The 66947-nt window shown below is 31.6% G+C and overlaps 7 protein-coding genes across 11 annotated transcripts; 4 read left to right on the top strand and 3 right to left on the bottom strand.

Moving 5' to 3' along the window:
- Window positions 1–3762: 3762 nt before the first annotated feature.
- LOC137805631 (uncharacterized) lies at window positions 3763–4324 on the top strand. The gene has a single exon (XM_068605572.2). It carries the CDS (start codon window positions 3842–3844, stop codon window positions 4220–4222), a length of 381 nt encoding a protein of 126 aa, XP_068461673.2. The 5' UTR covers window positions 3763–3841; the 3' UTR covers window positions 4223–4324.
- A 618-nt stretch (window positions 4325–4942) lies between these two features.
- Window positions 4943–5683, top strand: LOC137807672 (putative calcium-binding protein CML16). The gene has a single exon (XM_068608421.2). It carries the CDS (start codon window positions 5014–5016, stop codon window positions 5587–5589), a length of 576 nt encoding a protein of 191 aa, XP_068464522.1. The 5' UTR covers window positions 4943–5013; the 3' UTR covers window positions 5590–5683.
- Window positions 5684–7068: 1385 nt separating this feature from the next.
- LOC137807671 (phospholipid-transporting ATPase 10) lies at window positions 7069–13485 on the bottom strand. Its single transcript, XM_068608420.2, has 11 exons — window positions 12623–13485; window positions 10809–12157; window positions 10578–10688; window positions 10191–10467; window positions 9862–9950; window positions 9665–9773; window positions 9153–9362; window positions 8753–8878; window positions 8532–8630; window positions 8181–8372; window positions 7069–8087 (listed from the first exon to the last, which is right to left on the bottom strand). The coding sequence occupies exons 1-11, from the start codon at window positions 13013–13015 to the stop codon at window positions 7386–7388; spliced, it is 3657 nt and encodes a 1218-aa protein (XP_068464521.2). The 5' UTR covers window positions 13016–13485; the 3' UTR covers window positions 7069–7385.
- Window positions 13486–28711: 15226 nt separating this feature from the next.
- On the bottom strand, window positions 28712–39999 carry TGH (SWAP (Suppressor-of-White-APricot)/surp domain-containing protein). Its single transcript, XM_068608419.2, is given in 17 exon segments — window positions 28712–28934; window positions 28937–29744; window positions 29979–30197; window positions 30297–30425; window positions 30506–30790; window positions 31145–31631; window positions 31928–32072; window positions 32683–32760; window positions 32837–32908; window positions 32993–33068; window positions 33628–33779; window positions 34890–34964; window positions 35035–35096; window positions 37860–37963; window positions 38773–38867; window positions 38959–39049; window positions 39666–39999. Coding segments are annotated over 17 exon segments (3072 nt in total). The 5' UTR covers window positions 39801–39999; the 3' UTR covers window positions 28712–28875.
- Window positions 40000–44237: 4238 nt separating this feature from the next.
- On the top strand, window positions 44238–48155 carry NF-YB13 (nuclear factor Y, subunit B13). Of its 4 annotated transcripts, none has more exons than XM_068608417.2 (6): window positions 44238–44475; window positions 44571–44633; window positions 45116–45205; window positions 46154–46248; window positions 47446–47514; window positions 47673–48155. In XM_068608417.2, the coding sequence occupies exons 2-6, from the start codon at window positions 44579–44581 to the stop codon at window positions 47829–47831; spliced, it is 468 nt and encodes a 155-aa protein (XP_068464518.1). In that variant the 5' UTR covers window positions 44238–44475; window positions 44571–44578; the 3' UTR covers window positions 47832–48155. The 4 variants fall into 4 exon arrangements, with proteins under 4 accessions (XP_068464518.1, XP_068464516.1, XP_068464519.1 ...); XM_068608415.2 differs by having other exon boundaries at window positions 47670–48155; XM_068608418.2 differs by having other exon boundaries at window positions 44240–44468.
- A 73-nt stretch (window positions 48156–48228) lies between these two features.
- On the top strand, window positions 48229–50229 carry LOC137807667 (MIZU-KUSSEI-like protein (Protein of unknown function, DUF617)). Its single transcript, XM_068608414.1, has one exon. The coding sequence runs from the start codon at window positions 49049–49051 to the stop codon at window positions 49847–49849; it is 801 nt and encodes a 266-aa protein (XP_068464515.1). The 5' UTR covers window positions 48229–49048; the 3' UTR covers window positions 49850–50229.
- An 11955-nt stretch (window positions 50230–62184) lies between these two features.
- LOC137807666 (kinesin-like protein KIN-8A) lies at window positions 62185–66742 on the bottom strand. Of its 2 annotated transcripts, none has more exons than XM_068608413.2 (7): window positions 65704–66742; window positions 64857–65130; window positions 64602–64652; window positions 64402–64494; window positions 63757–64122; window positions 62967–63650; window positions 62185–62595 (listed from the first exon to the last, which is right to left on the bottom strand). In XM_068608413.2, exons 1-7 carry the CDS (start codon window positions 66363–66365, stop codon window positions 62563–62565), a joined length of 2163 nt encoding a protein of 720 aa, XP_068464514.1. In that variant the 5' UTR covers window positions 66366–66742; the 3' UTR covers window positions 62185–62562. The 2 variants fall into 2 exon arrangements, with proteins under 2 accessions (XP_068464514.1, XP_090155603.1); XM_090299477.1 differs by lacking the exon at window positions 65704–66742 and adding an exon at window positions 65231–65370.
- Window positions 66743–66947: the final 205 nt, after the last annotated feature.

Raw genomic sequence — 66947 nt, 5'->3', positions numbered from 1 at the left:
AAGTATTTTTTTGGAACTCAGTCACTTCTGACTAAGCATAAAGTTTAAAAAGAATAAAAGATCACATGTTTGCTCACTAGAAAGAAGGGTAATGCCTCATGACATATACAAAGTTTAAACATTATTCTAGATCGTTGATGAACACGAACAATATTATTTCTCATAATTTCAAGTCTTTAAAGCTTAAGATCTAGTGCATGTTCTTGTAGTAATACTATCATCGTCGTTAACCTTCCTTTTTCAAAGAGATATTCCACATATAGAGTTTGTGAAGAAAATAGTTGTTGCACATCTTTTGTAGTCGTTTTGATAGTCTTTAGAAACATCTTCTTCTTTTAACATCTACCATGTTTAAGCTTGGAAAGGCATTAAAAACAAGTCGTGCATCTTTAAATGTGGTGATCCACTTCAAGCAACATCTCAAAAGTTAATAGGGTTTACTGCTAGAACAAATGTTTCTTGGATGCTTCGTAATCGATGAAATACTTGTCTTAATTACTGTGGAAAAATCAGGTTTAGGGTTACTCATATTTTTCGTGAAGGGAATGCTTGTGCTGATAAGTTGGCTAATTTAGGATTTATTCATAGTGAATCCTTTCATTGGTATAATAGGCTTCCATTTAGTTTGTTCTTATAATTCTTTATTAATAGGTATAATCTACCTATATATCGTTTTTGTTAACATATGAGTTTTGATTTAGTCTCCCCATATTTTTTTTTCTTTTTTTAATAATATTTTTTTCATGTGATGACAAATGATTGTTGTTACTTGAGGTGTCAGCCTAGCTGAGTGTCAAAAAGCATAATGATACCTAACATGAAAGCTTTTTATAAAAAAAAAAAACAAACATTGGTAAGAGAGCTTTTTCAAAACCGTACAAATTAGATAACTTTTCAGAGTTGACTTCAAAATAAGCATAAACAATAACATTAGCTTGAAAATTGTGTTCATATCATCAAAGGAGGCAAAAAGATGTGTCTAATCACGATGACGCATTTGTATCTATCATGATGCTAAAAGAAGACTTGTGTCTATTAGACAAAAACACTTTCATGATTTATACTTTATCAACCTAATCAAAATCAAACAAAAAAATTTGTTGAACTTAAATATATTAGAAACAAATATATTTGATATCATGCCTTCACGAATAAGTATTTTTACTTATTATAATAACCATTGTCCAGTGATTTAATGTTGACATCTACTTGTTAATTTTTTACTTGGTCACAATGTTGTGTAACATTGTAAAAGAAATCACCACATATTTAAAAATATGGTAATTTGGTAATGAAATATGGTTTTTTAACATTTATATCACTACAAAAAAAAATTATTAAATAAAAATTTAATTTTAGAGATAAAAAATAATTAGTTGTTATATTGAATAAATTAAATATTATTTTAAAAATTAAAAAATAATATCTAATTTAGTCAATATAACGAGTAATTACTTTTGGTATATGAAAATGATTTTTTATTTAATGATTTTCTTATAATGTAGGTTGAATACATACCAAACTTGAATATAATAAGCAAATTAGAAATTAGAAGTTATGAATTATAAATTTGGTAGCAAAAACTTGGTAGCTAATTAGATATTAATTTAGAAACCATTTAACAATAATAAAAACTAGTTTAGAAATAAATAAAAATTTAGTTTCTAAAATGGTCTCTAATTTAGTCACTATAGCAACTAATTATTTTTTGTTTCTAAAATTAATTTCTATTTTCATAATTTTCTTGTAGTGACTCTTATTTAAAAAATAATTCATGAATATATATAAAACGTAGTCGATGCTTCGTATGTATTGAAAATAAGTCCAATTAAGCTTAAATTTATTATAAATTTAGATATTTTTAATTGATTTTTTATAAAAAAAAATCTGTATATTTAAAATTTTATATTTATTTTGTATATAATTGAGATAATGTCACTGTTATTTTACATTATTATTTTTTATATATCTTTATATAAAAATGACTTAATTTATTTTTAATTCTTTTATAAGTTTGAGTGTTTTCAATTCGTTTCTATCAAAATTATTTGTTCTATTGAGTGGTAAAAATTAGAAACTTAATTAAAAAATATAATTTTTTTGAATACTTAATACAATAATATATTTTAATATAACTTTAATTAAAAATATTTAAATTTATGAGAGAATGAAAAAATAACTACGTCATTTTTTGATTTTTTTTATATAAAAATACATAAATCATATAACTCAAAATTTTATAATAATAACTTAATTAAAAATATAATTTGTTGATATTTGATAAAATATTTTTTAATAAAAAAGGAATTAAAAATATTGAAAGTTTCCATCCCATCTTCTTGATATAAGAACTGCTTTTAGTTGGGATGCAATGTTTGTTAAACTCCAGGTGCTTATTTTTAAGTAGCAATGTTAACACTTTGGATGGGTCCAACAAATCATTTTTAATGATAAATCATATTTATGTAACAAATAATTTAAAATAAATAAATAATTGATGTAATGTAGGAGTGAATGGTTATTTGTGAGATTTATTTTGTATTGTTCTAAAGTTATTATATTGAAGTGAAAAGCGTTGCTTAACTTATAAGAAATAAGAATAAGTAAGTGTAGTGATCAAAACCATTTAAAACGTGTTAAAAGAGAAAGAGGTACTAGGCTGAAACGATATGAGAGTTTATCTATATGTGATTATTGATACTTTAATTTTGTTTTAATTAATCTCCAAACTTTATCATGCACCTTAATTTTATTCAAATTGATATTTACTATTATTTTTTATAAATAAATATAAAAAAAAAATTTATTATAATTATTTTTTTAAACTTATTAATTTTCTACAATTATTTTTTCTTACGTCTTTGAGTTAAATAATAATTGTAACAGTATATTATTAGTAGTAATAATAATTAAACGAAAATTTATTTAACTCAACTGTTAAAAAAATTATTTATGAAAAATAATAATTTTTAAGAAGTAATTATAATAAAATTAAAGTTTTATATGTCTATTTATAAAAAAGAAAAGTAAGGATCTATTGGAACAAAGTTAAAGTTCAATTATAGATGAACAAATTAATACAAGGATCAATTAAGATAAAATCAAAATTTGAGATTTCTATATGTAAAAGGAGTAAAGTTTTAGGGATTAAATGTTGTTTTCCCTTATTATCATGTACTTTTTTAGAATATTGTAAAAATAAAAACCAAATGATACAAGTTAATTGGATTATGTTAGATCAATGGAGGCATTACAAGTTATTTAAACTTAATTTAGGATTGAAGTAATTAATGAGATAATGTTTTAGCTAAAAATTGATTATAATTGAAGCACGAGTCATCATCCTAGTATGTGAGAGGTAATCAAAGGCGACAACACAAGCAAAGAACACGACAAACATCAAAGTACTGCATGCAGACGCAGTCAACATCTATGTTTGGAATGAGATATATATATAAAAGGATAAAGAAAAAAGATCACACCTCATCGAAGCCCTTTATGATAAAACGAAAGCCCTACTTTTCACATAAGCCACTGCAGAATGCGCAATGAAGGAAGACATGCATGCATGTAAAAACCATCTGCAAAAGTGGAAAGTAAACCAGATAAAAAATTCAAAAGGAGTCTCTTCTTCTTCCTTTATCCCTTTTCCACGTTTGTTTTCCACTCATTTCAAGTTTCCACACCACGCTAAGAAACCTAAACATCTTTCTTATACTAGCCAACAAAAACCAAACCATTCACTTCCCTTTATATATATATTCTTGCCTCTTAACTGATGCTGAGCAACAGCTAGATTAAGATTACTCAAACCCTTCCATTGTATGAATGCTGATCAACCATGGCAACACCAGCACTGGCTTCAATAGTACAGCCAGAGCAGCAACAAGGTGAGCCAGAAGGTGTTCCAAGCACTACTGGTTCTAGCACATGGAAGTCTTCAGGATCTGTTGGTCCGTTTTTTGCTGTCATGTCTGTGCTTGTGATTCTAGCTGTTGTTTCTTGCTATTTGGGTCGCAAGTGGAGTCGAAGGCCGAAAACCCCCTTGGAGAGTATCAGAGGGAGAGGGTTTTTTGGGTGGCTAAAGCGCGTGTGTAGGGAACGTATTGGAAATGATATCGAAGTTGGGGGTGTTGGGGCCAAGGTCATGCATCAAGAAATTGATGATTGTAAGGTCACAGATGGTGAAGTTTCTCACCAAAACACAACCCAAGTTTGTTAGATTTCAACATCATTAATCACATCTCTGTCATACTAATTATCATATAATGTATATTTCAAGATGTTAGTTTAAATCAATCAAGTTTTTTAATTTTGATAAAAACCTAAAATAATTATTGTAAAGTAAGTACAAGAAAGTCTTATTCATTTACCTAAAAACAATAATTAATGTCTATATAAATGCTTCCAATAAATACTCCAATAATGAATGACTTTCTTTTTCTTATAGTGTCTGAGAAGAAGACTTGATGATGGCTCTCTAGCAATAAATAAGAAAAGGAGATGAAATTAATAATGGCGATTTGTTGAACCATGGACATGTGGTGGTGAATTTGAAAAGAACATTAATGCTAACATGCATGTGGTAAGGGATATTAATTAATGCTAACATCAAGTGTGGAATGGTACATTGTGTACGTTCCAACAATAATTAACGTATGGAGACAAATCCAACTGTTTTTCTTTCTCTTTCAATGAATCGAAAATGACAATATTCTAATTAAAAAAGAGTGTGAAGATAAAGCCACCTCAACATAGCTGTAGACTTCAGCTGGAAGAGAGGGAACATCACATTCACATGATTTATATACAATTTTTTTCCTTAATCCAACTACACTGTCTTTTAAGAATAAAATATATCTTTTAAAAATAAAATTATAATAAATTTCAAAATCAATACAACTATTTTAAAAATTAAACTATAGTGGTACTAGAATGAAACATCGTAGATAGGAAACTTCATGAGGGCACAGTAGTTAATCTTATATAACCACCGACGCGGTTTCTGTTCCCATGCTCCAGCTCACACATCCACGTCTCCTTCTCCTTTTCCCTTTGTTTCTCGTTCTTCGCATTGCAAATTCTGCATATTCATCACTACTTACCATGTCAAAGCTTCAAGTGCACCAAGTGAACCAACTGAGAGAGATATTTGGAAGATTTGACATGGACTCAGATGGGAGTTTAACGATGTTGGAGCTTGCAGCGCTTCTGAGGGCACTGGGGCTGAAGCCTTCGGGGGACCAAGTCCAAGCACTGTTGGCCAACATGGACTCAAACGGCAATGGGAAAGTGGAGTTTGAGGAGTTGGTGAGGGCCATTTTGGCTGACATAAACGAACAGGTTTTGGTGAACCAGGAACAGCTCCTAGGGGTGTTCAAGTACTTCGATCGCGACGGCAATGGTTTCATAACGGCGGCGGAGTTGGCCGGGGCCATGGCCAAAATGGGGCAGCCTCTCACGTACCGAGAGCTCACAGAGATGATCAGAGAGGCTGACACTGATGGCGATGGCGTTATTAGCTTCACTGAGTTTGCCTCCATCATGGCTCGCTCTGCTTCTGATTTTCTTGGCCTCTCCTTCCGCTGACCTGTATATTCGTTTCATACATTTTCCTTTTCATTGATTTTGTAGCTTCTTTTGAATGATTTAAGCAAATAAGGGTTCTTGGTTTCTACTACAATGCTACTCATGTTTTTTCTGTCAGAAAAAATATTTTTGATATTCTGAACTGAAGAAAAATATGGAATGAAGAATTAACACTATATAATATTTTTACGAATCCTCCAACATATTTAGATAATCAGAAAATATAAGACACCAAATATACTTATTTATTTATTTTATGAAATATTAAAAAAATTGCAGCTTTTTTCTGTTATATATGAATTTCGTTACACTTTTCCTCTAAATATGGAAATTAATTACTGATTTATAAATGAATATTAAAACTTATCCATAATTTCTGCAATTTTGAACATTATTTTCATCTTAATTTCTAATATATTTTCTTGTAACCAATACTTTTTAAGTAATTTATATGATGTTTTCTTTCTAAGGAATTTTGTTTAAGAATTTTTAAAATTTTATTATTTTATATTTATTTCTTTTTTCTTTTTTACCTTTTTCTCTATCTCTCTTATCCCTTAGTCAAAAGTTTAACTTTTTTCCTAGTCGAGATATTCTAAAATATTAAAATAAGAAGTTGTCTAAAATATTAAAATACGACGTTGTCAAGGTCAATAGTGATAAATTTTATAATGAATATTTATAAGTGAAAATTGAGATAATAAATTAAATGCTATAACTTAATTTTCTCAGTCATCACAAGTACCATCGTAATTTTGTTTGCCATTATTATAATCAGTGATAGTGTTTAACAAATATTGTTGTTTTGTTATCGTCTACGTTGTCTTATCATTCACTATTTAGTTTATCTTATACTTTCAACCTATCACATATTATAAGTTCAAGTCTTAAACATGTACTAGGATCAATCATGCATCCAAAATTGTTTACCAGGAGAGAGATATATATGTCGTTTGTGAAAAATAAATTATTCTTAGTGTTTGTATCTCAAGATGATTATACTTTCTTGATACAGATAAGAACAACATAAACCTGTCACTTATTGAAATAATTTTATCATAATAGTTTTACTTTCTCAATAAATTCACTAGTTTTAATTAAAAGTTAAAAAAACATTTCATGAAAAACTAAAAACATTAATTAATATATTTTATAGAGAGAAAAAACCGATCACTGTGGTCATCTTAGTACATGGTTAGTTTTGCATACAAAACTTTGTTAGTGTTATTTGATCTCAATCAGGGTTTATCAGGCTAAAGGACTAAGTGATTCTGCGTGATTTGTTTAGGTACGTGATGTTTCACTTTGAACATTGTTATTGTTATCATTACATTTTCGTTATGCATGAATTTGACACCCAGAAACAATCAAGATGTTTCTGTAACCATGAAATTCTGTTGTGCGTTTTAAAAAGCCAAAAATTGAAATTATATTCACCCAATGATCGCAGGACAAAGATACAGAATGTTAGGAAGAATGTGTACCATGAAAGAATGAATCAATATATTCTTCTATCCTAGGATAAAATACATCATACATTGTTGTTGACCATAGCCCTCTTTCTAATCTCGAAGCAGCCAGATTTTATCATAATCTTCTCAACAAAAAATACCAACGACAGACTGCTTTATTGTGCTTTGTTTAAGGATTCATGTCATGCAGCATAAGGAAAACGGTCCTTTACCTTAAATATGTACAAGGTTTGTAACCTATGGAAAAATTTACACCCTTGTTTTTTGTTTTTCTTTTTACCAATGAATCCAAAGGGGATGACAACAACAACAACAAAATTCTGGTTATCGGTCCTCAAACTGCCCTTCAGAATGGTTGGATGATTCAAGTATTGTGGATGCTGTTTCAGGTCTTGATGATGATTCAACTCTTCTGGATGCATTAAAACGTTTGGATGCTTCCAAACGAGCTGTGAATCCAACTGTTGTGTGTCTTATTGATCGCTGCCTTACCATATTGCAGTATTCTGGATCACTTGTTTGGCCGTCTTTCCTTATCCATTGAATCATTTGATGATACATGGGGAAGAAACGCATTTGGATGGACGCATAGACGAAATATGGAAGGAGGGAGGCAATGAGAATGAGCAAAGTGATAATCCAGAAATATGGTGCTGGTGCAAGAGCTTCAATGAAGACCTTATAGGCAGTGGTGGAGAAGGAAGGGTCTATGGCTCCATATGCCAAGAGGAATATATACCAGAATATAATGCTTCCCCAGATGAATATATGTTGTACATAAGTGAAGTAAGTGATAGATAATGCCATTTGGCAATTCACCACCCACACAACACAGGTGTACATGGTGGCACCAAGAACTTCCAGCTCCACAACTTCACCTCCTTTGCGGAATGCCTGCTGTTCCATGGCATGGATGCAAAAGAAGAATATTATGGCAGAAGTCACAACTCCATTAACTACCCAACCGATGATCCGTTTCCAGCTAAATAGGATGTTTTGGATGCCTTCTTGGTACAATAATGGAAACTGTAAAATGAAAGCAAAACAAAGGTTTCATGAGAAGACTACAAACATGTATTTTTGAACTATATCGTGAAGCTACTGAATTCGGAGGCCTACCTTGAGACATAATTTGGAAGAGACATCCTGATCAAAGACTCCCAATGCAATTACAGGAAGTGAAGTGAAGAATACATTATATAGGGACATGAACCAATCATTGTATGCAGCTTGCCCGGAGAATGAGGCATATATCTCAAAGAAGAACAGAGTGAAGCCGAAGGCAATATTCTTGTAAAAGAAGTAGCAGATCTGCCAAACAAAAGGTCAAGTTTGTCACAAACCAAAATAATTGTAGTAATCTTAGTTGAACAAAGACTTTGCAATATGGTGTCATCAGTGCAATTACATGTCAAATTAAGAATCTTATAATATTATGTAACATATGTGAAGACAAGGCAAGATTGTTACCATTGATGATATCCTTCTGTAACACCAATGTCCGTGCACAAGAAGTAACCGCTCAAGAAACCGAAATTGGGCTATTGCAATATCACTTGACATAACAGCCTGGAAGTTTTAATGAAACAGACAAGTAAAAACATAAGAAACAAAAAATTAAAAACAATACAAATTCAGGGTCGGGGTTAATGAAATAAAGGAAAAAAATATGCAAGATATTAGAAATTTACCTGCATGCCTTCCACACCACTGATACCAATTCCAATGTCTGCTTCTTGGAGCATTCCAACATCATTTGCCCCATCTCCAATAGCTAGTGTTGTACTGCCAGTTCTCATCTTCACCAGTCTTGTAACCTGCATTATTATTTAGAAGATATTTTAGAGACTGTGCATGGAAAACCACCAAAGGATGAGACTATGATTTGCTCTTAAATATAATATAGCTTTGCGGTAAAAATATCTTTGCCTTGTTGATCATCATAAACTTCAATAGATTTATTTCAAGTAAAACATCAAATTCAAGCCTAACTATAACACAATAACTAGAAGACAAACTTGTGCAACCTGAACTTTTATATATGAAGATAAATAGTACATAGCTGGAGTTTTTTTGGAAAAAAGAACTTACAAGTGCTTTCTGCTTGGGAGAGGATCGACAGCAGATAACAGATGCACAGCCAATGGCAAGTTCGAGGAACAAATCACTTACACCATCTTCTAGTGCATATGTAAGAGACTTCCCATCAATGATCAGGGCTAAGGCCTCATAATTTTCATCTGATGAAGAAAGTAATGCACTTGCCTCCCTTAATTGACGAATAACACTTGACTTAATTGCCTGAAAAATCAATAAGATTCCATGAGCCCATCAATACATATTGAACTATAAAAACAAGAAAAATCCACCCTCCTCCTCCCAATAACCTGGCATGCAATCCAACTGATAAATTTTGTACATCTAGTTATAATATTCAGTTTTGCAAGTCCCTTTGTAGCACATTCTAATTCATACATGTTATATATGGGATCTCCCTGTTGAACTTAAGTAAAATAACAACCTAAAGAGCATGCAATCATCTCATGACATGATAAATGGCAATCAGTATCTGTTGACAGAAGTTAAGGATCAGAGTTGTTTACCACATCAGCAGCAGACTTGTCCTCCATTTTCTCCAATGCTTTGTTTTCTGGAGTATCTGAGCTAATTATAATTTGTTTCATTCCTTGTCTGAGTAAACTACAAGAAAATCTGCAACCACACAGAAATTTCCAAATCAGTGACCTCATATTGCTTGCACACACAATTCCAAAATTTATTGATAATTTTTTGCACTTACCCTATATTAATTGCTGTCTCCATTTTATCACCAGTTAAAACCCATAGCTTAATTCCAGCCTGTGCTAGCTTGTCAATGCATTCAGGAACCTGTGCAACATGAACTGATTCATAAGAACACAATATATAGAACTATTATAATAAACTTATTGTGATAATAGAATAAGACAAGGAAATTTTCAAAAAATGATGAATTAAAAAATGTCAAAATTGTGATCACAAAATTTCAATTATATGTGATCACAAAATTGTGGTCAGTTGAACACTCCAGCATAAAAAGAGACCTGTTTCACTCTACTTTCATTAAGTAACACAGTATTTAGAGCATACCCCGTCTTGTAGTTTGTCTTCAACTGCAGTAGCACCAAGAAGAATTAAATCCTTCTCAATATTTTGTATTATGCCGTCAACAATCTGCTCCTGGTCTGCACTCACTAAGTTCTTGGCCTCTGTGAACTCTTTATTAAATTGATAGTACTCTTCCTCATTAAGTTCACGATATGCAAGTATCAAGGTCCTCAAACCAGAATCAGCATATTCACTGATATGTTGCCTGGTGTTCTCTTCAAAATCCCTTCCATTCTTTGCAATTCGTTCAAACATTACACTGATTGAGAAATTCAGAAAAGTAAAGCAATTTAATATTATGAACTTTTAAAACAAATTGAATGATGCTTACATAGTTTATTTAGGATAGCCAAGTATGATATTACAAACCTGTCAGCGCCTTTGCTGAGAAGCAACAGTTTCCCCTCCTTATCTCTTACAATTACAGACATCCGCTTCCTTGCACTACTAAACTCCAATACATTCAAAATTTTGTAGGACCTGGAAAAGTGAAATTATATGCCATTTTTAATACACAATTCAAGTTTCGATTGCATTTATATATGTGAATAACAAGATGTCAGACAATTAAACCTTCACATTTAATCTCAATAACCTCACCTTTCAGTTTTCAGGCCTGTTATCGGGTCTAATTCACGCAGTGAAATTGCTGTATGTGTCCTTTCATAAAATTCAAATCCAAGTTCCCTGGCTGCAATCACAAAAGCTGCCTCATCTGGTGATTCAGCTTCATATGAAACCTTACCAGTTCCTTCATCAATTTCAGGAATTGCAGTGTGGCATACAGCCAGCAGTCTTAGGAAGTTCTGGATTACATTGGCATTGGGTTCTTTGATCCAACTTCCGTTCAAGATCCTTTCATCCATAAAGTTAAACCCTTTAATGGATGACTTTGATTCACCAACCTTTGCAATGTTTTTTACTTCTTTCAACTCTTGAACTGAATCTGATTCATGTCTCCTAGATAGAGCTCTCTCAACTTCTGTAACTCCTCGTCCGTAAGCAACCCCAGCAATAGAACACTTGATAAATTCCATAGAATTGCAAGTCAAAGTTCCTGTCTTATCTGAAAGTATGGTATCAACTTGGCCAAGTTCTTCATTCAAATTTGATGTACGAGCATGTGCTGGCTTGTCAGTTTCCGCATAATACATATTCACATCCTGGTTGATGAAAATGCTTTGAAGAACCTTCACAATTTCAATGGATACATACAAGGAAATCGGAATCAAGTAACTATACAACATAAGTGCTGTCAGGAAATGCAGAATTGCAGCAGCTACTGGTTCATTAGGATCATAGTAAATTTCGGTATCATCTGGTCTAAGGTACCATCTCTTCATTCTTCCATTTTCAATATCATCATTTGTTATAACCCCAAAGAATATGGACCCAATGAAAGAAATCAGAATAAGTAGAAAGAAGAGGCAGTAGATAATCTTATCCATCCTTTTCTCAATTTTGCTTCTCTTGGATGGAGGGTCTGTTGCATTCTGCATAACCTTTGTATCATGTCCAGTAAAGATTACCACACCATAAACAAAATCTGTGTTCCTCAGCTTAGAGTCCCTGAGAAGTAGCTGTTGAGGTGCAAGAGGATACTGTTGATCATCAAGCTCCATACTTCCAACAAATGTGTACAAATTTGCATTTGGATCTTCACATGTGATGACAGACCTGAAATTTTGAAAGCTCGAGTCTTCTTGCAACTTTGAAGTTCCTTCCAATGCTTGTTTCAGTTTCAGATTTGTCTCTCCATCAAGATTCATAGTCTCAACATAGCAAATTGCATCATCATAATTTGACGCGAGTAAGATGAGATCAGCAGGAAAAAATTCATCTTTTTCCACCCTCACCACATCTCCAACTTTCAAATCCCTCCATTTAGAATAGGCAAAATCACCACTTCCACCATGCACTTTAACTTTTCTGTTATTCATCTCTATATCCTGATGAAATTACAAAACAATATCATCGGCCTGGGATTAATCAAGAGTAGCAGAAAACGTAACCATTTTGTTTTTTATGAAACAAAAAAAGTTCATTAACATTAATGCAACCCTATTACCTATTTCTGAAAAGAAGTTCTGCACATGCCAATAAGAGAAAAGCTATCTGACCTATGTGCAAGCTTGAATTTAGCACAGAAACCCCTAAGCCTCTCACAATTTCACTTGCCGCATGAACTCTCATCATAAATTTCCCAACTAATTAGTAAAGACTGTACTCAATACATCAGCAATCAATAGCCACATGTTCTAGTCTAGGATAATGGATTGAACATTCCAAAATTTTAGCCAAAATGCCTATAATCCATAACTACCCATCACAGATATGCAATCTACCTAACAACATAAGATAAGAGAACAGACACCCTTTGAACCAAGATGATATAAAAAATTACAGAACATTACCTGTTGTTTCCTCCTAAAATCCTCAATGAACTCTTTGACCATTGTGGCAGCTACCACAACCAGTAGAGGGACAACATTACTGACGCCAGAGTAAGGAGATACTGGAAAGAAAGACAAAACTGCACAAACGAGGAAGTAGAAATTTGCAACCCTCCTGAACTGCTCAAACAAGGACTTGGGGAGGAACGTGGCCAATGTATACTTAGTTGTTCTGACATAATTGTCACCATAATTGAGAAGACTCGAGGTGGCACGTTCAGGGTCATTGCAATAGACTATCCTTGAGAAGCCAGGGCCTCCAATCAGTGAATGTTCTTCCTTCATGGAAGCCTTCCCACACGTGAATGCATGGATTCTGCCGAAGTGGTGCCTCCTCCTTCTCCCCCCAGCCATGGCTCAAACTCTTACCAAAAGCTCACCAACTTATCAGATGTGTCCTTCAAGTTTCAAACCCAGCTCCAACAAGTCAAAGACCCTCAAACCAGTTGTGAAAATCAAGAAAGATATGTGTGAACCAATGAAATGGAAGCAACAAAAGAATAAAACAGCTGAAAGGAAGTGATTTGCAGAGGGTGGATGAGAAAGACAGAAGTCTTGAGCAGAAACAAGGAGAAAAAGGTGTTCTTTATATGTATCTGTACAAATATGATAAACCCAGAAAAGAAAAAAACACAGGTTCCTTTGAGAGAGCTGAAAGGTATAACTTTGGAATGAAAGTGGGAGAAAGAAGGCAACCTATTATGTGTTTGATTGAGTTGGAAGCTGAATTGTGACTGCCCTCCCAGTTTGACTCGCCGTGGCTAACAAGAATAGACTTTTCAACGTGCACATGGGAATGGATCCTTCTCTTAACCCCTCTCCATACTCGCTTTTTAAGACATTATAAACAAATACAAATACATTAAAAAAACAACTAATAATTATCTAATTTTGTTTTTTTCCCTCTGGAACCAGGGACATTCAAGCACAAATAATACCTGAAGGATTTCTAACAAATAACAGATACTATTCATTTGGGAATGCCAATTCATCACATTGGATTAACTATGTTGGATTTCACAAATTAGCATGTAAAAGTATTTTTGGAAAAAAAAGAAAAGAGACATTTTTTTCTTTCTTTTACAAGAATAGTGAATAGCGGAATCTCCATGAAAGTCAAGGTAGAGCCAATGGTGAAATGTAATACGTGTGGCCATGGCAGCACACCACTTCTAGAAACTCTTTTTAATTTAGTAAACAAAACAAGACATGGTTCTAGGATTTCGAATGAGACATTTTTCAATGAACCATTAATGAACCAAAACAAAATTAATTGTAACAGGTGGATTTATTTCATGTAAAATGTTGCTTTGATTAATTAAGCCAGTGAAATAAAAGAGGACAGAATTAAATGTAAAAAGACTCAATTTTCTTCTTACATTAAGGCGTGAAATAATCAAATATTTTTCCATTTATTTCATTTTAATCAAATAATTTCCTTTCATTGGTTTTTTCAGTTTGGTTCCATTGTACCAAATTTCGAAGGAGTATTTGGGAAGATTACAAAAAGTCTAACATATGACGCAGACGAAGAAAACAAAAAATGTTTTAAGGATGCGTGGGAAAAGGTCAAAGAAGCCATTCACATGCTTTGGTTAGTTGTCTAATAAATCAAGCACACTTCCTCTTTTTCATTCGATGATGCACAAATATTAAATTAAAGAAGATCCTTTTTTCCAGATTCACCTATGCCTTTTATAGCTGTATAAACCAAAAATTAAATGAAAAAATAGATAAAGGTGATTGTTGATTATGGTAAATCCAAAACAAGTGACTAACTCATATGGTTGGATTATATTTTTAATCTGAAATTTAAGATGATTTTTTGTTTCAGTCTTCTCAAATATTTTTTAAGAAAAATACGACTAAATTAAAATGTTAGTAAGGTGTTGTTTGTGTTGTATTGGATTTGGTCTTTCTCTTATTTATAAGATCGTTTAGGGAGTCAAATTAAAATGTTTAAAATCTTACAAAAACAACTATTTTTTTTCTTACTAATACTCTAAAGAAATAAAAAAAAATGCGTGTAGCGTTTGGGTACGAAATTTTCATGGTATTAAAATTAATGACGTGAAAGTTATACGTATTAATTTTGATTATACGTGGATTCATGGTATCCGAACATGCATCCAAAAATGTAGGTAGTACGCTGTAACTTTTATAATATTTGGATAAGGATAGAGGAGAAAGAAAGTTAATTATGTGTTTTATTTTCTTTTATTAAACAAAACAAAATCGATTTTGAAAATTCAAGATTTAAATTATGAGTACTATTTTTTTGTTTTTAATTTAACTTTAAAATAAGTTTCTGTTTCTTACTTTATATAATAAAAAATTTCATTTAGCTTTGATGAATCTCAAAAAGAAATATAAATTTCATCATTTAAATTTGTAACACTTGAAAACACTTCTAGAAAAGAGAAAAGAAATTTTGAACTTTCTCCCACTTAAATATCATTTAATTAGTTCATGGACAGTCTGTTTTTGTTTCGGTCAAGGGTCATGCACATTGAGCAAAGACATTTATTATATTTTCACTTATATTTGTTTTAATTAAATACTAAATATTATTTTTAATTAAATACTATCCATTTTAATTAAATATAAATATTCTTCATAAACTTTTATTAAATTTCAAAAATTATAACAAAATAATCAAATCATTATATATTTTAATGTATTTAGAAAAGACTATATTACATCCATTTTAATTTATATAAGATATAAATTAATTCTGTGTTAGGCAAAAAGAATAATGGTTAAAGCTAAATTCAATCATAGTACACGTGCAATTAGAAACTAAAAAAGTTTATGAATTTTTTTATTGAGACACTGGTAATTATTCCATCAATCAATTTTTAAGTCAATTTCTAATACCAGCCTCTATATTTTTTATCTTAAAAAGTATAATTTTAAATTTAAAATGCAAACATAAATAATAAAAATTCTATTAAGAAAATTCTAAACTAAATACGCCAATTTATGAATGTGTAATCTAACTAAATTTTATAAAACATAAACAAGAAATTAAAAATTTCAATACTAAAATATAGGGAACTAATCATATTGAGTCGATAAATTTGTATTGCATCAACAGCTAATATTAGTAGTTATGTGTAGAGTTAATAAATCATGCAGCGAGATTTTAAACTTTGGAAAATAAAAAATGAAAGACAATAGAACGAGAGAGAATACAATGAATTTAAAATAAATAAATAACATTTTATAAGTGAAAAAATGACATAAAAGTAAAGGATTTGACCAATGAATGAAAATAGATAAGATATCAAATACATTAAGTTATTTCAGTCTGCATTAAATGTTTGACAATGTCAATATACTTTGAGTATAATCATTTAAGACATTACTCATTCTTTAATTATGCTATAAGTTTTATTTATTATTTTATTACATGATTCTAAAAAGAAGATCCCAAAATGAATGGTAGTTATGTGTTTGTTATTTTACGGTGGCAATGCAATGAAAGTTTGACTCGTCTTCTTAGAATATGGGTTTGCAGTTTATTCGGTTAGTTATTTTAATTTAATTGTTTAAATATTTTTTATTTTAGTATATATATAAAATAAATATTTCTAAATTTTAATTAATATATAAATAAATAAATTAAAAATTATTATTTTTGCATGTTAAATTATTTTGTTATGTGATAAATCATTGAAATTTAATTAATTTATAAATGTTAATAATTTAAATTATGAATGACAAAGTTCGATACATCTAAGCGCAGTGTGGGACGAGTTGTATATTTCAACTTACTAACCTGTTTAGACAAGTTTTGCACAACCCACATTCCATATGGACTAAATGCGGAACGACGCGGGTTGGTCCACATAACTTGTGTGTAACTTAAAAATTTATAAATTTTTTTCTACATCTCAAATTTTCTTCATACCATCTCATATTTTATATTCTAAAATTTTTATTTACATTTTATTACATATATCATGAAAATAATATTATTAAACTATTTATTTATATGAGACTAACTATCTCAATTTTTTCTTGAATTGTATTCAACTTTCTTCTATGTTACATTACATTTACCCCCTTGCTTCCATGAATGTACTGTTTAAGAGGAAGGATGTGAGTGGATATCCATGGTTTGGATCAAGGGATGTGTAGGGAAGTGAATGAGAGGATATACCTGTGAACAGTAAATATCGTCTCCCCTCAAAATGAAGAGATGTAGAGGGAAAGTCATGTCAGCATCCCTTATTTCCAAATTTACCCTCATTTGAATGTATCATAATACTTCATTTGAATGTATTAGTATTTTAAAAAATTTATTGTACAATGTTTAAAATATATATATATATATAATATTTAAAATGAAGAAACAAATCATAATAAATTTTAAAGAAGTTTTAAGTTTGTTTATTATTTTATAAAATATTATAAATCAGTGTAAAAAAAATATAGTTAAATAAAATCTTCCATTTATATATTAGTTATTAGAGTAGATCAGGTGATACCTATTTTTCAAGTTCTAATCAAATATTTTATTAAATGTGGTTGGATTTAATTTTTTTTTAAGAAAAGAATATACTATATCTAATTAAAATTGAAAATATTACCTGGGTTGGATCATGATCATCACCAAAGATTATACTAAACATTTTTCATTTTTTTATACTAAATATTTAATTTATTTAATACAAAAAATCCCTAAAAACAATCCATCACTTAAAATAATTTTATTCTAACATAAATTATTCATTAGAAACTGGAAATATAATTAATATATTTTTCACGTATTTTTACATAATTTATTAATAAAAATTACACTTTATTATAAATATTAGTTATTAAATAAATTTAACTAACACAAATATTTAATAAAACAAAATAATAATAATTAATTATTGAACTATATCGGATTATAACACTTTATTACGAAGTGGACTTTAAGACTAACTCAACCTCATAAAACTGGTTCATAGGGTTGAGGTTTGCACCCACTTATATACAATGAAATGCTCTAATCTCTAGTCGATGTGGGATCTCAACTCGTGCGCGGGACTATATATTATGGGTGGTCCGATAGTGGTCCGATAGCGGGTAACACGATAGGCCCAACACAAATACTCGCTAGGATAAACTCGAAATGGCTCTGATACCATATTACGAAGTGGACTTTAAGCCTAACTCAACCCCATAAAACCGGTTCATAGGGTTGAGGTTTGCACCCACTTATATACAATGAAATGCTCTAATCTCTAGTCGATGTGGGATCTCCAACATCCTTTTCTATGGTTAATTAAGTTATATTTTTGTTACTATTGTATTTTTTAGATTGCTTTATTTTGAGGTTTTTTAATATTAAAACATAGTATTTTTTTATTTATATAAGATGTGATTTATTTTTTAATTTTATAGTATATGTTTAATATTTAAAGAAATTATTTGAAGTTCTGTTTTTTATTTTTGTTATGTTTATATTAATATATTTCTATATATAGTTATTATGTTTATGAGTTATAATTTATTTTATTATAATTGTTTATGAATTTTTGTTCTATTGTTAATTACGTTATATTTTTGTTGTTGTGGTATTTTTTATTTTTCATTTCTAGAAGGTTTTTAATATTAAAAAATAATATCTTTTTATTTATATAAAAATTGATTTATTTTTCAATTTTATTACTTGAATTTCTGTTTTTATTTAATTTGTTGAATACATATTTTTTTTCTAATTATAGTTTTTATATTATACATATTTACATTTAACATATATTTTTTTAATTATAATTTTTAAATCTACAAAATGTGTGAAATTTTTTTATTTTTAAACAAATACAACTCATTTTATTATTAATTTTTTTAATAAGCAAGGGTTAATCTGTAAAGTAACATTTCACACCTTTAAAAAAAATTAAAATTTCCTCGTAACCATCACATCACTCACAAACTCCCATAAATTTTCCTCACACATCCACCCTAACATACCCCAATCCAAACACCCTCACTTTCTTCACACTTTCCTCACACATCCTCACACATCCACTCCCTCAAATCCTCACACATCCCCTCTCTAATTCAAACAGAGTCTTAGTAACAAAAAGTAATATGACATAATAAGATTAAGAAACATATATAATATTGGCAACTTTCTCACAAAATTAAATGGAATAACAATTAAGAAAAATTACAAATGATTAACACATGAAAGAATTATAAAAATATAAGAGATAATTATAATTTGTATGAAATATATAGAGCAAAATTATAATTAATATTAAAAATGTATCTTCACAGTAAAAAAAAAAAATTAATGAAACTGATAAAAATATTTATTTACAAAAATCTACCTACGTTTATATCAATATGCCGTGCAAAATCACGTGAATAAGTCATTTAATAACTAAAATCTAAGAAAGATTCCCAAATTAAGCATCCTCTGACAAAAATTTAATAAGGTTTTCAAAGTAAGCAACATGGTTGAATTTCTCGGGAGAGTAAAGGGACCTGAACAATTATCTTATTTTATTAATACTTAAGTTTCTTCAGGTATTTACATGAAATAAAAGAGTTTAATAGTCTTCACACTCTACACAACGGTCTTATACTCATTTAAAAGTCTAATAAATACTTTTCATATTTATGAGTTTTGATGATAATAAAAATTACACATTAATTGTCTCATTAATTAACACATCAAAATGAAGTCTTCCTTTGTTTGTCTTTTCTGTTTAAGAGATAAATCAATTTTAGGTGAAGATTTTCATAAGTTTATCACATACATAATATGTGATTGAGTATGGAAACTGTTTGATAAAATTTAGCAGTGGAGATTTGGTAATTTTTGGTGCAGATTTTGTTGAACCAAAACACTATTTTGTACTAGTTTTACATAGCAGACTTTGCTGGTACAATTTTGGTGTGCCTTCATCAATTGTTTGTTCCAGAATTGTGAATTGGTGAAATTTGCTGTTTAATTAAAATTGTTGCTGGTGTTTGTACTATGCTTTGATCAATCATTGAAATTGGTGAAGTGCAGAACACTGGTGCAGATTCATTTTTCCATTGGTATTACATTTTTTGGTTTGGTGGTTGCTGGCACTGTTACCTGTTGTCTGGACAGAATTATGCATACTATTTGTGGTTGTATTTACTTTGTTCGATTGGTTCAGTAGGATTCACACATTTAGCTAAAAGTTGTTAATTAATGAAGCAGTGAATTCTTGGTGCAAGGTTTTTCTTTTAGATGAAATTGCTGCTTGGTTTCGGTGGAGTCATTATGTTAATTAGCTCTAAATAGTTGATGATGGTGCAGTGTTTAATTCAACGGACATGATGTGATATGTGGTGGGATAATTTATAAATATATAATTTTGTGTACGAATTAAAGGTTTTGATGTGAGAAAATATATATCTGGAAAAATCTCACTTCAATTTTTATTAATACTTTTCAAATAAATTTGTCCAAAATATGAGTTTAATAAAAGAAAATTCTTAATTATAATTTTTTTTCTAAAAATGAAACCTTTAACTATTTAATTGACATATCAAAGTTATTTTCAAAGAGAAAGTGAGAAGTCTATTTATTTAAATTAATTATGATAATTGTAGTTATCTATGTTTAAAACTAAACTTGTCACTGTCAAAAAAGAAAGAAAGAAACACTTGAAGTGTGCTTAAAACTAATTATTTAGTTTAGTCTAAAATAAAACGAGAGAAAAAAAGATCTCTCAGTCAGAACTTTCTATAAAAACAATAAGAATGACGTGGAACAATATTCTGAGTATTAATAACGAAAATGATTAAATTTAATATTCTATCTCTGTAATCGTTGTCCTTATCTTTCATGTAATTGAAAACTTAAATCCACAGCAGATGCTAACATGAAAAGCTAATTTTAATTAATTAGTTAAAAGTAGGTGAGGGTTAATAACTATTAAGATTTTTTCGAAAGGGTAAATAATTAATAAGATAAAACGTCAATTATACATGTAATTGCATGATGACGAGACTTGAGTAATGTTGATCAACTTACACTATTCGTTGTCTCTAAATAGTTTTTAAATTCTTCAAATTTCTTTTTCTCATACGCGTGTGTTTCGCTGATTGATGGATACCTGCGATTATACTTCAATACTTAAGTCAGTACTAACAATTAGTCTCTTTTCTTAGAATATAAAATATACTCATGTCTTCGATCGTACAAAATATATATAAACGGATTCAACTAATTTGAATAAATTTGTTAAAAGATATATTGAGTAGTGCTTCTTGAACTGCAAACCGTTACAAAAGCATGTTTTTAAGTGTTTGTAGATTACCGGATTTGTTAGGATGTAATTGTCCGCAGACTAAAAAATTTCAAGATTTCAATGGCTGCTGCTATGTTTTCTTATATAATTAATTAAATTTTGAGACTTAATGCATGGAGTTATTCGAGACCAATAAAATTACGTAAGAGATTAAAATATTGTATTTTACTAAAATTTTAAAATAATAAACTTATTATATTTAATATATTATTCAATCATGATTTTATTTATTTCATTTCACTAATACTTTCTAACTTAACCCTCTCCTTTTATTATTTTACTTTATTATATAATTTTACATTATTTAAGAATTAAGATTAAGGATATTATATATATATATATATATATATATATATATGTATATATATATATATATATATATGTATATATATATATAATAGCAATCCTAACCCACCAACTTTATCGTGGTTAGATGGGTAGGTGGCAAGAGTTTATGCAGACATATTTTATTGAGGAAATAGTGATTGACACGAAGCACAATAAAGTCAAATCATTCATTCCTAATATTAATATTATTATTTGAATTCGAATGAAGATTGCAATAGTATTTATTTACAGTCACCCATTTCTCACCATTATAGAGAAGTTAGAAAATACAAATATATCTTATTTCATATAACCATGACCCTTTTATTCATTTCCTTTAAACTTAACTCATCTACACTTTCTCAAAACATTCTACAGATCATCAAAATTTAAAGCTGTAAAATGAATTCCGTTAACTACTTTTTTAAAACCCATTTTTAAACATGCTCAATTAATAATCGGTTTTATTGTTGAAACGAACCTTATATTATTCTACTCATTCTTTTATTTTATTTTTATTGTGAAGAAAAAATAAAATAGCTTGATTTAATTTTAGCCGAATTTTTCATGAGTTATACTTTTTATTTATCATGTATTCATTGATTTATAATGGTTAAATTTATTAAACATCTTAAGCCGACTAGAAATACAAATATTTTATAATATATAAATAAATATAAATTTTATTTTATCAATCAATTTTATAAGGTTGAATTAAAATTTATTTATCAATATGGTATTATAGTTATTTTTTTATTTTTTTTATGAAAGTTTTTATGTTAGGCATCACTATGCAACTTGACATCTCAGCTAGGCTGACACCTCAAGTAACAACAATCATTTGTCATCGCATGAAAAAAGTATTATTAAAAAAAAGAAAATACAAAAATATGGGGGGACTAGACCAAAACCCACATGTTAACAAAAACGATACATAGGTATGGTATTATAGTTATTTATATCTTATGAAGATTTATTCAAATTATCATACCACTCACTATCTATTAGTATATAATTTTAAAAACGAGTTAGTTGAATTAAAATTAAGTTAGTCTCATGTCAGATTATAGTTATTTAGATTTTATTGAAGATTTATTCGAATTATCATACCACCCACTATCAGATCATCTATTAATATAGTTGAATTAAACTTAAGTTAGTCACATATTATAGTTATTTAGATTTTATCGAAAATTTATTCAAATTATCATACCACACACTATTAAATTATCTATTAATATACAATTTGAGAGATGAGTTACTTGGATTAAACTTAAGTTACTCACATATTTTGTTTTTAATATATTATTTTTAAGCTATCTTTACTTTTTCTTAAAATTAAAAACTTTATATTTATTTATACAGAGAGAGAGCAAATAACAATTTTCATAACTATTTTTTATGTAGTATATGAATATTTATTGAAATCATAGATATTTAAACACCTAATATTTTTTTTGTAGATGTTACTATTTCCCGTTCTCCTCCCTAATCACATGCATTGTCCTACAATTTTGGCGCATATAAAGATCTCATAAGTCACCATGAATGAAGTTTCTGAGAAGTTTATTAAGTATATAGAAGAGAATAAAATACAAGTGTATTAAATTGATGAAGTCTTCAAAAATGGTAGAATATTGTCCCACGCGTTGGTTTTGAAACAATGACCATATTGGAAATCTAACCGATATAAACAATAATAATTAAAAAAAAACATTTTTTTAATATTTTTAATTTATTTGTTTTCAATCAAATAAGTTAAAGTTTGAAAACAAAGTTATGCAAAGTGTTTGACCTGTTATTTGATCTAAGAAAATAATTAAAATTCAACATATATTTTCCAGCTCAATGGAGGCTCCAAAATCAACGGAACCATCCATTGTTAATCTAGAAGAAATAGTCAGCATGAAATTATATATATTAAATAAAATAAAAAATCAATATCATATTATATATGGTTGCTGTGTAAATATTATCCTAAACAAAATTCAAGTACGAGATAAGATTAAAATTATTTTAAATTAAATTACACACTAGATAGAAATCAGTTTTAGATAAAAAAAATAATAATTAATTATTATAATGACTAAATTAAATTTTGTTTTAGAAATTAACAAAAATTGGTTTTAGTTTTTAATTTTTAAATTTCTATGTAATTAGTTATCAAAGGTTTAACTATCAAGTATTTAGATTCTAAATTTGGTAAAAAAAAATCGTGATTGCAAATTAAATATCAATTTAAAAATCATTTAACAATAATAGAAACTAAAAATATTTTTAGTCTCTAAATTGATCTCTAATTTATTCACTATCACAACTAATTATTTTTTTTATCTCTATACAGTTCAAAATTCAAAAATATATATATTAACAATACCAATATAGTTTAGAAATAGTTGAGTTATAATTTATGAAAAAAATTAAAAATAAATAAGAAGAGACTGTGATTTTTCAAAGAGAAGCTTCTTCCTCCATCAACAAATTCGGTGGTTTACTTTTTCTTAAGTGAAAAGAGGAATGCTTCATAAATTGAAGACATTCTTCTTATTTTATATATTTTTTAAACCAATTCACATTAATTGCATTACACTCCCATATTCCTATTATATATAAATTTTTGAAGTATTGTACGTATCTTAATATAATATTATTTTCACAAGCTAATTGCTATGACTAATAAATTTTTTTGAAAAATTTTGTTTAAGAGGCATAAAATGTAGTTTATGTAAAAAAATTGGTTGAGACATCGAAAATGGAAAATATTATTGAAATGAAATTATTGCATACAATTTATTTTTCTAATTATATATAGTTCATTTTATACAAGAGAATGATCAATGAAAAAATATATTATGAAAAGATAATTATGTACCCTTTTAATAGGGTGATCTTATGAAAATGTTTTATGATAATATGGTTTGATTTGGAATATTTGGGGGAAAGTAGTAGTAATTAAGTATTTATGTGTTTCAAACATAATTATTTTTGTAAGTTAAAAAACTATAAGTTCCTCTTAATTATTTAAAACTATTTTTTAATTATTTATGTATTTTTAATATATCTTACTTAATTATTTTTTATATAAGTTAAAAAAAAGCATTACAAGAAAATTATAAAATAGAAACCAATTTGTAGAAACTAAAATAAAATCTATTGTCCACACATATTTAGGTTTACTATTGAGAATTTTTTTATTTTATTTATGTATTTATGTATAAGTGTTTTAAATGGAATATTTAAAATTTTATATCAATTCACAAAACTGTTTAATCAACTAAAACATATCCCATCTCTACATGTCTTATATTATTTGTGTTTAAAAATGTTATACATATTTTAAATTTAATATTTGTTTTACTAAGATGCTCATATTTTAAAAGACTTAAGTGATCATGTATGATATAAATATTAGGTTTAGACATCAATAAAGGAAGATATTAATGAAAAAAAATATTTTCATATTATAAATTGCATGCATTGTTTGAAAAATAATATTCTTATCCTTCTGACTCCAATGATAGTTAGACATTTTTAGAACTGTATTTCTTATCTTTTTATAGGGATAAATTATTTTTCCTAAGTAGATAAATACACCTCTCAATGATCTTATAAACCATCTTTATTTTTTTTTGAAATTGTCTTTTAGCAACTTAAATTGTTTAATTTATTTTTATAAAACATTTATTTCATACAATATTCATGCTAAAATACTAGTTAATTAATGTATTATTAAACTTTGAAAATGATAAATATAAACTAAAATACTTAATTTAAAAAAAAAATTATAAAAAAAATATTGGTTCAATGCTCAACACCAAATTCCAATTCTCACTGTATCAAAAAAAATTCCAACTCTCTGAAAATTAGTAACTAACCGAATAATTAATATTTTTCTAGAGAAACTTAATGGTACCATTCAAATTTTGAAAAGTTTACGAAATTTATCTTCTTTATTTAATTTCATGAACTTTCTTTCTATATATCGACTTTCAAAAATATAAAATCTCTATCAAAGAAATTAAAGACAAAGTTTTAGCAAATAGCTAATTCAATAGAATTTTATATCTTTATGAAATAAAATCACAAAACAACTCAAAGTAAACATATAAATAATTCAGAAAGAGTTATGATAATTGCAATTTAAACGGAGGCAATGATAAACTATGGCCAACAAAAGAATTAAAAACAATAAATTGTTAACAAAATGTAATAACTATTTACAAAGAATTTTATAACTATTATTTAAAACCAATTATTGTCAATAAAAATTATCTTTAAAAACTTTATTTTCTATTTTCAACAAAGGGATATCACAATACAATACGTATACTTATTAAAAATGTCAACATAATTAAAAATATATTAATTAAATAATAGTATTAGAGTATCTTTACTTTAAAAAAAGTTTGAACAGTTGAATTAACAAAATGATTGTGCATGTTTGAATAATGCACTTTAGCGAGCGCGTTAATAATTTCAATTATATTTTGAAATGACAGTCAAAGGATTGCAATTTGCAACCTTTCATTATCTTTTTTTTTACCTTTGACCTCAATGCCGCAATTGTTGAACATTTTGTAAATAAAGTATTTAAAAAATAATAATAAAATGATTTTTTAAGCAAAATAAGTTTATATGAAAAAAAATTGTATTAGCTTATAAATAAATAAATTTATCATTTCTTTTATTACAAATGTTTATAAAAATTTATGAAGACAACTAATAATGTAGTCAAAGGAGCCTAATTTACTTTCATCATCTCCACATGCTTTCAACAATTTATTCAAGTTAAAGAATGATTCTCATATATTAAAGAAAATTTGAATTATATATATACATCTATATATATAATTACTTCATATCCAAGTTATATTAAATTTATTTACTTTTTATTTTTTCTTTGTCTAAATTTCTTAACTTCAATTATGAAAATAAGAAATTAAATTAAATTAATTAGATATAGTCTATGTCATTATTAATAAATGAAATAATGAAAATATAGAAGAGTTAAAAAATACCAACATATAAAGATAAATTAAACAACATAAACATAAAAAAAATATCAGCATGTTACTACAAATAAATGATACGATAAAAACATTAAATATTACTGAAAAATAGTAAAACATAAAATGAAAAAATAACACATTATTTAAACTAAAGTAAATAACGTAAACATAAAAAAGAATTGAAAAAAAAAACAGTACACTACTCAAAATAAATTAAATAACCGAAAAATTAACTTTGTAACTATTATTTCATTCCAATCTACTATACTATTTTTTAATAATTGATTAATTAATTTACCACTATTCACCTGCATAAGAATACTAAAGTTATAAGATGCGTAATATAAATTTAATTATAAAAATTAAATTTCTTACTCTTATAATTAAGTAAAAAGTAAAATAGTCATTGACTTTTGGTTTAGTGTTTTGTCCCCTTGTTACTATGGTTACAATGACCCTTTTTAAATTAAGTAGAGTAATAATTTTAGTATTATATGGTTCTAATTATAAATAAAAAATAAAGAATTTTCACTTAAAAAAAACAGGTATAATTAAAAAAATGCAAAAATTGATTTCTTCAAATAATATAAATATGTGTTGGGATTCCATATTTTTTCACAAGCTTAAACAAATACACTACTTTTTTTTGCATTAAAAAGTATATGAAGCATACCAAATTCTTATGGTTGCTACAGGCTTGGGCTGATACTTCCTGCACCTCCATACGTTTCTGTAGAAACCCATAGGTTATGTGAAAATACGTTTTTATTATTTAGTAAACAAATAAATAAATCTTAAATTTCACACATTTCACCTTATTCCCTTCTTTCACCCGCTACATGCCAATCCATAAGATGTTCTAACAGCTGCAAATATATTCTGATTGGCTATTTAGGAACATCTTCTAAATTGGATTCTCATGATCATAACATTATACACCAAATTGCAAAATTCATCCAAATCTAAAAACACTTTTAAATTACACAATCCAAAATAATTTGAAATGTATACCTTTTAAATTGAGCAATTCGAAACTTCCCAAACCTATTTTATAATCTAAAATATAACATTGCATTACGAATTTATTAATCCAAAATGTTTCTTCATATCCAAAAACAAGTTTTGGATGACCAAATCCAGAAGGTATATCCACATTTAAAATAATTCTATATTGTGTAATGTAGTGGATATTATTACACAATCTAAAATATAATCAAAATCTCACAAGAACCTATACCAAAAATGAAAAAACTCATCGTAAATACACACCTCTAACTACCACACCGTAACCTTCACCAATCTCTTCACGCATCAACTGCCATAGTAACCTTCACCAATCTCTTCACGCATCAACTGCCATAGTAACCTTCACCAATCTCTTCACCGCACTTACCTTCACAACCAAAACTTTATATAATTTAACTTTTTTACATAAGGGTATTTTTAGAACTTAGAAAGTTATTGGGATGCGTATGGAGGTTGGTGCAAGAAGAAGCAGCCTGTCCTACGTTCCTTTTTTCTTCAAGGTGAGGTTCCCGCCACAACACTTATTTTGCATTTCAATAATTTTCCAGCCTTTTCTTCTTGCACTCCCATAATTTCTAACTACATCTTCGTTAATTTTAAAATAATTATTTTATTCTTTGTAAAGCAATTTATGCATTATCTTCTTGAAATCTTCAATAACCAATTTTCCTGAAATTACAGATTAAGTTTTATAGAATTTCCATAACAAGATTTTCAGAATAGAATTTCCAGAATAGGATATTCAGAAGAAACTTTACATAAAATACATTTTGAAATGAGTTTTTCAGAACAATTTTTCAATATATATGATACATTTCAAAACAGGTTTTTAAAAACACATGAAATGCTTATGGAATGATAGAACAAAATTAACAAACTTTTTTGAAATATAAATTATAACTTCCGACTGCAGCAGTGACTTGGTATAGTGAAGGGTATTTAAATCTTTTTTCTCTTAGGGTAGGGTACAGGAAGAAAAAGTCTATTTTTTTCTTGCATCGCCTATGAATCCTTGATTTGACGGAAAAGGAAAACTAGCATCTGGAATCAAAGTAGCGTTGATATTAAATAAAGGAACGTATGACACTTTCTGATTAATATTTGGTTGTGCCAATTTTCAATCCACTAACAAGGTGAAGAGCCTGGTGTACTCTTCAACGTGTTCAGCTTGGGGGATTCAAAATCCATATGGATCTCTTGCAATTTAGGATATATTTGGAGATTTAGAGATAGAAAAACATTTTTTGTATGCTTAACCAAGTTACAAAATCCAATTTAGTTTTGTTTTTTCCGATAAGAGAGTCTGTAATATTTAGTATAGATGATCAGGTGCCAATTCCATTTCATCACATCCAATAAAGGATAAGGTGGGGGCATTGAATAAGCAGAGCATTATACCAAACGGTGAAGAAAGCAGCATATGCAAGAGACGTAAGGAGCAAATGAAATCCATAGGGTGCAACTCAGCATCATCACCCCCAAAACCGAGTATATCTTCTAACAACAATGATCCCCCAACATAATTCCAAGAAGTTCACGAAACAAAGGAAACAAGTCTCGCTCATTCCCTCCACTTTTTCTAATTTCTGGAATGTGAATTGTCCTTCTCATTGCTTAACGTGGGTGTCTATTTGGAGATTCATGTTTTCTGTGTTTGTGATGTTTTGAGTGTTTTTCACTTCTGCCTTTTTCTCGGGAAGAACCTTTCTTTCTCCCTTTTGACCTTGAACTGTGTCTATCTCTTCTTTCATCATCACTGGATGAATCCCTTCCTGCATCACGCTTCTTATGACGATGATGTCTAGAACGTTTTCTGCTCTTTTCCTCTTCTAAAGAAGAACTGCTACTATAATCTCGGCGGTGTGTTACAGGGGTTTTAATTTTCCTGTCATCATATTTTGCCCTACTAGATCGCTTTCTGCTTTTTTCTTCTTCTGAAGTGCTACTATAGTCTTGTCTGCGGACTAGAGGCGATTTAATTTTCCTGACATCTTCAATATTCTCCCCATCAGACTTGTCGCGTTTATAGTTCATGGTACTTGTTCCCTTGGTTTTAACATTACTGCTCTCAGGATTATTTCCATGAATAGTGTCACCTTTTGATACACCACCCTCACGAGCAATATGCTGATCATATGGCAAATCATGATTTAAGGATATCTCGTCATTATTTTGACTGTCAAGGATGTCCGTTCTCGTATCTTCATTAACAAGGTCTTTCTTAGGTGCAATGTTCTTGGACTTCTGCATGGGGTAAGGCATATCAGGAGGAACCTCAATTCCTAGTTCCTTGCCCAATGATTCCAGAAAATCACCAGCAATCAATCGGCTCAATGCTGTATTAGCTACTTCGGCTTTCTTTTCTTGATTATCCACTCTCCCAATACCAGAATCTCCCCCTTCGTCATCTGAATCATCGGAGAAAATAGCCTGCAATACATGTATTTGTTATAGGTTTCACATAATATATGCATTCGTTAAAATAGATTTCCACTCCTAGGATACATGCTTTGTCATCAGAAGTTAGTTACCCCCGAGATCTTATGCCCACAGACAAAAAAGGGATACATGTAAAAAATATGCTTTGTAAAGGATAAAATGATTTCATGTGAAAGTATTAATTTTAAGTAGAATGGTCGGAAAGGGTAAGAAATTCGGTGTTACCTTGTACAGGTCAACTGGCCTTTCAATATTTTCGACTTCCACGTCCCCTTCAGTTTCATTTTCAGTAATACTTTTGATTATGTCTTCATTAGTAGATTGTTGCAAAGGTGAGATTTCTTTCTTTGAAGTAACAGGGTCGTCCACTTTGATACCTTTGACTGAATCTGATGTAAAAATCAACGAATCTATTTTACTCCTAATCCGTGGAGCAGGTGGTGGCTGCAAAAGGCAGGGACAAAAAGTGAAAAATGATTTCCAGACCAAGCCAGAAAGTCAATGTAAGAATAACTTCAAAATGTAACAGACTACTTGAAGCACCTTCCCCATATACGGATCAATAAGATCAAAGCGTTTGCACAAAAGAGGTGAAGGGCGCCATTGAAACTCTTCCCTCTTAGGGTGCATTTTCTTCCTCAAAATATCTTCAGCTTGCAGGTCTTTTTTTGGCTGTTAGCACCGGGATACATCAATTGAAATTAGCCGAAGCTGTGGGGAAAGAAACAGAAGGAACATCACTTTAGTCATACCTGTACTTCACCAGAAGTAAACTGCATAACACCACCTGGGATGAAATCCATGGCAAATGGAGTTAAAGGCTTGCTCCCCTTGCCCTGTCGTCTCTTTTCTATTGCCTCAGCTGCAGCCTCAAAACTTAGTCTTTCTTGAGCACGAGCAGCCTCTGACATGTCACTAGCTAAACTAGAACTTGCAGAGCGCAATCCCCCTCTATATTTCTCCTTGAGGAACTGCTCAAATCTTTCTTCCTTTGCTGGATCATCTTTGAAAGGCTTTTCTATATCCATCAACTCGCTCTGGCTCAAAAATAAAGAAACAAAGTTAAGTAAAGATCCAAGTCTATTTGGCTATTGAAAGTCTGGGGAAGAAACAGAGGTCTCTATGACAGGGGGAGGATAAATCACATTGTAACTTCTTTTATAGTACAGAAACCAGTACAACCACAAGCCTAACGGTATGTGCCAAAAGTCTGGTCATCAAAGATTCAGGTATACCCTTATCATTAAGATTCCACAGAAAGGAGTCTAAAAGTCATGTCAAAGGAACCATCTCAGTTTAAGGTATAATGTGGTAAGCCAACCACACCACTAGAAGCAATATTGAGATATTTCCCAATTAAGAGTTTAATGCAGAAAGTTTAGACTACTTACAACTGATGCAGACTTGGTAAATGTATCAGTAAGATTAAATTGGAGTTGAATATCTGTAGAAGCAACAAATGAGGATGGATCTTGGGAGCTTTTTTCTAGAGGTTTTTCCCCTAATATCTGGCCTCGGCTCTCAGCTGTTAGCTTCTTCACACTGGGAATCATTTTTCCATCCAATTGCTGACTAGTCTGATCATTGTGTTTCTGCTGTGCCTCCCACAATTTCCTAGCATAATATTCATGGCCAGTTCCTCCAGAAAGAAAACTAAACAATGGATTTGATAGGTTCTTTTCTCTAGATAAATCCTCATATAATTTTCCACATTTAGCTACCAGATTAGCAACCCCTTCAATTAATAATTTTAAATTGCCATCGTCTGGAGGAGGAGTGTCTGGTGGAGTAACTTCATAGGTCTTACGGTTAATGTCAAGTGGTCCAGAAAATTTATGGTGGGGCAAAAAATCCTTAGGAATCAGAGGAGACTCAAATCTGAAAATCAGTTTTATAAAATTATGGTTTAATGTGCAATCGTGTAAATACAAAATAGGCAAAGTAATAAAAATGACAAGCATATATAGACTTCATAACCAACCAACAACTGTTAAAATTTTATAATGATACTAGATCCCGGGGCCATTAACCAACAACTGTTAAAATATTATAATTTGAATTGCTATTAACCCAAATCAGGGTTAATAGAAATGTAAAACAATAAAGTTTATAATATAGAATTTTTAAAATAAAGAAGATATCAGTTTATCAATTTTATAATATAGAATTGTAACCTTTCCATTTTATAGTCAGAATTGGATGCAACTCTAAAGCCAGGCAGATCACCCTGATCCTTCAGCTCTTTCTTTGTCCGGTTTTCCAATCTCAATGTTGAAGGTTCTTCTACTTCTTGAACATAAGCATCTTCAAATTCGTAACCTTAGAAAAAAGCAAACATTATGCCTATTTTTCTCATTCTTATAGAAGGCTAATTCTAGCATTCAACAGACTAAGCAACACTACGAGTAAAACCAGGTACGATAAGTTAATACAATATAACTTTTATTAGTAGTTGCTTGCACAAAGTACTACATTGTATAAGCTTATCCATTAACCCTTCTTATACAATATATAATGAACAACTTCTTTGGGCTTTCAGATTGAGATTCCATTCTTTGATTATTTCTGCTGTCTATTACTCGGAAGAGGAAATTTCTTACATTAATACTGGTTCATCAAGGTATTTTGCAGTAACTATTTTTCTATCCTATTCTGGGTCCTGTCATATAATAAACTTCTTAATATATTTATGTAAAAAGTATTAATTTGTATCTTACACAGCAGTATACAGTGCATCACCAAACATAATAGTATTTTGTACGATATCATATCATATACAATGACAGACAAAATACCAAACATTAAAACTTCATTAGGTTGTATACTATTAGGTTCTAACAAACCAGGCCTTTTCATCTTATCACGCATACCAAAAGGGTCCAAAGTTAAACCAAGTTCACTCCTAACATGAAAGAGCAGAACTACTAACCAGTGGCATAGACATCCTCATCCTCAGCATCAAGCTCCTCCAGAGCTCCAATGCCAAAGCCGGGGGCAGCCTTTCCTGCTGATGAATGAATGCTGAGAGTTAAATCATCTTAGAGAAAGATATTTTTCATATACTCAGTTTTTATGTATCTTACACTTTAAACCAAAAAGACTATCTCTAGAGAACCCAAGTCCCCCTTTGTTGGCTAGGCGTGATCTTTTTTTCTCTGTAAAAAAGAAGATACGGCAATTAAATATGAATTTCTAGAACCCACATCAGCATTGGCCACATAGAACAAGAAAAAGCTTACCTCTAAACTCTGGAGCATGCTTGTAAGGATCAAAACCTAATCCGTGCAGATCTTGCTTTGGGTTGAGTACGTAAACCTGAAAAAACAAAAATGTATACAAGGCATGCATATTATCAATAAATCTGTACTAACAAGCAGGTAAAAGACAAATGAAAAATTTAATCACAATAATTAAAACATACGTTTGTTGAGGAATGAGATATGTATTCAGCACAAAATCCATCATCGGATGGAAAGTTAGTATAATACGCGTACTGATCATAATATTCAACTTAATTTAAGATTGTTTTCTACTCCATTCAAATATCTATAATTAAGACTAGTTTCCAAATATATTGAACTATCAGCCATTTGATCACATTTGTTCTTGCTTTGACTTTTCCAAATTTGGCAAGCAAAACCAACAAGATAATTTCTTTATCATTATACACAAAAATACCCCACCATTCCTCTAAGGAATCATTTTTAATTCACCAGAATTTACTTAAGGACTGAGCAATTCTTTGGGTGTGCTTCTTTCTGGATGGGTCAAAATCACATCACACATCACAATCCCCAAATAATCATATTGGAAAGGAAAGACATAATCAACCAAGATAAAGATAATCATATATTAAAAGTAACAAACTTCTCACCGGTGTGCTCTTAGAAATCTGAACATCGTCATTCACAGGTTCCTCAAGAAAATTTTCAATATCACCCTTGACAGACTCAGACTCTGATACTTTCACTTTGGGATCATCAGAAGAAAATGCTAAGAAAGCTCTGCGTGCCTGTCTTCTGGCATCTGCACAGACAATACAATTACATTACATGAACTGTGACATCATTGCATAGAAGCCTAGTTAATTCGACAGCAACCATACAAAAATATATACGAAAAAGATGATTTTACACTAGATTAATATATATTCTGGGTATGAAATAATAATACAACAGACTAAAAACCTCATGTAATATTTGCTAAAAAAAATTGACAAAGCCTGACTGAGGATTACACTAATCCAGCTAGTAACTCTAAAAACTCAGTCAAAAAGCCCATACTACAAAACCATGTAATACTAGGCTCATTCCCTATTAAGAAAAGGAAAAATCACTAGTACTAGGCAGAAGGAAAGGTTATGGTAGGTCAGCAAGACGTATAGTAAAAGAATAAAATGTAAATGAAAAGAGAATCAATGCCAAGTGCATTTCATCCTATTAACAATCAGTGCATGTTATTTTTAATTAGATCAATTCGCCCTTTAGAAAAGGTTGCCTAAAAGAAAGACAAACATCCAAATAGAAAAAAAGATGATAAAGACCATAAAACAATTAATGTAATATAAATATTACATAAACTGGTAATAACTTTATCCTATATTACTCTTTTTTTATATAGTGATGGAAGAAATTGTAGCATATATATGACAATCTAAATTACAAATACTTACTGAATCTCAGACTAACAAATACATGAAAATAATATCAAATGCAACTAAAGAATAAGGGAGATGAACAAAAAAACGAATCTTGATCTGATTCTAGGAACATATGGATCTAAAACAATGTGATCCTGTGCTTTTATCCAGAAATAAAAAGGAAGAACAGCCACCAGATTTAAGGGGTTGTTCAGTTTGAAAAAAATATTTTATGATTACACTTTTTGTTTCCTGTTTTCTGAAGTTTAGACAGAAATGGCAGAAACAAAAATGAAAATGATAAAAAAACTGTTTTTGCTGTTTCCAGCACAAACTTCTAAAAAGTTGAAATAAAGAGAAAATATAAAATAAAAAGAAACTGTTTTCTCAAACCAACAGCCCTAAAAACCCTTTCTTACAAATGAGATGAACTTGTATCAGAAGGTATAAAATGGAAAGCGAGCAAATAGCTAAAAAATGGCAATGGGAAACCATACCATACAGTGCATCAGAATGTGAATCCTTGATTGTGCGGCCACGACTCCACCCCATCTTTAAGAGCAACTTTACCCCTAAAACATGTGAAGGAGGTCAGAACCAGTATTTTTAAAGAAAATGCCATTCAAGTTAAGTGGAACAGACCAACAGACTCAGTGGCCGGAACAACTATTTCATCAGGAGCAGGTCCAGGTATTATGGATGGCCTACAATGAAAAAGAAAAACACAAACAAGCATGGAAGTGTCATCAGAAAGATCAAAAACAAAAACAAAAAATATAAAGGGGCAAATTATGAAGAAAAAAAGAAAAAGGCTAAAAAGCTGCATTTGGCTTTCTGAGGAAAACACTCTAATTGACATTAATAATATTGAAGATTACCCAAATGGTTGCTTATTAAAACATCCATATTCTGTAAGAGCATCTCCAATGCAGATGTATTATTAACCCGTTGCTTAACAAAAGGTAGTTGTGTCTTAAAAGAAACTGCGGTGGAACAGTTTCTAAAATTTTAGCAGCATTGCCTCTACAAGGAACGGCGCTTAACAAGAAAAATGAGAAAAATTAAATTAATTTTGAGTTGTCAAAAGGTGACGTGTTAATAAAAAATTATAGAAGGGTGATATTAAGAACTACCCATTGGAGTAAAACTTGTAAAAATTTGGTATGAATTGCTTAAAAATGATGTGGCATAACAGATTCCATTTAAAGTGAAATAAGAACTCCAGTATGTTGTTTGTAAGAACCAGCTCTGAACATGATCTATGCTAATGTTAATTTACACCATTATATTTAGTCATCCTATATTAACAAAATCAACTCTTCTTTAACTTTTAACTTAGTCCCCTTTTTTTATCCTTTTTAAGTATTTGGATATTGGTTACTATCATCTAATTATACCACTAAATCCCCAATACTTTTGTCTAACAATTGAACAAGAGTGACTTGGATCAAGCAAAGTAAGATTGGAATCCAGGAAAGTGTAAATAAAAGGTCAAATTTGGAATTTCCACAATTTCCTGCGCCACTTGGATCAAGCCTCCATTGAGTGCTTCTTTCTTTGGTTATTCATCCTCCTTCATTTTGTAGGGGTTAGATCTAACCAACTAAACTCTCATGTAATTGGTATTGTTTATATTTATATATGTCTTTTCATTCAATGTTAGTATTTTGCTTTTATGCTTAATGCTTGTTGTGGTTTGATCATCCATAGCTTGATATTTGATTTATTGGGTATTGGAAAACATCTTTTGTAATCTAAAACCGAATCAAAATACCTAATGAAGCTTGTACCTAGGAATGGATGTTGACTCATTAGTTGTCTTAAAACCTTATCGTGAAAGCAAGTTTGCTTATTAAGTGCTCAAGGAATTTAGGGAAACTTAGACTCGTTATACTAAGGAATTAGAGGTTGAGTATACTTGTGGGTTGAGTTTAGCATTAAATTAGAAAGAAATTGAGTGATTATTATTATATGTATGAGGGTGAGGTTGGTGAAGTCTAACCATGACAATAACATCATTCATTTCAAATATATTCTGCATTCTAAGTGTTTGATAAAATCCCAAAAGAGTTTTAATTGTTTTGGCACAGTTTTAATTTCTTGAACATCAAAACAATTTATGGAAATATTCTTTAGTCTAAACTAGTTATCAATTGCAATTATTATTGTGTATTGTACAAGTTATTTGGGAGGACGATAATTACTTACTACTTGCTATTGTGCGATTAGTACACTTCCGAATCGTGCTAACAATCTCACATATTAAGATTGAAAAAAATGGTGATTATAGACATGCACATAGGGAGGATTTCATTAAAAGAAAATCAGACTATTTGAAGGAGAGACAATGACAAATAAATTTTAGTTTCAAGCTTCTAAATTCTTTTAACTTAAAAGACCACAGTGCATCACATTTCAAGGGATCATAAGTTCAACCATTATACTCTCACACCATCACCACCACAGAGGGAAAAGAATTTAAAAGTAAAACTTTTGTCTAATATTTCAAGAACCAAGAAAAACTATAGGTGAGCCTAACAATCATTTGAATAAAAAAAAGCCAAAAATCACATACACGGATAACTAGCATGCCTAAACCCATCATCACCACCACAAAGGGAAAATAATTTAAAAGTAAAAATTTTGTTTAATATTTCTAGAACCAAGAAAAGCTATAGGTGAGCCTAACAATCATTTGAATAAAAAAAGCCAAAAAATTATATACATAGATAGCTAGCATGCCTTATTTTCTATTCCTCCTCATCACTGAAGATGAAAAAGGGAAGCCCAGTGCATGAGGCTCATTTCCACCTAGTGGGGTCTAAGGAGGATAAATGCACATAGCTTTAGCCCTGCAGGCAAACAAGCTGTTTCTAGGATTTAAACCCGTGACACTCAGATTGTAAGGTAGCAGCAACCTTACTGTTGCACCAAGGTTTGCCCTCTCTATGTGAATAAATGAAATCAAAACTAAAATGTCAACAGTTAGTCTATAAGCATGATTTTCAAGAGAACTTTTGGTGTCATTTGATCCAAGTAGCTGGCTCCACCTAGTGAAAAAAGGTTTGGTGATGCTTGTTCACTATAAGGTGATTACAATAGAAAGAGAGAATAACCTTTAACAAAAGAAGGATTAAACACACACACAAGTTGAGTACTGCAACAAAATTCTCCAATCCCTTGAATATTTATAAAACGAATTCTCCAAAAAGAATCTACCATGGGTTAAGCATCAAAAGCTACCGAACAGTTTCCCATTTCTAACAAAGTTTTGTAATACATAAGAATCAATTGTCAAAAAAACATAAAATAGAGGTCTGGTAATGGTTTTCCTGTAAAACACTAAAGCTAAAGTAAAGAGAAGCAAAAAGCATTTTAAAATCCACTCTTAAAAAAAAGAAGACATCACAGATAGAAGTTAATTGATATATAATGACCATAATAACAATTAGAGAAATAAAATGCACCTCTGTTTCTGTTCCTTCTCAGCTTGTTTGCGAGCAACGTCAGCAGCTGTGAAACCAAATGTATCAAACTGTGAAGTAGTCCCCAAAAAACGACCTTCCAAATCCTATGATACATGGAAAGGGTATGTTAGAACAGAAAAAAACTTAATCTACCAAAAAAACCGAACCCCCAAACACCAATTAAGTAACAACCTACTTGATTCCATCCACATCATAGAAATGTTGTAATTAGGTAAGTGATAGTATCACCATTTTTACAGTATAATTTTAGTTCAGATTCCTTCCAGACAAGCAAACAAGATTATATCCCTGCCCTAAAAGCATCACAGTATCTAATGATAAATACATAGCCCTCACCTATTGAAATATTAAAAATATCCCCCACTATGCTCCATTTCAACTAAAATTAAGAGAAACTTCCTTGCTTAAATTTTAATAGAACACACATTCCTTATTTTTAGAATTTTAACATAACAAATTTAATTGCTTTACGTATTCTACAAAGGATTTGCTTCTAACTTTTACCATTTTTAAGTGGGTGCTTGTAATTTCAAAATCTCAAAAGTGATATATGGAGGAATCTATTTATGCTAGTTTAAAGTTAATAAAATTTCACATCAAAAAATATTGAAAATGACATAAAAACGCAGAACCATTTAAAAGGCACCAATAAAATTGATCAACAATGAATAATATATATTAAACTTAAGGACAACTGATCAATATTTACAGAAATATCCAGCATGAAATGGCTCTAGAGTAAAAGGCTGGTTCTGCTTGATATCACACCTCCAATATCTACATCTATGCTGCCTTGTAAGTGAACAGGAGGACTTTGAAACATATAAATTTAAATATCTTGAAAATTATACATAACACAAAAACCTATACTGGCATGTATCATTCAACATACAGATTTCTCGTCTTCATCTAGAAAATTCATTATATTCTGCTCTTTGAATTCTGCTCTGTTCTTCCTGGATGATTTAAATGACTGGGGTGCCCACCCTGCATATTCATTCATAAAGTTAACACACACAGACAGCTTTAAAATTCAATTCTGTAACAGGATGATTATGATTTCCTAATGAACTTATACCTTCTTTTGAGCCCACTGTATTATAGTAACCAGCAGAATAGCCTCCTGTAAATGCTCCATGGAATCTTCTCCGTCCTTCATCGTCTCTGACCTGGAGTTGGTGAAGTCAAATTGTAATGCGGTTAAGATACAGGCAGCATTACGTCATTCCAAATTATCATCTTTTTAAAAGGGTAATTGCACTAAAACCTAGTATCAACTTTAAATATAAATCACATATGTCCACACAATTGTCACAACTACAAAAGCAATCAACTGCCTTTCCTTGAGTCACAAAAAATGTTGAAATGTAAATTCAGTACATGAACTCACCATTCATCCAAAACAACAACTACATAGCAGAAAAGAGATACGATTACAATTAATAGGAACACTTCGAACTTTCAAACTATGTTCCAATAGCCTCTAGTCAATTATTTTCACCAAGTATGTTTTAGTCTGTAACCCAATAGCAATAGCGCTAGGGACATTGCTGACACAAAACAAAATTGAACTCCTCCATTAACTAAGAGGCAGAATTCAGACAACTCAATTCCACAGGTGATACAACAGCATAATCAACTTCAGTTTTTAATTTCACAGTAAGAAACAAAAGCAAAAACCCTAAGTCTTTTGCCATGTGCATTCGTAATTTCTGGAAACAGTGCCAAAGTCCAATCTTCTCACGCCAACGAAACGGAATTTCGGTGGAGAGAGTAAATGCTTACCTCTTGCTTCCAAGCGGGGAGGGTTCGGAGTTGACCGGAAGACTCAGCAATGGCCTTCTTTTTGCGACTGATTAAATCGTCCTCACGCTCTATCGGAGTTCCATAAAAAACAAAATCGTCTTCGTCAGACTCCATTTTTCTCCACTGAATCCTTAAATTGAAAGATTATTATTGCCCAATCCAAGTTCAGATGCTGTTATTGAATGACGAAAAACAAGTTAGGGTTTCTCTCAAGCTTGTCTTGGGTGTGCAGAATTCATTGGCGTGAAGAGCGAGAATAACATGCTCGGCGCGTCGGGTTGAGAGAAAAAATCTTTCCATTTTTATACCAGGCGATTAATTTTGCTTCGGATTCGTGTTAATTTCATATTTAATAAATAATTATGTTTTTTTAATTTCTCTTCTAAATCTAATCTTCATTTTATTAATTTCTGAAATTCAAAACTTGAAACTTGAATCTGTAATTTAAAATCATTTTTAACAGTTAAACTTTAATTTTTAAATTACAAGTTAAATTGATAAATAAGTTCTTTAGCCTTCAAAATTGAAATTGATGTTCTCCAGATTTTCTTAATTTCCATATCTAATAAATATGCAAATTTAGTTAAGGTGTTGATATATTACTTTTTGATAGCATTGCATATATATATATATATGACTAAGAACACATACAAAATTTATAAATACCTACACCTTATTCAACTCAATTTTTAAGATATAGTTTTTTATTTATTTATTTAATTCCAATTCAACCCAAACCTGAGAGAGAAGAGGCTATGTTTTTAGATGTTAGAACAGTTTATTTGTTTATCCTTTCCCTAATTTATGCGTAAGAAAAATAATATATTACAATAAAATAATAAAATATAAATTGAATAAATTGACTTGGTTGTATTTATTTATATTTAGTATTTCTATATTGGAGAGGGGTCAATTTACACAAAAACGTTCGTATTCAAATTTTGTAGTACATTAGAAAATCATTTTATATAAATCATATTTTCAAAGGAAAATATTAAATATAAATTATTTAATACAAAATTTACGTATATTAAAATAAATGTAGTAGATATTTTTCAAAATATATAATTTAGATATAATATTTATATATTAAAATCAATTTAATATATATTTGTAAAATTTACCAAATGTGAATAATTTGATCAATTTACATTAATAATTATAATGATGTGAAGTTACAATTTAACAGTTTAATCAGTAAAAAATTATAGAAAATATGTCAGAAGAGAGCTATTTTCTAAATGTGTTTCATGATTATGATTAGTAGTCTCAATATTCTACAAGTCACTTGAATTATATTCATCATAATACAACCAAAAATTAAATAAATGATGTGTTTGAAATCTAGAGTGTTAAAAATAAAGAATCCAAAATACTTGACAAATGATCAAGTTTTGATAAATAACATAAAAATATTGATTTTCCAAAATATCATTTTTTAAAAAACTTATCTGCTTTCATACACTAAACATAATATATCAACAATTGATTGACTCTTTAATCAACTTGTTTAATAATGTAATACATTTCTTATACTCTAACTAAATAAATACTTATTAAACTTTAAATAAATATGATGAATTAATAATAACAAAAGAATTTAATAGGTTTTTTTTCTAAAACTTTATTAGTTTTTTTTTCTAAAACTTTATTAGGTTTAATTTTTTATTTTTAATAAAAAATTTAAAATTTTGATAAAAGAAAAAAAACTAATACTTATGAATAAAAATTGTCACGGATTGAAAACTAATATCTAAATGGTACCAATGAAGTTTAAATGATTTTTTCTTTATATTTATTTTATAATAATAATAATATTATTATTATACTACTAAGTCGAAAGGTGAACCAAAAGGTCGAGTCAAAAAGTTAAATGTAAAATATATAAATAAATAAAATTATAAAATGGTTATTGTAGAAAAGTTCATAATGATAGGGTCTAAATTAACAGGTAGGTGTTTAAAAAAATATATTAGGTAAAAAATAAAAATTCAAATACGTTTTGGATCCAATAAGAAAACATTATAAATATGTCATCAAACTAAGAGGTATGCAGAGTGAATCTATCTGATAACTATATCAAATTGATTATAACTTTGACATCAGATCACCTTACAGACACACACACTCAACCGTGAGAGGAGACTGGGAGGAGAAGCCGAGAGATCTGGTTTATCTAGCCCAACCTAGTAAGTTTGTCGGTCATAGGCCTAACCTGAAACAGGAGTGAACCGAAAGTCCAACCTGAAGCAAGAGTGAACCGAAAGTCTAGTATGAAGTTGGAGTAAATTGAAAGCTCAATTCTAAAAGTTCAAAAAAATCCGACAAGTCAACACATTTTGCTGAAAAGTCAACACATTTTGCTGAAAGAATAATAGTTTATCGGACTATTTGTAAGAACAATTATTATTATATTAAATGTTATTTTTTATAAATTTGAATGTTTTCAATTATATTTATATTAAAAAAATTATTAAATATTTAAAATACTTTTATTTTCATTCATATACTCTATTGTTTAATTTTGTTGTTATTTAGTATTTCCGATTTTTAACTTATCAATTAATTCTCTCAGTCTCTAATGTTCTTTAACTTTTCAATCAATTAGTTATTTAAGAAAGAAAAGACGAATTAACTAAAGAGTTCAAAATATATACAAACAAAAATAACGATTAAGTCCATAAAAGTAAGATAGCTGATAAAAATAAAAATAAAATATTTAGAATATTCCAGAGAAAATATTTTTATTAAGAATTTAATTGAAAATATTAAATTTATTATATATTTAAAATTTAATTAATGTTTTATTTTAATGATTTCGTCATTTAATAAAAAATAATATATTTTTAACTACTTGTAATTATTTTAAAATTATATATATATATATATATATATTTTTAAATTATATTATTTAAATTAAAAAATGAGATATACAAATAAAAAAATGCATACATTTATTTAATATTGCATGTCATATTATTAATATATTACCCTAAAAAAGTATATTTGAATTTATACTATAAAGATCATGTTTTTCTTTTGCTAATTTCAATCATTTGTTTAAAACGCAATAAATATTATATACTTATAAATGGGGAAACTAACGTAAATAATGGACATCTAAGTTTTTTCAATTTGAATAAATAATAAAAAAGATTATAGTATTTTTTTTACAACTTTTTTAATTACGAATTTCTTATTACATTTATAAAAAAAATCCAATGATCACTGAATAACTTTTATTAATTACCAATATTTGTTTTAAACGCGTATGGTTACTCGTGACTACTAATGATCATGAATAAATTTGTAGTAGTTTTTTAACTTGTATTCATAACATCACATTTCTGATTAAGCTTTTCAAGTTTTAGCATATTTTTTTAAAAAAAAACTAAAGCCTAGCTATTTCATAAGGTAAAGTATAAGTTTTTCAACAATATTTTTTTTAAAAAAAGGTAAAAGGGTAGGTTTTAAAAATGGATAAGTTACCTATTTATAATTATATTATCTTATTATTATTATTTTTATAACAGATTTATAATTAAATAATGTGATTTTAGATTTTAAAAGTGTTGAACATATTAATTTAAAACTATAGTAATTTAAATGAAGTGAAATAGAAAATGAATACAAGAATACTAACATTCTTGTAGCATTATTTAATTTGTATGATTTTAGAGATAATTTATTTTAATAATTATTATATAAGCAGGTACATTTTTTATGACGGTTTTTTTGTGAGATTTTCTATCCTTTATCACATAAAAATATTTTCTTTTTAAGCAGGTAACTAGCATAATTTCTTTAGACAATTTTTTTCTCAAAACCAATGCTACTTTGTGTTTTAAAAAATAATATTATTTTAATATAATAATATCATGCAAACGTGTTGGTGTTTGTGCTTCGCTTAATTAATATAAACTAATAAATTTATTAAATACGACTATTCATAACTAAATATTATTTTTCTTCTTGAAGGTATATAAGTTTCTACATTAATCAAGCCTTTATATTGCATTTTTTTATTTTATATAACTTAATATTAATATCATGTTTGGTATATTTGAATTCAGAATTGGACATTAGATTACTGATGTAAGGTGTGATGTCTTCAACATAACTTTTATAGATATAATTAATACTCATTAACATAATCATTTTATAAGATAAAATCTAAATTTTGAGATTAAATAGACAATTTACTCTTATATAAATTTAGTGTGATCCAATAAATAAGTACATAAATAAAAACAAAAAATTTATTAAATCGTATTTATTATTTTTACTTACTTGAAACATTGAAGTACCTTTTATATACACATTTATTTTAATTTTTCTTTTAACTTAGTAATAGTATTATTGTTAAAAAGAATGAGGACATGCCTCTTAGAACTCTCAGTTCCACCATTACTTCATGTAAGGTGAGTTTTACTATCTTCTTAATCTTGATTACAAAGATTAGGGAAAATGTGCAGATTTTTTTTTTAAAGAAAAAAAACTAAAATGAAATATGTGATAATTCAAGAGACAATTGATGAATTTGTAAAAATGAAAAAAAAGACAGGAAATGTCAAGCCAACGCGCCGAATGGGAGCGCGTGGAAGAAGGCATCTGGTAAACGCGTTTGGGGCAGTGTGGGTTGCCCTAATCGGATGCGAGCGAGAACTGGTTCTCTTATCCTGTGAAACTGTCATCATAAATTCACCTATCAGCCTCGGCCATGTCCTCGTTCGCGCACCTCCTCTTCCTTCAGCAACTACGAAGTTCAATCGCGCCTTCTCGGTAATAGGTGACTTCTCCTTTTCCTCTTCCATTTCAGATCTGTAATTTTCCCCTATTCGTCTATGTATCTGTGCCCTGATTATTCGTTTCGTTCGATTCTAGGTTGAATCATGGAGCCTATGGACATCATCGGCAAATCAAAGGAAGACGCGTCGCTTCCTAAAGGTTCCCCCCTCACTTTCCTCTCTTTCAATAGTTTATATAATCATATCGAGTTCTTTGGAATCGGTTATTATTGCAAAGGTGAATTCTGGAGACTGCAGAAAAGAAAGATAAATTGTCCGCAATAGGTCTAGTTTTTTTTTTTGACAATTAGGGCTAATAGTAATATATCGTGATGAATATTTTTCCTTTGCAAATGCTGCGTATAAGCTTTCAGCAACCTAATTCACTTGATAAAACGTTTTTTTCTAAACTGCACTCCTAGTGAGATCATATCAAAACGGTCTATATTTAAAATTTAATCACTAGAAGATAGTTAATGCTTTTTTGAATAGGTTTAATTTATAAAATGTTGCTGATTAATAATGAATAGTGATGTCTGGTTCTTTTAATTTTTAGGATACTTGATCGTCAATCTTTTTATTCTCTTTGATTGGCAATACATTATTGTGTATTGCTTACAGAATCTTCTGATTTTTTGGCAGCAACAATGACAAAAATTATTAAAGAAATGTTACCCCCAGATGTACGTGTTGCAAGAGATGCCCAAGATCTATTGATCGAGTGCTGTGTAGGTCAGGATTTTATAATCAATGATAATTTTGTTTTCATTATATTGTCTTTTATTTGTTGACTTAATTCTTTTAGTTTTAGGAAGCCAGAGATAGTGTTGTCAACTATTTTTATTTTTCTGATGTCTGTTAAGGTTAACTGTCTTGGTTCTGGCATGGATTATAAGAAGAGATGTCAACCATGCTTTATAGCAGCTGTATACCATTGCAGCTCTGGTCCCCTTCATTGAAGCCCATCGTACCAGCTCATTGTCATGCCTTGTGGTATCAATTGCAGCTGCATTCATGGCTATTTGCACCATTAGTGTGTGCTAAATCCTCATTTACCCCCGCTACTGTTTTTGCTTGAGTTTTTTTGTGTGTTTTTTTTTCTTATTTTGGTTCCCTTATTCGCTGTTCAAAATTGGAAACCATATTCCGAAACTATCATGTGCCCTTATGCCTCTGAAACACGGACCATTATTCTTTGACACCATATTTGGCCAACTCTGATGATTTCTGGCACTTCCTGGTGTTTCTGGTCTTGCCCTACTTTGTGGCACTATTTCTAATGTTCTGCTGTGTTGTTTTTATTCAATTCATTCTCACCGTTTTCTGCTCTTCATTTTGTTGCAGTATCTGACCCACAGGTCTTTCTTGATTTCATTTATGTTTGCTATTAACTAACCCTATCATACCATATTAGCTGTGAATTACTAGAATCTATAGTATAATAACATTGTTGGTAATAATTTCTTTTGAACTTGCTGTATGTTTTTTCATATAAGTTCACGTTGAAGTAACACAATTGTTTGCTAGTATATCTATACCGTGGACACGCTGAACATGTGTGTCATTCATTGCTTATATTGTCTAAAAACTTAGGTAGTTTCTCGTTAGAGTTTCCTGCTTCATATTCTTAGTTGACATTTTTTAAGAATTAAGATCATAATGGTTTATTTGTCATTGTAGAGTTTATAAACCTCATCTCCTCAGAATCCAATGAAGTATGCAACAGAGAGGAAAAACGTACAATCGCACCTGAGCATGTATTGAAGGCTCTACAGGTATTTGTCTATCCTTTAAAGCTTCACATATGGATATTTTCTACTTTATATTTGAGCGTTTGTGTCGTTTCACACCATGCATTATCTTGGGTTACATTTTGTTTGGCTGTGAAGATTTCATTCAGAGGTTCTTAATGACACAGTTTAAGGAAGCTGAGTTGAAAGGATTAAAGATTAGTGATTTAATATTAACAATTTTGTCTTTCCTCTCTGCACGGAAGTTGCAGCGCAACTATTTATGTCTTCATGGTAAAAATTGCTGTAATAGTTAAATAATTACATTCTTATTTCTGATGAGACTGAGCACAAGTTGCTAACACATGAAATTAAAATACTCAGTAAGCTGATTAGGCTCCTCTTACAGATTTACTAGTGGATCCCACTAAATATTCTGCTGAAGGAAGTAATAATAGTACTGAGAAAGACAACATAATATGTATAAACTGAAATTGATTTATTGCATTACTTGTTTGAGGTACATATATCTTTAAAGAAGTAGTCACTTGTTCTACAAGTTTTGCTCACTAGACCTTGTATCTAACTAAGTTACAGCTAAGCATAACTGACTTCAGTTAGTTTGTTACCACTTTGCTAACTATACTATAGATCTAAATAACTGACAGCTCAGCATAACTAACTTCAGTTAGTTAGTTGCATTGCAACAGATGCTGACTAGGCACCTACAAAGCTAAGTGTTTACAATAGCTAGCATGGTTATACTCTATCATTCTATCATCTACCATATAAAAATGTGTGCACATAGACATAAGATACTACCTTCCGAATAATAATACTCTGTAAAAAGAAGTTAAATGAAAAATTAAGTGCATTTAATATCTTAGAAATATTTGAAACGTACTTTCTTCATCTTGTAAGTAGGATGATGCTGTAATAAGATTTATAATTATTCTTTTCTTACCCTGAACCTAAAGTAGCTGTTGCCTTTTCCTTGAAAAATTAGAGTCTATTTTGGTATCCTTCTGAGTTTGATAATAGATCATAGCAATATGCATGCTCTCTGCTGTATATTTTGCATCAGGAGTGCCTTATTAATTGAAAAGAAAAGGAACAGTTTTTTTAAAATGAATTTTTCTATTATGCTGTTAGGAGTGTTCCAAACTTAGGTTCATTGAATCCTTTAAACATGCTGCATACCTGTTTCTAGTTTTGTTTATTTATTTGCTCCTTTCTCCCCAGGTTCTTGGATTTGGCGAGTACATCGAAGAAGTTTATGCAGCATATGAACAGCACAAGATGGAGACCATGGTAATTAATATTAATGCCCCATCTGCATGTTGAATACTTAAGTGATACAATACAACACAACTTAGCATATTCACTTTCTTGAGTCCCTGCCCGACACACAACCTTAATTTCTTGTATGAATTTAACTGTTTTTGTTATTGATTTTTATCTTCCAGCAGGACACTTTAAAGGGTGGTAAATGGAGCAATGGAGCTGAGATGACCGAGGAAGAAGCATTAGCAGAGCAGCAAAGGATGTTTGCAGAGGCACGTGCTAGAATGAATGGTGGAGCCATTGCTTCCAAGCAGCCAGATACTGACCAAAGTTTAGATAGTTAACTTTAGGATCTTTATAGAAGCACAGGCAGCACCCTGACTCCTGTCTGTGCTTCTAATATTGTGTACAAAAACCATTCACTACTTTGCTGGCCTATGTGGATGTGCTCTCAATTTGTATTCTATCGATGTATCCATCTTTGTAAGTCAATGTAATTAGTGAGAGACCATGAAAAGCCTCCCATTTAGCGTTACATGTAATTATTTAATTTACTTTTTGTATCTTCCATATTCTAACAACTCCTAGCTCAATTCTGACAATAGCTACTAAATTTTATTAGATTGTAACAAATTATCAAATACGTAGAAGCAATGGTGTTTGGTTTATTTGTTGCCTTGATTAGAATGTGGGAGATCTTGCAAGCTCGAAATACTGCCGTAAACGGAGTCATGTCATTTCAATACTACAATAGCAGTGTCCCTGTCATTCTTTTTCTTTACGGATATCCCATCAAATTTTCTCGTGTAATTTACTAGCTCATGAACTCTAGACCTAGCAACCAAAGTCTAATTATGTAGAGCTAAACCTTAAGTGTCAATTTTCATAACAGTGCAGTAGGATTGAGTGCTTAGGGGACTAACCTAGAACGAGGTGTCAGTTTGCTGATACGTGTAATGTAGTCTCTGTAGCCAACATGAGCCACGAGAATTCAGTAATGGTTAACCTGATGTCACCATGGTGCGCCTTTGCACTAGAAGACATAGATGGTGCAGAAGAGTGTGCTAAGTGCATGTCGAGTTTCAACAGTGATGGCTTTGTGTTTTGTTTGTTCTTGCTTTAGGTTTTTTAATCCTTTTTACCGTTTTGGGCATCAAGTCAAAAGAGTTTAGTCGAGCACAATGGCACAGGGCGAAGCCTCTCTCTCTCTTTCTCTCTCCCTCCCTACCCCACCAGAAAGTGAAATAACAAACACATTGTCTCCTTAGATTCCTTTCTTTTCTATTTGAAGCGCACTCTATCCCAGTCTCTCTCTGATTTCCTATATCAGCTGGTGGGACTGGTTATGTTTCTTTTGTCAGGATTCTCTTGCACTCACTATATGAAAGGGGGGAGATGGCCAGAATAACAAAGAAACAATTAAATAAACCTAAAAGCCCAACATATCTATCCCCAACAGTAAAAAGAAGAAACCAGATTCATACTCTCTCGTCTCTCTCTGTCTACCACCTGACCTTCTTTTTAAAGCCTGTTCTTCCTTTCTCTTACGAAGACACTAGTCATGGATACAACCTCAACCCCTCAACCTCAAGACTCATCCTCCAAGAGGCATTTCCATTGGACCAACAAGGTTGGAAATGAAGACGTCCAAGTCCCCCCCACCTCTGAAACAATGCCCAAAACCATAGACGAAGACACAAACACAAAGGGAAAAGAAGAACAAGAAAAAGATGACAAGGCTGTTCCACTCCCAGGCCCTGCAGCCACTTCGCAAAAAAAAAAGCTTCAGGCCGTCGCAATCTCAAGGCTCCGCTCCGTCCTCACCGTCTTCGGCAAGAACCGCTCCAACCTTCCTTTCGGCCTTGGTTCTCGAGTCGTCGGCACCCTCTTCGGCTACCGTCGCGGCCATGTCCACTTCGCCTTCCAGAAGGACCCTACTTCCCAACCCGCTTTCGTCATCGAGCTTGCCACACCCATAACCGGTTTGGTTCGTGAAATGGCTTCTGGGCTGGTCCGAATCGCGCTGGAATGCGACAAGGACAAAGAGTCAGAGAAGAAGAGCTTGAGGCTGCTTCAGGAGTCCGTGTGGAGAACCTACTGCAACGGCAAAAAGTGTGGCTTTGCCACCAGAAGAGAATGTGGAGCGAAAGACTGGGAAATCCTCAAGGCCGTGGAGCCAATTTCAATGGGTGCAGGTGTTCTGCCAGTGAGTAATAAGAGTGATGGAGGTGACGGGGAGGTGATGTACATGAGGGCTAGGTTTGAGAGAATTGTTGGGTCCAGAGACTCTGAGGCCTTCTACATGATGAATCCTGACAGCAATGGAGCACCTGAGCTCAGTATTTATTTGCTTAGAGTCTAGTTACTAGTTACTACTACTACCAGCCCTTTCAATTATCATACTTAACTTTCTTTCCCTTTTAGTTTCTTCTCTCTGGATGTTAAACACTAGGCTATTCCTATACTACTTGTTTAGCTAGCTCCTCAATCATGAAAATGGTCTCTTAGTTCTCTCTGTTTTTTTCTCCTTTTCCCCCTCTTCTTCCACCAGGAAGAAGAAGTGGGGTTTCAGTTTTTTTTTTTGGCTAGGATAGAGGGGTAGGGTAAAGGCAGAAAGTGGGAAATTAATTGTGGGTTACCAATACTTTACAGGGTGATGGTGGGGTGGATCATGAAAGGTGTATATGTATAGTATCGTTTCCAATCCTTTAATTAGTGATATGAGGCGAAGGTTAATGCAAATCATCATTGTCTTCCCATTTTTATTTGGTTTACTAGCTTTTGCAATTTCGTGGTGCAGTGTTGTTTTATTTGATTCCACTCGATGGCTTGCCTTTTTTGTACTGTGCTCCTTCACGCTTCCTTTTTTCATTTTTTTACTTGTGTGTTTATTTGCATGATGATTAACTCGGTCCCCATTGTTGAAGGGTTGCTTGGACTTCTAAAATTAAATTTCACAAACCACTGCTACTCTATCTGGTTTAACATTTTACTGTAAACTACTATGTCAGTTCTACGCTTTCAAATTCTGTAAATGATACCTGGTTTGCTTAGAGACAGGGAAGATTGTTTACGAGAATATCACTTCCTCCCCTCTCTCCATGGATGATAACTTCATTATTATTTGGTTTGAGTGCCCTTTCATTTGTTTCCTTATGCTCTTTTTTCCCTGTTTAGTTTGGATTCTTTATCAGCATGTTCTTTTAACCCAACACAGTTTCAGTATTTGGTCTAAAAAGTTAATATTGTTCCAATGATTGCTTTTTATGCACAATTTTGTTTGCGAAGTGATCCCAAGAATTTTTCTTAATGTCTAAGCCTAATCATAGAAGTCATCAAAAGCAAAATTAAAAAAAATAAAAAAATAAAATTTATATTCAGATACTAACAATCTGACAGCAGACCCCATCTTCTCCTCACTTTTTTCCTTTGTTTATACACTCGATCATTTGCTTTCCCTCTTGTTGACTACTTTTATTTTTGTTGGCCTAATTCAAATCTGAAACATACTCACCAGGTTGTTTTCATAGGAATTTGTGCAGCTTTAGTCGATAGCTGTAGACTTAGCCCACTACTGTCAACATTTAAGGCCACTATCCTTTTTTTTTTGTTCTCACGTTATTATTTGAGGCAATCTTATCTGAGATAAGTTCAGCACTAAATATAGACATTTTTCCTTAAGAATTTGAATCTTTATAGAGAGTTTTTTTTGTTAGACCCAACCTTCAATGCTACTACTCTTATTTAATCCCCAGAGGAAAATCCTTTACCCGGAGTGTTTGATCATAATAGTGATAATTCCTTTTGCCTTTCCCTTCCTAGTTTTCAGGCTTTCGAAAAATCCTACTATTTCCCTGCAACTTTGAGAGAAAAGATTGAAGATGAAGAACATATGTGGCTTACAGCCAGGACAAAATAAAACTCTCAAGAAGTCTTTCACCGAAACCAAAGTCCTTTTGGTTATTTTAATCATCTACTCATCATTCTTCTAAGGATAAAGCTAGTGGCTTCACATAAAGTTGAACCACAGATTTACATTATTATTGTTGTTCAAACTAACGCACCAAAATCTCCCTCAACCCACCACATTCAAAAGAAACAGTACTACAGATTAGAAGAATGCCTTAAGATTGTGTGGTACAAAACCATAGGTCATTACAAAATCCTATTGTTTGGTCTTTTACATTTGCTATTGTAGGACATGCAGTCCTTACCAGTGACCAATTATAAGCTTACTGGCTAACTAATTTTTTTACAATATGACAAATGAAAGTATGTATGATATGTCCTGGTGTACAGAAGTGGGGCTGCATGTCAAATAGACTAATTATAATTGAATAATCACTTCAGATTGATATGATGTGTATGCTTTCTTTTGATCAGGCAAGAGAGACTTTTCTCCTACCAGGTTTGAATTTGAGTGACAAACTCAGCGATCATAGGTACCACTTGATGTAAATCAAGTGAGCAAAAGGGTCACACGTACACTTACATGGTACCTAGGAAAACAACCACCTCAAATAATGCCTTCAGGGCAGTACCACGTATTTTCCTGCAGGTTATATATGTGCTGTTTTGGGGTCTACTTGAACAGTACCATATTTCCCAACATGATTAATCAAACCTCAAAATTTCATTCAAATAACAAAGATAAGTGATCTTACAAATTATAAGGAGGAATATCCCTATCAAGTTGTTCAACCTTCAAGTTCTTTGGTCTTCTATTTTAGTCTCTTCTCTCATGGATATTTGCAAAAACACTCTGACGGTCAAGTTAGTCTCATTGCAAGTTCAAGATTAAAACAGTCATTATCTTTTATCATGGGGTTTCCTCCTATTTATAATTTTCTGGTGGGCCTTTCTATGTGTTAGGATTAGTGCAAGTCTAATACTCGTTTAATCATATTTTTAGTGTTTTAGTTAGTTTTTGATTCATAACTACGAAGTTAAGACGTGTTTGACTTGTCCAAGAAGCTAAAGAGTCGATATTTCGTTAATCAGCTTCTCGATTTATCGAAACCTTCCAGTGCAATAAGTTTGTGTAACAAATTACATGAATGAATGTTAGTGTTCTCTTTCTTTCTTTCAAGCATACATTTAACAATAATTATTTAGATTTAATTTGTATATAAATATGTAAAGTGAAAAAAAAAACGATTTTAGTGTTGATTTGAGGTTAATTAAGTTTAGGACATACTTTACCACGAATCACCAACATTAGGAGAGTGATTACACATGATTATGAGAACAAGGTGATTAGGAAGCCCACTAATCCAATGATGTTTGTGGAATTAGTCTATTTAGTTACATCTCATAACCTCCCCCAACATGTTTAGATCCTGAAAACCAACCTCGTGTAGAATGCTATTTTTCTAATAAATTCTTATTTTCCTATAATCTTTACTCATTTTGGATGTTGAAATTTACTCTCTTCAACCGTAAATTTCTTTCTCAACCAAAAGTGACACTAAAGAGCATATTTGTAGGAAGAATATGAATTTGAAACTATGTTGTTTTTGTAAGAAAAACATATTTAAGTAATTAACAACATTCATATATTTATTTATATGTTTAAATAAAATATCAATTGTTGGATATCTCAAGTTATCCAATTAAATATGTTTGATGAAGTCATCAGTTTTGAAGAGAAGTTGATGAAGTCATAAACCTTGAAAAGTAGTCTTGGTGTTTCATAAAGTGTCTAGGTAGCTTAACCTAGTGTTTGATGTCTTGATCTATCTCTTATCTCAAGCATATGATGAAAGGTAAAAACACAAAGTCTTTTTCAGGAGGAGTTAAACTGTTTTGAAATAACTAGAAGGTTTTTCAAAAGTGTTATTAACTTGTTTTAGAAACACTTTAGCTTTTTCAATTGGTTAAAAGTACAGTTTTTCAATTGGTTATTCGAAGAAACAAATTGATTAAAAGTTTTCTGGTGTGTTTTCTTCTATAAGTTATTTGAAATTCTTTAACATTTTTTTTATGTGGAAACAAAATTTAAAACAATGTATTATAGTGATATTTAAATTTTATATTTTTTATATAAAAATAATTCATGTGAGTTATTACAATAGAGTTGTCTTGAAAAATCTATAACTTCAATAAGAATATCTCTCCTTTTCTAACCGTTTTGTAACTACTTTTTAATATACATATTTTTCTTTGTTTTTTAACCTGATCAGTATAACATTTTATTAATTTTCTTATTTATAAAACACTATTTATAATAAATAATAACTATCATCAAATACTTTATAACTATAACATTATAAATTTAATAAAAAATAATTATTTTATAATTACTCTTTAGTAATTGTTATAATATCTAATTTTATTATCATAAAAAATAGATAGCACATGTTTTCACATAAAATTTATAATGGAAAGTTGGTTTATTTTAATTTTTTCTCCATTTCTGCAAATTCTCTCTACCATACAAATTCACTTAAAGTCATGAACCTCTTTCATTATTAATTAATTCTTACAGATTTTTTCTTCAAAGATAAATTTAAAATAAGATTCGATGTTAAATACGAATATTTCTTCCTGCACACATTCCAGCATTGATTATGAAGTTGTAAGATTCAAGGATGAGGACTAAAAACTGCAAAAGTAAATTAATCAAAAAAAATATCTTCAATTTGATACTATGCATATATTCAAAATTTCAAACCAAAATTGAAAAATAATAAAAATTTACTTCAATATGAGATAATTAATTCATAAAGAAAATTAAACTAGCTTTAATATCGAATAGTCGTGTTTCATCAACAACTTTTGTTTAAGTAAATTATCACAGTGACCATGTTTACTTAAAGTTTGTTGAACATATCATTTACGAAAAATTAATGTAGTTTGGCGTGAAAATTATTTTCGCTTCTAATCCAAATTTTAAATTTATTAATTTCTTATAGTAAAAAAAAATTATTGAAATGCATCCTTTTCAGTTTTATTAACGTAACAAATAAATTTTAAGTGTAAACTAGAATATTAAAATATTTATTATTAATGTATATATTATAATATAATAATATAATTTTCATTATGATTTCGTTTGTTATATATATAAAAAAATTAATAATAATCATTCTAATAATTTATTTATTACTCATGAAATTTAAAATTTGGACTAATAATAAAATTAATTTTGCGTTATAATAATAAAAAAAAATATCTAATTCAAAAAAATTACATGTGTTTACTTTGTGAATAAAATAATAATGTCATATTAACGTAATTTATGCTACAAAATTGCAAATTATTTTATGTATATTACTTTTTTTTAAGTGTATGGTTTGATAGAAGAAATTGAGGCCATTGTCCTTTTTGGATTATGAATGTGAAGCTAACTTACCTAATATCTATTATATTGTCTTTTCCTAACTAATTGCCTTTAACATTCACCAACCCAATCCCAATTGATTTGAGGGACATATGAGCCATAACTACACGTTGGTTTTATCTAACTTCCCTTCCTTTATCACTCATTATTATTATTATTATCATTAAAGATTATTAGGTGTTTAAGTCTTAATAATGTATACAAATAGTGTTAATATCCGACTGTAAAATCATAATCATTTTGCAATGCCATTGATGTGTGTGAGATGGGGCTAAGTGGGACTTCCAAATCCTTGCATTTCATAAACTAAATAAGTGAGATATATATTTTTATAAAAACATTTATTTATTTATTTGAAAATGTATAAGCATTGGTGCTTAAACAAACAATCAATTGATGTTAGGGATGTGTGAACAACTGACAAATACAATTATTTGAGTTTTTTTTCATATTTTACAAATACAATTATTTAAGTTTTTTTTCATATTTTACAAATACAATTTTTGAGTTTTCTTTATATTTTTTTTTAAATAAAAACCTTCAGGTATTATTATTTAACCTGATATCTCTGATATATCAAGTAACAATAATATTTACAATAGTATAAAAAAATATTATTAAAATAAAATATAAAAATATGAAAAATTAAACCAAAATTCATATGTTAACATCTTGTTTTTTCTTTAATTTTTATTTTTTTTCATAATAGAAAAGCTTGATCATAAAAGAATAATCTAATTATCCTTTGCCACATATGTATATGTTCTTGATGATAAAGTGGTATTACATGGCTTGTTTTTTGTAGTTATATAATAAGTTCCAAGTCTTTATTTCTCGACATAATGATTTTACTCATCTGCAAAAAAACTAGTATATATTAGAAAATTACTCACATTATGTTCTGTTTGGTAGAGAAGCAGGTTGAATTTTTCTTTTCTTTTGGAATATACCCTTTTAAAATAAATACATAAGTAAATTTTCTCTCTATTTTATTTACTAAATTAGAACTTTTAAATTGTTTATATGGAGTTAAAAATGTGAATTTCTGACCTCTTATGTCTCTTAAATTTTTGAAATATTCTTTTTATTTACTAAATTACTTTAAAATGTGAATTTCTGACCTCTTATGTCTCTCAAATTTTTGAAATATTCTTTGTTAGATTTGGTTAGATTTCTTTGAGAAGTTTTATTAAATGATTTCACACCATTAAATCATGAATTGTAATTCAAAATCTTAAAGATAATGATTTTGTGAGTCTTAGTGATAACTCTTATTTATACATTGTTTGTGATGATAATTTTGTGAGGTTCCATTACTTAATTTTTTTAACAGTAACCCTTACTTATGTCGTTGTTTACTGAAAGAATATTTTTTGTTTTATTCAATTTGTCTTTCATCTATAGCAAAGATATATATATATATATATATATATATATATATATAACCATAGCATTAAAACCGTACAGAACCGTACAGATTCTTTTTCTAACATAACATCTCTAATTAAGTCTAATAATGATTTTGTCCGGTAATATTCCCTCAAGTTGGAGCATGTAAGTCTTGAATGCCCAACTTGACCAAGATGGCTCCAAAATTTTTAGCACCGAGAGCTTTGGTGAAAAGGTCAGCTAGTTGTGTATGTGTGGGCACATAGGATGTAAGAAGGTGTTTGTGAATGATTTCATCTCGAACAAGGTGGCAGTCAACTTCAATGTGTTTGGTGCGTTCGTGGAAGACCGGGTTTTTAGCAATGAAGTGTTGCTTGACTATCACAATAAAGACGAATTGGGTCAGGATGAGGAACATGTAGAGAAGCGAGAATGTCTTTAATCCACTTTAATTCTCGGGTGGTCTTAGCCATTGATCGATATTCAGCCTCAGCAGAGGAGGCAGAAACCATCCGGTGAGAGATTTCCGTGTCAGTGGACAACTTGCCCAATCAGAATCACACCACCCAAAGAGTTGTAAGTTGTTCTCTCGAGGTAGGAGTATTCCTTGTCCAGGATGCCCCTTTAAATATCGAACAACACGAAGAGCAGCTTGCCAATGCTCGGAGCGTGGATTTTGCATAAATTGAGATAAAGTTTGGACACTGTAGGCAAGGTCAGGTCGAGTGAAACACAAATAAATTAACCTCCCAACAAGTCTATGATAAGTAGCCGGGTCAGAAAGAAAAGAACCAGTAGCGGAGCTCAATTTGTGATTTTCTTCACATGGTGTAGTGGCGGGCTTCGCACCCAACAATCCGACTTCAGTAATGATATCTAAGGCATATTTCCTCTGACAAAGGAAGATTCCGTTGGGGGAGCAAGCAACTTCAACCCCCAGGAAGTACTTGAGGCGGCCTAAATCTTTCATATGAGAGCATTGATTTAAGTAGCCTTTAAAACATTGGATGACAGTACCATTATTCCCTGCAATCACAAGATCATCAACGTAGACTAGCACAACCAACTGTATGTCATTATTATTGAGAGTAAACAGGGAATGATCCTTCGGGGATTGTTGGAAGCCGTAACGAGTGAGAGAAGAAGATAGTTTAGCAAACCAACACCTGGGGGCCTGTCGGAGGTCATATAGAGACTTTTGAAGCTTGCACACTGCCCCTGGTTGAGATTCTTGGAAGCCAGGAGGGAGTTTCATATAAACCTCATCATCAAGATCACCATGGAGAAACGCATTGTGAACGTGCATCTGATGAAGCTCCCAATCTTTTGCGGCTGCTACTGCTAGAGTTGTGCGAATGGTTACCGTCTTTACGACAGGAGAAAAGGTCTCGTTGTAATCGAAACCCTCCACTTGATGATTGCCAAGAATTATCAATCGAGCCTTGAATCTTTCAATTGTTCCATCCGAGTTGTATTTGATTTTGTAGATCCATTTACACCCAAGTGCCTTCTTTCCAGGAGGGAGAGCGGTGAGTTTCCAGGTGTCATTCAGTTCGAGGGTTCTCGGACCGCTTGAGAAAAGAACAGGGGTTCCTGCTCGGTGTGTAAAGAGGCAAGAAAACTTTGATGATGTTTAGAAAAGGAATCACAATTCACAAAATCATGTATAGGATACGAAACACCTGAGGATTCTGTTGAAGGAGGTGACGGAACAGAGGGGCTTGACGGTATCGTGGTGGCTGCGACAAAATCGCGTAACCGTACGGAAGGCAGCTTCGCGCGATGCCCTCGCCCAAGGGGAACCGCGGCCGTCAGCGGTGGTGAAGAAACCGACGGCGCCGTCTCCGTCGGACGCGACGGTGGATCCGCGGGTAGCGTCGAGGCTTCTATACACGGATCAGAGTCGTTGATAGTGTGGTCAAAGTCATCTGTGAGGGTAGCATCCTCCTTGGCTGGGATGGGAGATGCAATGGGTTGGTTGACGATGCATTCATCTAGGTTTGAGGAGGCAACTTCATGAAGAAAATGTGGGTCCGTTCCAGTTTCTAAAGAGTTGGCAATAATTGGGTTTTGCAATGGTGGTGCAGTGTCCATCTTTTTGGCTTCAAAATATGGAAATTTATTTTCGAAAAAATGTACATCACGAGAGACAAAGAAAGTTTCTGTTTCCAAATCAAATAATTTCCATCCTTTTTGGCCATATGGATACCCGACAAACACACATTTTCGGCTACGACTATCAAATTTATCCTGCTGTCTATTTTGATTATGAGCATAACATAATGAACCAAATACTCGTAAGTGCGCGTAACTGGGTACACATCCATGGATCACTTCATAAGGGGTTTTTCCTTTTAGAATGGAGGATGGTGTGAGATTGATTAAGTAGCCTGCAGTCAAAACGCATTCCCCCCAAAATTTAATGGGAAGATTGCCTTGAAACCGTAATGACCGAGCAACATTCAGAATATGCTGATGCTTGCGTTCGACGCGTCCATTTTGTTGCGGGGTCCCGACACAGGAAGTTTGGTGAAGGATACCTTGTTGAATGAAATATTGTTTTAGATACATGAATTCGGTTCCATTGTTAGAGCGAACCATTTTAACACATTTGTTGTATTGCCTCTCAACGAGTGTGAAATTTTTTTTCAAAGTCACTGATACCTCTGTTTTTTCTTTTAACAAATAGATCCAAACTGCCCGTGAACAATCATCCACAATTGTTAAAAAATATGAAGCACCACAGGATGAAGGAGTTTTATAAGGACCCCATAAGTCACAATGAATTAAATCAAAAATATTCAAAGCTTGATGCGCACTTAAGAAAAACTTATCTCTCGTTTGTTTCGATTTTTCACAAACTTCACAAACTTTATTCAACTCATCACGAGTACATTTCCCACTTATATCAGGAAGCATTTGCACAATCTTAAATGACGGATGTCCTAATCTTTGGTGCCAAAATGCTAGTTGATTTTCCATCTTGACATGACATGCTTGAGTCTTCCGTACCCCACGATACCAATAAAGCCCATCTTTCCGTTCACCTGCTCCAATCAGCGTCCTCGAAGTGCGGTCCTGTATAATACACAATTTATCAGTGAATGTTACAACACAATTTTCTTCATCCGTCAATTGAGGTACTGAAAGTAAATTGCATTTTAATTTGGGAACATAAAGGACATTTTTCAATTCAAGTCCTTCTTCAAGAGTCACTGTTCCCTGTTCGCAAGCTAGAACACGTTCACCATCGGGTAACCCTACGGGGCACCCTTGTATAGTTTCCTTTTCACCCAAATTTTCCAGTGACCCGGTCATATGGTTTGATGCCCCACTGTCAATAATCCACAAATCCCAAATGCTCTTACCAGTCATTTTCTCTGATTCATTTGATTTTTGTTTGCTGATCATATCAACCAGTACCTTCCATTGTTCATAGACTTGCCATCTCAAGTTTCTTGTCGTCATTGTTGGCTTGACTGTTGCTTCCACTAGCGTGTGCCACATTTGCACGTGTCGGGTTACCTTTGTTTCGCATCCCTTGGCGTCCCCTGCCGTTCCATTTGCCTTCACTTTTTGGTCTGTCACCCCACCATTCGGGATATCCGATCAATTGGAAGCATCCCTTCATGTCGTGACCATTTTTACCGCAATGACTGCACGTCATTAATTTTTCTACCATATCTCCACGCCCTTTTTCTTTGTAGTTGGCCTGCATCGCGAGACCCACGACCAACCTCCTTTCTTCCGTTGATTTGGCCATCATTCTCACTCTTTCTTCTTGTACCAACATAGCATATACGCGGTTCAGAGACGGCAATGGGTCTGAGGTCAGAATGTTTGATCTTACTGTCCCCTAGCTTGCGTCATCCAACCCCATAAGGAGTTGATGAACCTTCTCCTCCTCCCTTCGTTTTTCCAACTGAGCACCAATCCCACACTTGCATCCACCACACGTACAAGATGGATTTTGTCACTGTTAGCAAGCTCATCCCAAAGGACCTTCAATTTTCCAAAGTAAGTTGCCACCACCATTCCCTCCTGCTTGCATCTTGACAAGTCCGACCTTAGTTGTTGAATTCTAGGTCCATTCACGACCGAGAATCTTTCTTTAATGTCTTCCCACAAGTTATGTGCAGTCTCAGCACTGTGGATCGTAAGCTTGGTTCAATGGTGTTTAGAATCCAAGAGACAATCATGGACTGCACGGTCCACCAATCTTCAAGGTCGGGTGCCTCATCCTCTGGTTGGATATGTGTTCCATCAATGAAGCCCCATTTTCTCCGGGCATGAAGCGAGATCTTTACTGCTCTTGCCCATTCGTCGTAATTTTCTCCATGCAATTGGACTTGCGTGATTATGTTTCCGGGATTGTCACTCGCGTTGATATCATATGGCGAGTAGGTCTTCTTAGCACCTCCTCCTTCGTGCTCTGCTTTGTTGGCATTATTCTTTTCTGGTGCATCTGCCATGGTTGTGCACCGTTGCCTTTGCTTTGTGTTTGTCGGGTATCAGAGTTTTGATCTGATACCATGAAAGAATATTTTCTATTTTATTCAATCTGTCTTTCATCTATAGCAATGATACATATATATAACCATAGCATTAGAACCGTACATATTCTTTTTCTAACATAACATCTGTAATTAAGACTAATTATAGACCCATTAATAGTGATTATATTCCTATAATTAAGTATAATTATAGACTCATTAATAGTGATTATATTCCTGTAATTAAGTCTAATAATGATTTTGTCCGGTAATATTTACCACAACAAAATACATTCGTTTGAAATTCTTATCATGAAGACTTTCAATATAGAACAATGAATTGTGACTTGACTCACTTGACTTATGTTAAAAGACAATTGATATCATCTACAACAATCTCTCCCGTAACAATTACCTATTGATAATCAAACTACTGATATTAATTTTGATACCAGTTAACCTATCATGTGTTTACAATTAGGTTAAAAGTTATAGCAGGTAGTCAAGGTATAATTCTTTCTACTCTAAAATATAACAACTCAAACACAATTATTTAATTATAACTTAACTCATTTGACTTACGAACCATTGATGTTATCTTCATCGGTCTTTGCACTCATCACTCCTAACATTATGCTAATGCATAAACCCCTCAACCTCCTCCACCACAAAGTCACTATCTTTTGCCACAGCAATGGTCACACCCTCAACCACTCTTCCTATCCTCTCCTTAAGATCCAACCTCTCAGTCTCGTCAACACTCATCCCATACTGCAAATTGTAGTTCTAAAGAGTCAGGTTGATGCACATAGAGATAGAAAGGTGCGACTTGCAATGTAACAGAGGAACTAAATGGATCTAATATGAGCTCGAGTTTAATTGGATAATTTAAAAAATAATACTTCAGAAAAAACTATCTCTATATTTACTATATAAAAACTATATATTAGTTTGTTAAATAAAGAAATTGATGGATGATTTTATCATTTTTTTAAATGATTTCTCTTCCCTCTTCTCTCTTTTCATCCTCCATAAATCAACGAGTGTTGATATACATACATCCAAGAAGTAAAAACACCTAATGACGTGACTTATAATATATTATTAAACAAGTGTTGGATTAATGTTCATGTTTTAAAGGGTGTCTATGTTTTTTCTAAACAGAATAATACCTTGGGCATGTAAATGGTAAGGTATCATAAAGATAAGTTTTTAAACAAGGTGAGTATCACATATATCTCATTGTGGACTCTCATACAAGTTCTGCATCTTCATTCTTTATCATTATAATAAAGAAAATTCTATGTACAACTAAGAACAAATTTTGTACACATCCAACTTTAAAAACTAGTTGAAAAGGATGTGATTGCCCAAATCATTACAAGATACTTTAACCATGTGGACCCTACCGATGTGAGATGTCAACACACCTTCACAAGAGTCGACCAAAAAGCTCCAAGGCAGAAGAACATGGAAACATGAAGCCTAAACAAATTCATTTAAGGAGCATCACCGGCCCATAGACAAATTCGTACAAGAATATAGGTGCGTCTAGATTGAAAAAACAATGAATTGTACATGTATGATTAAAGATTTTGGAGTTTTCTCCATAAGCTTTAATAGCCTGCAATAATGAAATTGATGTGGGGAGATGGAGGCTGTGAATGAAAAAGCACGTATAAAGATGCTTGAGTCTGCAGCTGCCTACTCAATCGTCCTTGGAGTACATAAAAAGATGGTCACAAAGGAGAGGAAGCATATAAACGTGCAATTATCTTTCTCTCTCTATATGATACTGTAGTACTTCACTGTGCTCTGGCAACTTCCTTTCCACTGGCTCATAAAAATCACTTAAATATTGGCTTTTTGACGAGCAAAACCAGGCTGAAACAAACAAGAAACATTGATAAGTTGGTTGGAATTATCTGGATTAATTTGGACTAATAATTTTGATCAGTGAACTCGTCGTGTTAAAATTAGTTTATTACCCTCAAATCCTATAATACAGGACCTAGTCAGGATCCTTCTCTACTCAACAAACAAGTTTGTATAGAGTAGGAGAAAATCATATTCTTGACATAAACAAACTTGTACACTTTCGTAATCAATCAAATCACATTCTTAGACTTGAAGAGGTACAAGGTATATCGTAATTTTCTTGTTGCTTAAATCCTAGTATTAATGTAAATAATTCTAACGAAGTTGCTATATGCATGTTAAAAGAGAAAGGAGCAAGGAGGGGAGAAGCACTGTACCTGAAGAAGCATGGATGGAGGAGGTGCAGTAGGTTCAGCAAGGACATGACTTCTAGTTTTTCGACCATTTAATGTGGTAACTGATGGACTATTATTTGTGGTTATGTCCCAAAACGATCGTTTCTTGGCAGTGGGGGCTGGTGATCTAAAACGTTGACTTGGACTCTTTATCTCACTATTGTTTGGTTCCTTTGGCCGTAGGCTAGACCTAGTCACCACTCCCTTCCCCGCTTCCCCAGCTGTTAATGTTTGTCTGCCACCGTTCTGTGAAAGCTCGCGAATAATATCATCTTTTTGCTTTAGCTGCAATCTGTGATCCTTCTTCATTCTCTCAATCTCTGCCTCTAGTGTTTTCACAGTCCGTTGAAGTGTCTTGATGGCTAGTTCAGCTCCCTTCTTCTTGGTTTCTGGAGTGAAACAAGTTCCAGCCAAGAAAGAGGATCTACTCCTTCGTTTTTCAATTGGTTGGGCAGAAGATGGAGGACTGGAAAGAGGTTCAGCTGAAGGTGGTGTTGGGGAGGAATGTGAAGCCAAGGATTGTGCTCCGAGAGTCAACAACTTCTGCTGATGTTGAACCAGTTGTACTCTTAAGTCACGATTCTCCTTTTGCAGCTCAAGTACCAGCTTGGCTTGGTCAGTTTCTATCGCAGGCACTGGCAATTGATCCTCAATTGCATCGCTTACCTGTCCACACATAACAGATTACATTATTAAATTTCATCACAAAAATGTCACGTTTATGTCTCAACATTTGGATAATCATTAGTTTGAAAGGGTTGAGGGTTTCAACCTTCAATCGAATCTCCTTGGCTCTATCAGCCCAATGAACTGTATTCTGAGTTTCACCAAATGAGAAGTTACTTGGACTTATGTTTGCAATCATGACAGTGTTACAAGTTCCTCCTAGTGAATCCTTAAGAAGCTGAGTGAGTTTTGAGTTTCTATATGGTATATGTTTCTTGCCTTCAACTAGAGCATTAATACAGCTGCTTAGTGCAAGAAGAGACCGGTTTATATTGGCACCCTCAAGGGATCTAAGTGTTCTTTGATCCGTAGCGAGAGCTCTCTCAGACCCTGCAAGATCAATTAATGAGAGCTTACCCACTCGGTTAATAATATTCATTGCGGCATCTCTAACTCGGTATTCCACCACAACCTAGATATAACAAATAAGGTGCATTGGGTTAGTGTGAATAACCTGTCACAGAATACATAAAGGATTAAAAACGGCGGTGCAGAACCATAATTATAGTACCATTCTCTAATCAGATTTAGCGTTTCACTTAGCTTAATAACAATATTTCACATATTATCAAGGTAAAACTCTATTTTTTAATTGAAAAATAGTATAAAAATACTTAAGGTTGTGCACTTATGTTTTATCCAAACATTAAATGGATTCTTCACCTTTTCCTCAAAAACCATGACGGATTACCTGCAAAATTGCATGTGAACGGGAAGATGTTTCATTTGCACGTGTTGGTTCTGTGGTTCGGTTCTGATTTCCTTGTTGAAGCAATGCCATCACCTGAAGCAACAGGATAAAAGAAAAGTTAATAATGCTAAACAAAGGTTCCATTTTAACTTGAAACAACTGTCTAAAGTTCTTCCAAAAAGGATAAATAAGAACATTACTTCATCTGTTGAATACGCCCTATATTGTGTAAGACCTGCTGCCACAATCCCCTACACAACACAATTTGAGCAAAGTATAATCAGCTATCTTTCAAGCACAATTTAAACACAAGGCAAACACGACCTTTCAATGTTATAGACTATAAAAAACTTATCACATACTAGTAAATACTAATCTGTAAACAGATTAACACAAGCAATGGCATGAACCATCTACACATCAACAACTCAACTTGGAGAACTAAAAAAGGGCACCTGTTTATCTTCTCTAAGAACTAAAGGTCTTCCAGGTGAAAGCAAGTCCCTGACAGTTTCATTATAAACCTCAAGATAGGACAAATGAACCACATGGTTTCCATCACAACTCCGCTGCCTGATTTTACTGAAAAGATCCTTAATAGCCAAAACCATAACCCCAGGATTCTCCACCGTCCCAAGCATTGTGTAAGTCTTTCCAGCTCCAGTTGCACCATAACAAAAAACGGACCCATTCCTCCCTTGCAAAACTGCTTCCACAAGCTCTGAAGTCCTGAAAAATCAAATTCAACCGTCACTAACAATGAAGTGAAAGTATGAAGCAAGTTGTACAAGCAACCTTGTGGTAAACAATGTTTTGATTTTGTACACACCACACCACAGCTACCCTCTGTGAGATGATTCTATTTTAGCTGAGTTGGACCACTATAGGAAACAAAGTTATCCTTCCAATTCGAGATATCTAGTACTGCATACCCAAAACTCCAACAAAGCACGAGAACCACTGTAGAAAACACAATTTCCTTCCAAATCGAGATATCTAATACTGGATTCCCTAAACTCGAAACAAAACACAAAGTCAAAGATACTTTAATAAGCTAAAACAACTCTACACTAGTTAATTCACAGTGTTGTAAACAATTTTTCATCTACACATTTTCCACGATGATATGAAAACTTGTTTAGATAATTTTTTCTGCAAGTACCTACACAATAAACAATGAACAAGGTTTTTCCATAACTTATGCACTTCAGTTTCACTACCAGGTTGCAAAAAGTCTAAAAAGATAGCAAGCATGTAAACAATTCAAAAAACAAGAATGGTTATGACTTGTGAGGAACTCACGAGGTGGAATAAACTTCTTGCTGAGAAGCGGAATCTGGAAAGGCAGCGTCAAAGGTAAGGTGGCGTCCACGAAGCCTATTGAGTCTGAGATAATCGTTTTCGTTGGCAAATTCCGTGAGGTAAACATCACGGCGATTAACAACTCTGACACAGCACCGTGAACCCGCTTCCTTCTCCTTCGTATTCATGGGTCTCAGCCTCACGAAAACCATGATCCTGCTCCCCACTTTCCCTTGCTTCTCTGAAACCGCATCCACTCTCTCCGGTTCCTGCATCGAGAGCTTCCGCGCCACCGTGGCAGAACATGAAACCGAAACATTATTATTCGTTGTCGTTTTTCTGGGACAAGAAAACCCGACAATGCGATCTACGCCTATGATGGCGTTTTCCTTGGCGTCATCGTCGTTTGAGGGGGGTTGGGGCAGCACGAAGGTTCTTGTGACCATGGTGTTGGGCATTGCGTTCTCTCGCATGACCGTCTTCTCAGGGAACCTGAGAGACGCATTCTTTAGAGACGCGGAGGCTTGCTTCTGTTGCTCGTACAACAGGGTCAGTGTTTTGAGCTTCTCCTTCAGTCCATGGTGCGGGTTTCTCAGCCGCGTCGCCGTCAATGGGTTGGGTTCGGCTTCCCCGTTTATCTGGGACCGTGTTGAAACTGGCATTCTCGGATTCTCGTCACTACCTACACATGTGTGCTCGGAACGATTCAGATTCGCGAGAGTAGTGCAGAAATTAAGCTCACTCACTCAGTAGGAAGAAGAAGAAGAAGAAGAAGAAGAAGGAACAGTGTTGTGCTGTGTGCAATTTGGAATTTGATTTTGGGGAATTCAATCTGAGACGTTGGTTTGGGAGGGAGATGGACGACTCTGAGAGAGGTGAAATTGGATTCAGTAAAAATAAATGTTTAATTTAATTTTTAAATTTGATTTTATTATCTTATTAATTTCTACAACTAAAAAATAACTGATGTTTTCAAGTGTTTTAATTTTATTTAAGCTTCTACAATTAAAATTTTAAGTCAATTCTCAAACATAAATGTAGGTTAAAACAAAAAAAGGGAGTTAATTTTAGAAACTCAATAGAATCTTCCGAAAACTTCAAAGATTTATTTAAAATTTCATACTAATATTAGAAATATATAATTTTTGGTATTAAATTGGTGTATAAGAATAAAGTTGACTATTTTTTAAATAAAAAAAAAAGTGGGGTAGGGAAAAATTTGAATGATAGTTCAAAAAAACGTA

Source organism: Phaseolus vulgaris, chromosome 3, assembly GCF_051622355.1.
Source record: "Phaseolus vulgaris cultivar YP4 chromosome 3, ASM5162235v1, whole genome shotgun sequence".
Lineage (NCBI taxonomy): Eukaryota > Viridiplantae > Streptophyta > Magnoliopsida > Fabales > Fabaceae > Phaseolus > Phaseolus vulgaris.
Note: the sequence above shows the minus strand (reverse complement) of the source record. Positions and strands in the feature narration are given on the sequence as shown.

What these genes read in the sequence shown, in the direction of transcription:
- LOC137807667 (XM_068608414.1), top strand. Translation starts at nt 49,049, where the DNA reads ATGGATACAACCTCAACCCCTCAACCTCAAGACTCATCCTCCAAGAGG.
- NF-YB13 (XM_068608415.2), top strand. Translation starts at nt 44,579, where the DNA reads ATGGAGCCTATGGACATCATCGGCAAATCAAAGGAAGACGCGTCGCTT. An exon ending in ATGTATTGAAGGCTCTACAG is followed by an intron (nt 46,249 to 47,445) that starts GTATTTGTCTAT and finishes CTTTCTCCCCAG; the next exon opens with GTTCTTGGATTTGGCGAGTA. An exon ending in AGCACAAGATGGAGACCATG is followed by an intron (nt 47,515 to 47,669) that starts GTAATTAATATT and finishes TTTATCTTCCAG; the next exon opens with CAGGACACTTTAAAGGGTGG.
- LOC137805631 (XM_068605572.2), top strand. Translation starts at nt 3,842, where the DNA reads ATGGCAACACCAGCACTGGCTTCAATAGTACAGCCAGAGCAGCAACAA.
- LOC137807672 (XM_068608421.2), top strand. Translation starts at nt 5,014, where the DNA reads ATGCTCCAGCTCACACATCCACGTCTCCTTCTCCTTTTCCCTTTGTTT.
- LOC137807666 (XM_068608413.2), bottom strand. Translation starts at nt 66,365, where the DNA reads ATGCCAGTTTCAACACGGTCCCAGATAAACGGGGAAGCCGAACCCAAC. An exon ending in TTCTTAGAGAAGATAAACAG is followed by an intron (nt 64,653 to 64,856) that starts GTGCCCTTTTTT and finishes TGTGTTGTGTAG; the next exon opens with GGGATTGTGGCAGCAGGTCT. An exon ending in GTTCACATGCAATTTTGCAG is followed by an intron (nt 64,123 to 64,401) that starts GTAATCCGTCAT and finishes TGTTATATCTAG; the next exon opens with GTTGTGGTGGAATACCGAGT.
- LOC137807671 (XM_068608420.2), bottom strand. Translation starts at nt 13,015, where the DNA reads ATGGCTGGGGGGAGAAGGAGGAGGCACCACTTCGGCAGAATCCATGCA. An exon ending in AAGACAAACTACAAGACGGG is followed by an intron (nt 9,951 to 10,190) that starts GTATGCTCTAAA and finishes CATGTTGCACAG; the next exon opens with GTTCCTGAATGCATTGACAA. An exon ending in CTTCCAAATTATGTCTCAAG is followed by an intron (nt 8,088 to 8,180) that starts GTAGGCCTCCGA and finishes TTCATTTTACAG; the next exon opens with TTTCCATTATTGTACCAAGA.